Source organism: Oncorhynchus nerka, linkage group LG19, assembly GCF_034236695.1.
Source record: "Oncorhynchus nerka isolate Pitt River linkage group LG19, Oner_Uvic_2.0, whole genome shotgun sequence".
NCBI lineage: Eukaryota > Metazoa > Chordata > Actinopteri > Salmoniformes > Salmonidae > Oncorhynchus > Oncorhynchus nerka.
Genome location: NC_088414.1, coordinates 39,335,931 through 39,408,019, shown reverse-complemented (window position 1 = coordinate 39,408,019; position 72,089 = coordinate 39,335,931). Strand labels below are relative to the sequence as shown.

General features: G+C 42.7%; 4 protein-coding genes across 4 annotated transcripts; 2 read left to right on the top strand and 2 right to left on the bottom strand.

Moving 5' to 3' along the window:
• Positions 1 to 12,406: 12,406 nt before the first annotated feature.
• Positions 12,407 to 16,666, bottom strand: LOC115116991 (olfactory receptor 52E4-like). The gene is made up of 6 exons (XM_029645443.2): positions 16,478 to 16,666; positions 15,765 to 15,817; positions 14,767 to 14,988; positions 14,485 to 14,601; positions 14,162 to 14,356; positions 12,407 to 12,728 (listed from the first exon to the last, which is right to left on the bottom strand). Exons 1-6 carry the CDS (start codon positions 16,622 to 16,624, stop codon positions 12,470 to 12,472), a joined length of 993 nt encoding a protein of 330 aa, XP_029501303.1. The 5' UTR covers positions 16,625 to 16,666; the 3' UTR covers positions 12,407 to 12,469.
• Positions 16,667 to 22,350: 5,684 nt separating this feature from the next.
• LOC115116985 (olfactory receptor 10G7-like) lies at positions 22,351 to 23,013 on the bottom strand. The gene has a single exon (XM_029645438.2). It carries the CDS (start codon positions 23,011 to 23,013, stop codon positions 22,351 to 22,353), a length of 663 nt encoding a protein of 220 aa, XP_029501298.2.
• A 10,955-nt stretch (positions 23,014 to 33,968) lies between these two features.
• Positions 33,969 to 55,930, top strand: LOC115116984 (olfactory receptor 1E16-like). The gene is made up of 6 exons (XM_065004582.1): positions 33,969 to 34,115; positions 51,987 to 52,039; positions 53,103 to 53,324; positions 53,497 to 53,613; positions 53,742 to 53,939; positions 55,672 to 55,930. The coding sequence occupies exons 1-6, from the start codon at positions 33,969 to 33,971 to the stop codon at positions 55,928 to 55,930; spliced, it is 996 nt and encodes a 331-aa protein (XP_064860654.1).
• A 7,188-nt stretch (positions 55,931 to 63,118) lies between these two features.
• LOC115116993 (olfactory receptor 10G7-like) lies at positions 63,119 to 64,573 on the top strand. Its single transcript, XM_029645446.1, has one exon. The coding sequence runs from the start codon at positions 63,259 to 63,261 to the stop codon at positions 64,207 to 64,209; it is 951 nt and encodes a 316-aa protein (XP_029501306.1). The 5' UTR covers positions 63,119 to 63,258; the 3' UTR covers positions 64,210 to 64,573.
• Positions 64,574 to 72,089: the final 7,516 nt, after the last annotated feature.

The window sequence follows — 72,089 nt, the reverse complement described above, 5'->3', positions numbered from 1 at the left end:
ATCATTAGACTAATGGTTTCCCTCTCTTATTAAGGTTAATAAACATCATCACAGGGAGCTGTATTACCACTTCCTCATTGAATTGATAGTACCACTGATCCATCCAACTGGCTCCATGTGGACAAAGATACCGTAGATGATTTGCAATGTATACGCTATCTCTAGATATACCCAGGCAATTCACACAAGGAGGTACAACTTCGATGGCCCCACCTGCTTCGTACTGCAAGACTAAATGAAAACTTTCAGATTGTAATGTATCTCAAGGTAGTGGTAATAGTGAAAACATACAGCTGAAGTCACAAGTTTACATAAACCTTCGCCAAATACATTTAAACTGTCTTTCACAATTACTGACATTTAATCCTAGTAAACATTCCCTGTCGTAGGTCAGTTAGGATCATCACTTTATTTTAAGAGTGTGAAATGTCAGAATAATAGTAGAGATAATGATTTATTCCAGCTATTTCAGCATTATTTCATCACATCCCCAGTGGGTCAGAAGTTTGAATATGCTCAATTAGTATTTGGTAGCATTGCCTTTAAATTGTTTAACTTGGGTCAAGCGTTTCAGGTAGCCTTCCACAAGCTTCCCACAAAAAGTTGGGTGAAATCTGGCCCATTGCACCTGACAGAGGTGTTGTAATTGAGTCATGTTTGTAGGCCTCCCTGCTCACACACGCTTTTTCAGTTCTGCCCACATATTTTCCATTTGGATGACCTGTTTGCGACCAAGATTTAACTTCTTGACTGAGGTCTTGAGATGTTGCTTCAATATATCCACATAATTTTCCTTCTTCATAGTGCCATCTATTTTGTGACGTGCATCAGTCCCTCCTGCAGCAAAGCACCACCACAACATGATGCTGCCACCCTGGTGCTTCACGGTTGGGATGGTGTTCTTTGGCTTGCAAGCCTCCCCCTTTTTCCTACAAACATAACGATGGGCATTATGGCCAAACAGTTAAATTTTTGTAAAAGTACGATCTTTGTCCCCATGTGCAGTTGAAAACCGTAAACAACAAACATTATGATGGTCATTATGGCCAAACAGTTGTATTTTTGTTTCATCAGACCAGAGGACATTTCTGCAAAAAGTACGATCTTTGTTCCCGTGTGCAGTTGCAAACCGTAGTCTGGCTTTTTTATGGCAGTTTTGGGGCAGTGGCTTCTGATGGCTGTGTGGTCCCACGGTGTTCATACTTGCATACTATTGTTTGTACAGATGAACAAGGTACCTTCAGGTGTTTGGAAATTGCTCCAAAAGCATGAACCAGACTTGTGGAGGTCTACAATTGTTTTTTTGGCTGATGTTCCGTTGATTTTCCTATGATGTCAAGCAAAGAGGCACTGAGTTTGAAGGTAGGCCTTGAAATACATCCACAGGTACACCACCAATTGATTCAAATGATGTCAATTAGCCTATCAGAAGCTTCTAAAGCCATGACATCCTTTTCTGGAATATTCCAAGCTGTTTAAAGACACAGTCAGCTTAGTGTATGTTAACTTCTGGCCAACTGAAATTGTGATACAGTGAATTATAAGTGAAATAATCTGTCTGTAAAGAATTGTTGAAAAAATTAATTGTGTCATGCACGAAGTAGATGTCCTAACCGACTTGCCAAAAGTATAGTTTGTTATTACCAAGAAATGTGTGGAGTGGTTGAAAATTAGTTTTAATGACGCCAACCTAAGTGTATGTAAACCTCCGACTTCAACTGTACATTTGGGCCTAACATTGTGGCCTAAAGACACAGGTCCCAACTTCATCTGAAGCATAATGTAACTAACAACAGTTCCATCATCACCTGCATGGCTACCTGTGAACAGGTGAGGTGATGACTCAGGATCCCAGGTCTACCAACACTCTAATTAGGTCTCTGATGACCACCTGTTTGTTGAGCCTGAGTCTGAGGAGAGTGACAGGGACACTAGACCTGGTGGGAATACTGCTCTGCCATCATACAACTTGTTACTGTACACTCATTACGAGAGAGAGAGAGCCAGAGAGAGAGAGAGAGAGAGAGAGACTCATTTAAGCAACAGGCCAAAGCAATGGGTTTAGGCAAGCTAATTAAATATTACTGCTAAATGTACATTTGCTGAATCTTGCCAAAAGACTGTTAATCCATCTCTCTACATTGTCCCTAAAACACACAACAGTTAGTGGGTTGGTAATATGCCTGCTAAAATAAATTAAATAATGATATATATATATATATAAGCCGGCTACTGCCTGGGAAGGTCCCTCACTCAGAAGCATGAGATATGGAGTGGGCGGGGTTAGGTTGACCTCAGGTCACTGGAAGCCCGAGTTAGGGAGAGCAGGTTGAATCTATCAAATAGAGAACCTCAAACTTTCTTCAGTACTAATGCAATTAGTTGTGTAATTTAGTTTGTGTGTTTCTTGTTTGAAGTGCAGTAGCGTAATAATCTGTGTGTTATCTATTTGTGTATTTGTGTGGTATAGGATTTGTGCAATTTAGTTTTATTTGTGTGTTTTTTGTTAGCAATAGGGTAATAGTGTATTAATTCGATTCTCTTTATCATTTGTATTTATATACTACAATTTGTTTGTCACGAATATTACCGAAGGTGACTCCCCTTCTTGTTCGGGTGGCGCTCGGCGGTCATCGTCACCGGTCTACTAGCTATCACAGATCCTTTGTTCTGTGTTCCTTTGGTTTTGTCTGATTGGTATCACCTGTTTCTTGTTTGGTTGTTAGGGTGGGGTTATATAAGTTTGTTCAGCCCGCTTCTGTTTCGTGCGGGCTTGTTCGTCTGTTTTGTGTTAGAGTGAATTTTGTTTGCATTTTCGGGTTTCGCGCTGTCCATATTATTTCTGATAATTTGTTTTCATACTTTTGTTCATGTTATTTTTCCTGGACATTAAAGCGTGTTTTTCCCACATCCTTTTGCTCTCTGCGCCTGACTCCACACCTCTTCACTCATTAAACTTAACAGAAGCCCGCACCACGATATGGAGTCAGCAGGAGTAGCGACCACTCCTCTTCCCACGATGGAGGAGAGAGTCCTTCATCACACGTCCATCCTCCATCGCCTAGGATCAGCGATGGCTCAAATGATGGAGAGGATGGATCGTTGGGAGAGGAATGGTCTCCCTACTACCCCACCAACCCTCCCACCAGCAACTCTACCATCTCCCCCATCTGGATCCGGTTCCAGCGCTCTGCGCATTACGCCTCCGAGGGAGTACGATGGAGCAGCGACGGGGTGCCAGGGATTCCTGCTTCAACTAGAACTCTACCTGGCCACCGTTCGGCCGGCTCCCTCGGACGAGGAGAGCGTGTGTGTCCTCATCACATGCCTTACGGGTAGAGCCCTTGAGTGGGCCAATGCGGTCTGGAACGGGCCGACTCAGCGAAGGACAATTACCCGGAGTTCACCCGCCGTTTCAGGGCCGTGTTCGATCACCCTCCAGAGGGTCGAGCGGCGGGTGAGAGGTTGTTCCATCTCAGACAGGGGACGAGGAGCGCGCAGGACTTCGCGCTGGAGTTCCGGACCTTGGAGCAGGGTGGAACGACAGGGCCCTGATAGACCATTACCGGTGTAGCCTGAGAGAGGACGTCCGCAGGGAGCTGGCTTGTCGGGACACTACACTTAGCCTGGATGGACTGATAGACCTGTCGATCCGGTTGGACCATCTGCTAGCTGCTCGCGGACGTTCTGAAAGGGTCCTGTCAGTTCTACCTCCTGACCCTCCTGCTCCTATCCCGATTGAGCTAGGAGGGACCGCGTCTAGGGAGATCGGAGGAGGAAGCTCCTCCTGTACCAGTTGTGGCCGGAGAGGGCACATGTCTGGTCGGTGCTGGAGGAATTCATCTGGGAATTGAGAATGCAGGCAGAACACTCCTCGGTCACCCCAGGTGAGTAAGCACCACACTCTCCTAGAGTTTCCTATTGGTCACATGTTCTTATTAATTTGTTTCCTTAATTATTCTCCTTCTCTCCAGCATAAGGCACTGTTAGATTCAGGCGCAGCTGGAAACTTTATAGATCGTGGACTCGCTCAGAGGTTGAGGATTCCGTTAGTAAAAGTAGACCCCCCTTTTCCCGTGCACTCTTTCGATAGTCGACCATTAGGGTCAGGGCTGGTGAGGAAAGCCACAATTCCGTTGGAGATGATTACGCAGGGGAATCACAAGGAGCGAATTAGTTTGTTCCTTATCGATTCACCTGCATTTCCGGTGGTGCTGGGGATTCCCTGGCTAGCTATTCATAATCCTACGATTTCGTGGTAACAGGGAACTCTCCAGGGGTGGTCGGATGAGTGTTCAGGCAGGTGTGTAGGGGTTTCCATCGGTGTGACAACGGTGGAGAGTCCAGACCAGGTTTCCACCGTGCGCATTCCAGCTGAGTATGAGGATTTGGCTATCGCTTTCAGTAAAAAGAAGGCGACCCAATTACCACCCCATCGACAGGGGGATTGCGTGATAAACCTCCAGGGTAACGCTGCACTCCCCAGGAGTGTGTATCCTTTGTCCCAGGAGGAGACGGTGGCCATGGAAACATATATCACGAGGTTCTGGGACAGGGGTACATTCGGCCCTCCATGTCACCTGTCTCCTCGAGTTTCTTTTTTGTGAAGAAAAAGGATGGTGGTTTGCGTCCGTGTATTGATTATAGAGGTCTAAATTCCATTACGGTGGGTTTTAGTTACCCACTACCTCTCATTGCTACGGCAGTGGAATCATTTCACAGAGCGCAGTTCTTCACGAAACTGGATCTCAGGAGTGCGTATAATCTGGTGCGTATTCGGGAGGGAGATGAGTGGAAAACTGCATTTAGCACTACTTCTGGCCATTATGAGTACCTCGTCATGCCATACGGGTTAAAGAATGCTCCAGCTATATTTCAATCCTTCGTGGATGAGATTCTCAGAGACCTGCACGGACAGGGTGTAGTGGTGTATATTGACGATATTTTGATCTACTCCACTACACGCACTGCGCATGTGTCTCTGGTGCGCAAGGTTCTTAGACGACTGCTGGAGCATGACCTGTATGTGAAGGTGGAGAAATGTGAGTTTTCCAAACGATCAGTTTCCTTCCTGGGTTATCGCATTTCCGCGTAAAGGCCGTGCGTAATTGGCCGACTCCGACCACGGTAAAGGAGGTGCAGCGGTTCTTAGGGTTTGCCAATTACTACCGGAGGTTTATCCGGGGTTTTGGTCAGGTAGCTGCCCCTATTACCTCACTGCTGAAGTGGGGACCGGTGCGTTTGCAGTGGTCAGCAGAGGTGGACGGAGCTTTTCGTAGGTTGAAGGCGATGTTCACTGAGGCGCCGGTGTTGGCGCATCCGGACCCTTCTTTGGCGTTTATAGTAGAGGTGGACGCATCCGAGGCTGGGGTTGGAGCGGTGCTCTCACAGCGTTCGGGTGCGCCACCGAAGCTCCGCCCCTGTGCCTTTTTTTCGAAGAAACTCGGGCCAGCGGAGCGGAATTATGATGTGGGGGATAGGGAGTTGTTGGCTATGGTTGAGGCCCTGAAGGTGTGGAGACACTGGCTTGAGGGGGCTAAGCACTTATCTGGACTGACCACCGTAACCTGGAGTATATCCGATCATCTAGGAGACTGAATCCTCGTCAGGCAAAGTGGGCCATGTATTTCACCAGATTTCGTTTTACTATCTCGTATAGACCAGGTTCCCTCAACACTAAGGCCGACGCGCTGTCAAGACTCTATGACACTGAGGACAGGTCCATCGATCCTACTCCCATCATTCCGGCAGCTAAGCTGGTGGCACCAGTAGTATGGGAGGTGGACGCGGACATCGAGCGGGCGCTAAGGGAGGAACCTGCGCCTCCACAGTGTCCGGAGGGTCGTAGGTACGTGCCGCTCGCTGTTCGTGATCAATTGATTCGATGGTCTCATTGTCTACCCTCGTCGGGTCACCCAGGTATTTTTAGGACAGTGCGAGGTCTTCAGAGGAAGTACTGGTGGCCCACTTTGGTGAGGGATGTGCGATTCTATGCCTCCTCCTGTTCGGTGTGCGCCCAGAGTAAGGCTCCTAGACACCTGCCACGAGGTAAATTACAACCTCTCCCCGTTCCACAACGGCCGTGGACCCATCTATCGGTGGATTTTCTTACTGACCTTCTCCCCTCTCAGGGTAACACAACGATCCTGGTCGTTGTGGATCGGTTCTCTAAGTCCTGCCGTCTTATCCCATTGCCCGGTCTCCCTACGGCCCTACAGACTGCGGAAGCTCTTTTCACCCATGTCTTCCGGCACTACGGGGTGCCCGAGGATATAGTTTCTGATCGGGGCCCCCAGTTTACTTCCCGTGTATGGAGGGCATTTATGGAACGTCTGGGGGTCTCGGTCAGCCTGACCTCAGGGTATCACCCGGAGAGTAATGGGCAGGTGGAGAGAGTGAACCAGGAGGTGGGTAGGTTTCTGCGGTCGTATTGCCAGGACCGGCCAGAGGAGTGGGCGAGATATATTCCCTGAGCAGAAATGGCCCAGAACTCACTAAGCCACTCCTCTACCAACATGTCACCATTTGAGTGCGTGTTGGGGTACCAGCCAGTCCTGGCACCATGGCATCAGAGCCAGACTGAGGCTCCTGCGGTGGAGGAGTGGGTGCAGCGCTCTAAGGAGACCTGGAGGGCTGTCCAAGAGTCATTACGCCAAGCGAGTGTAAGGCAGAAGAAGAGCGCTGACCGTCACCGCAGTGAGGCCCCCGTGTTTGCACCTGGGGAAAGGGTCTGGCTCTCGACCCGAAACCTGCCCCTCCGCTTGCCCTGCCGGAAGCTGGGTCCACAGTGTATAGGGCCATTTAAAGTCCTGAGGAGAATAAACAAGGTTTGTTATCGATTATTACTTCCTTCGTATTATCGTATTAACCCCTCGTTTCATGTGTCTCTTCTCAGGCCGGTGGTAGCTGGTCCCATGCAGGAAGGTGAGGTTCCGGAGGTTCCTCCGCCCCCTCTGGACATTGAGGGGTCCCCGGCGTACACGATACGAGCTATTCTGGACTCAAGACGCCGGGTGAGGGGCTTGCAGTACCTCGTTGACTGGGAGGGGTACGGTCCGGAGGAGAGGTGCTGGGTTCTGGTGGGGGATATTCTAGATCCATCTATGTTGAGAGAGTTCCATCGCCTCCATCCGGATCGCCCAGCGCCTCGGCTCCCGGGTCGTCCCCGAGGCCGGCGTCGGCGCGCTGCGGGAGCTGCGCTGCGGGAGCTGCGTACTGTCACGAATATTATCGAAGGTAACTCCCCTTCTTGTTCGGGTGGCGCTCGGCGGTCGTCGTCACCGGTCTACTAGCTATCACCGATCCTTTGTTCTGTGTTCCTTTGGTTTTGTCTGATTGGTATCACCTGTTTCTTGTTTGGTTGTTAGGGTGGGGTTATATAAGTTTGTTCAGCCCGCTTCTGTTTCGTGCGGGCTTGTTCGTCTGTTTTGTGTTAGAGTGAATTTTGTTTGCATTTTCGGCTTTCGCGCTGTCCGTTATTATTTCTGATCATTTGTTTTCATACTTTTGTTGATGTTATTTTTCCTGGACATTAAAGCGTGTTTTTCTCACATCCTTCTGCTCTCTGCGCCTGATTCCACACCTCTTCACTCATTAAACGTAACATTGTTTATATTTGTCTTTGTTCTTTTTTATATTTATGAGTCTTATTTTTCTATATATAATTATATTTATATAGTTTTAAAGGTTATGATTATTTATGTGTGTTGTTCCAAACTGAAGAGATGCTTTTGAAATGGAGTCTTCAACAGATGGAGAACTGAAGAGACTGAAGAGATGCTTTTGAAATGGAGAGACTGAAGAGACTGAAGAGATGCTTTTGAAATGGAGTCCTCTGCTGTCTGAACTGGGAGGGACGTTTCCCTCAGTATTAAATTGATACAAGACACATCTGTTACTTTTTATCACTTTGTTATTATTGAATCCAATGGTATTATCATTAGAGGGAGGAGTCTGTGTATTCTTCAAACATGTCAGGGAACTCCTGTCTTATACGGGGCACCATACAGGAAGGTATAATATTTGTACATTGTTATATTAGCAGAACACTGCTTCTACAGTATTATGTGAAGGATGGTTTATTCTACATGAAACTGTTACACCTGAAAGTTATCGAATCAAATGTATTTGTATTTGTCACATGCGCTGAATACAACAGGTGTAGACCTTACAGTGAAATGCTTACTTACAAGCCATTAACCAACACTGCAGCTTTAAGAAAATAAAAACATTAAGAAGTAAGTAACAAATACTTAAAGAGCAGCAGTAAATAACAATAGCGGGGCTTTATACAGGGGTTATTGGTACAGAATCAATGTGTGAGGGCACCGGTGTTGAGGTAATTGAGGTAATATGTACATGTAGATATAGTTAGAGTTATTAAAATGGCTATGTATAGATAATAACAGAGAGTAGCAGCAGCGTAGAAGAGAGGTAGGGGGCGGGCAATGCAAATAGTCTGGGTAGCCATTTGATTAACGTCTCTGTCCTGAAGCAAGCACCAACTAGCCTGGAGCTAGCCCATGCTAGGCTCATCTTCCCGGCCAGCTGAAGAGGTCCATCAGCCACTCCTGGGCTACAATACCTATTTTGCCAATTGGCCTGGACCCCTTTTACTGCCGGTTCGGAGCCCCACCAATCCTTCACGACTGGACTACCGATGGGTTCTTCAACTGGCTAAAACGTTGCGACGTCCCCTGAATGCCCATCTGCTAGCCTGCTAGCCACGGCCCTCTAGCTGTCTAGAGCATATTGGACTGTTAGCTAAATATGTACATCAGCCAATTTCTTGTGCCACTATACCTATTTTGGCAATTGGCCTGGACCCCTTTTACGAGACGGAGCCCTGCTTATCCATCACGACTGGACTACCGACGTAATCTGCCCAAGTTTTTTTTTTTACCAACAGGCCCCTCCGTCGTGATGTCTCCTGAATGCTCATGTGCCAGCCTGCTAGCCACGGCTCACTAGCTGTCTAGAGCATATTGGACTGTTAGCGGAAGAGACCCATCGGCCAATTTCTTGGGCCACTATACCTATTTTGCCATTTGGACTGGACCCCCTTCACTAAACGGAACCCTACTAATCCATCACAACTGGTCTGCCAACGTAACAGCACGAGGAGGCTCCGCACGAGGAGGCTATAACAGATTTATTTCGTCACGACGTCCCTCTAAGGCCCTTCTGCTAGCTTGCCAGGCCCGGCCCGCTAGCTGTCTAAATCACCGTGTCTCTAGCCAGCCTAACTACTCACTGGACCCTTATGATCACTCGGCTATGCATGCCTCTCCCTAATGTCAATATGCCTTGTCCATTGCTGTTCTGGTTAGTGATTATTGTCTTATTTCACTATAGAGCCTCAAGCCCTGCTCAATATGCATTAGCTAACCCTTTAGTTCCACCTCCCACACATGTGGTGACATCACCTGGTTTAAATTATATTTCTAGAGTCAATATCTCTCTCATCATCACTCAATGCCTAGGCTTACCTCCACTGTATTCACATCCTACCATACCTTTGTCTGTACAATAACCCTTGGATCTATTCTATCGCGACAATAATCCTGCTCCTTTTACTCTCTGTTCCGAACGTACTAGACGACCAGTTCTTATAGCCTTTACCCTACTCCTCCTCTGTTCCCCTGGTGATGTAGAGGTTAATCCAGGCCCTGCAGTGCCTAGCTCCACTCCCATTCCCCAGGCGCTCTCATTTGTTGACTTCTGTAACTGTAAAAGCCTTTGTTTCATGCATGTTAACATTAGAAGCCTCCTCCCTAAGTTTGCTTTATTCACTGCTTTACCACACTCTGCCAACCCGGTTGTCCTAGCCGTATCTGAATCCTGGCTTAGGAAGACCACCAAAAACCCTGAAATGTCCATCCCTAACTATAACATTTTCCAACAAGATAGAACTGCCAAAGTGGGCGGAGTTGCAATCTACTGCAGAGATAGCCTGCAGAGTTCTGTCTTTCTATCCAGGTCTGTACCCAAACAATTTGACCTTCTACTTTTAAAAATCCACCTTTCCAGAAACAAGTCTCTCACTGATGCTGCTTGCTATAGACCACCCTCTTCCCCCAGCTCTGCCCTGGACACCATATGTGAATTGATTGCCCCCCATCTATCTTCAGAGCTCGTGCTGCTAGGTGACCTAAACTGTGACATACTTAATAACACCCTGGCCATCCTACAATCTAAGCTTGATGCCCTCAATCTCACACAAATTATCAATGAACCTACCAGGTACAACCCCAAATCCGTAAACACAGGCACCCTCATAGATATCCTCCTAACCAACTTGCCCACCAAATACACCTCTGCTATCTTCAACCGAGATCTCATCGATCACTGTCTCATTGCCTGCATCCGTAATGGGTCTGCGGTCAAACGACCACCCCTCATCACTGTCAAAAGCTCCCTAAATCACTTCAGCGAGCAGGCCTTTCTAATCAACCTGGCCCTGGTATCCTAGAAGGATATTGACCTCATCCCGTCAGTAGAGGATGCCTGCTTATTCTTTGAAAGTGCCTTCCTCACCATCTTAAATAAACATGCCCCATTGAAAAAATGGAGAACCAGGAACAGATAAAGCCCTTGGTTCACACCAGACCTGACTGCCCTTGACCAACACAAGAACATTATGTGGGATACTGCATTAGCATTGACTAGCCCATGTGATATGCACCTTTTCAGGGAAGTTAGGAACCAATTTACACAGGCAGTTAGGAAAGTAAAGGCTAGCTTTTTCAAACAGAAACTTGCATCCTGTAGCACAAACTCAAAAAAAGTTCTGGGACAGTGTAAAGTCCATGGAGAATAAGAGCACATCCTCCCAGCTGCCCACTGCACTGAGGCTAGGAAACTCTGTCACCACCGATAAATCCACTATAAAGCATTTTTCTACGGCTGGCCATGCTTTCCACCTGGCTACCCCTACCCCAGTCAACAGCCCTGCACGCCCCACAGCAACACGCCCAAACCTCCCCCATTTGTCCTTCACCCAAATCCAGGTAGATGAAGTTCTGAAAGAACTGCAAAATCTGGACCCCTACAAATCAGCCAGGCTAGACAATCTTGACCCTCTCTTTCTAATATTATCTGCCGAGATTGTTGCAACCCCTATTACTAGCCTGTTCAACCTCCCTTTCGTATCATCTGAGATTGGAAAGCTGCCACGGTCATCCCCCTCTTCAAAGGGAGAGACACTCTAGACCCAAACTGCTACAGACCTATATCTATCCTACCCTGCCTTTTTAAGGTCTTAAAAAGCCAAGTTAAACTCTTATGGATCCCGTCGCGCGCCAATCCCTTTAGATTGATTTGACAATATCCAGTGAAATTGCAGCGCGCCAAATTCAACAACAGAAATACTCATAATGAAAATTCACAAAACATACATGGCTAATACATCAAAATAAAGCTTCACTTCTTGTTAATCCATCCGTAGTGTCAGATTTCAAAAAGGATTTACGGCGAAATCATGTGATTATCTGAGGAAAGCACCCCGCATACAAACACATGAAAATCATATTTCAACCATCCAGGTGCGACACAAAAGTCAGAAATAACAATATAATTGATGCCTTACCTTTGAAGATCTTCTTCTGTTGGCACTCCAAAATGTCCCAGAAACATCACAAATGGTCCTTTTGTTCGATAAATTCCTTCTTTATATCCCCAAAATGTCAATTTATTTGGCGCATTTGATTCAGAAATACACTAGTTCCAACTCGCCCAACATGACTACAAAGTATCTAATAAGTTACCTGTAAACTTGGTCCAAACATTTCAAACAATAAACAAGCCAATAACACAATAAACAAGTGAATGACACAGTAGAAAAAAGAAAGTCTATATACAGTGTGTGCAAAAGGCATGAGGAGGTAGGCAATAAATAGGCCATAGGAGCGAATAATTACAATTTAGCAGATTATAGTAGAATGCATCCCCCAAACAACTACCCCGGGCCATCCGAGCCTGGTTCCTCTCTAGGGTGTTTTTCCTTCTGGGGTGTTTTTCCTTCTGGGGTGTTTTTCCTTCTGGGGTGTTTTTCCTTCTAGGGTGTTAATCCTTCTAGGGTGTTAATCCTTCTGGGGTGTTTTTCCTTCTGGGGTGTTAATCCTTCTAGGGTGTTAATCCTTCTAGGGTGTTTTTCCTTCTGGGGTGTTAAGCCTTCTAGGGTGTTTTTACTGGTTCTAATGTACTGCTTCTACTCCTGCTTGCTAAGCACTTTGTGAAACTGAGATGTAGAAGGGCCTTTATAAGTATATTTGATTTGTATTTGGGTTTTATCCAGCCTTTTTATTATGACATTTCTGTATGTCTTTAAAGGCATATAGACAATAATATACATGTTTAATTTAAGAAAAACATTATTTTTTATTTAATTGAAACAACAATTAGCAGTATATCTTACACAGCATATCAATCAAAAACAAGTCAAATAGAGATATAAATAAATAGTAACACTTCATGTTGATTGGTTCAGCACCAGAGCTCGCTGTGCTCCTCTTTTACTAAGCAGCTTCTTGGCCGATTCCTTAAACTCCTCTGTCTTCAGAACATATATGATGGGGTTGAGCATGGGCGGCAGCACCGAGGTCAGGGAGAGGTTGATGATCCGGGCGTTGGTTGGTATGATTGAGTGAAGGAAGTATGTGAAATTAATAGGCAGGTAGAATATGGCTACGAGTATCAGGTGTGAGGTACACGTCTTCAAGGCTCTGACTCTGAGAGAGAGAGAGAGAGAGAAAGAGAAGGAGAGAGAGAATGAGAGAGAGAGAAAATTAGAGAAGGAGAGGGAGGGAGAGAAGGAGAGAGAGAGAAGTAGAGAGAGGGAGAAAGAGGGGGGGAGAGAGAGAGACAGATAGACAGAGAGAGAGACAGAGAGAGAGAAAGAGAGCGAAAGAGAGAGAAAGAGAGAGACAGAGAAAAGGACAAAAGTGTCAGTACAGTGAGTCATCATCTATCCAGTTCAATGACATTCTCAGTATTTACAGCATTTATCACTAGAACAACATACACTATATATACAACGGTATGTAGACACCCCTTCAAATGAGTGGATTTGGTTATTTCAGCCACACCCAGGTGTATAAAACTGTATAAAACCGAGCACACAGCCATGCAATCTCCATAAACAAGCATTGGCTATAGAACGGCCTTAATTAAGAGATCAGTGACTTTCAATGTGGCACTGTCATAGGATGCTTCCTTCCAACAAGTCAGTTCGTAAAATGTCTGCCCTGCTAGAGCTGCCCCGGTCAACTGTAGGTGTTGTTATTGGAAATTGGAAATGGTGGCAACACAAGCTTACAGAACGGGACCGCTGAGTGCTGAAGTGTGTAGTGTGTAAAAAATATTCTGTCCTCACTACTGAGTTTCCATCTGCTTTTGGAAGCAATTAACTTCTTCGGGAGCTTCATGAAATTGGTTTCCATGGCTGATCAACTGCAAACAGCCTAAAATCACTGTGCGCAATGCCAAGAATCTGGGTTTGTCAGATGCCAGGAGTACGCTATCTACCCCAATGCATAGTGGCAACTGTAAAGTTTGGTGGATGACGAATAATGGTCCATGGCTGTTTTCATGGTGCGTGCTAGGCCTCTTAGTTCCAGTGAAGGGAAACCTTTACACTACAGCATACAATGACATTCTGGATTCTGTGCTTCCAACTTTGTGACAACACTTTGGGGAAGGCCCTTTCCTGTTTCAGCATGACAATACCCAAGTGCACCAAGCGAGGTCCAAACAGAAATGGATTGTCGAAATCAGTGTGGAAGAACTTGACTAGCTTGCACAGAGCACCTTTGGGATGAATTGAAACACTGACTGCGAGCCAGGCCTATTCGCCCAACATCAGCGTCCGACCTCACTAATGCTCTTGTGCCTGAATGGAAGCAAGTCCCCGCAGCGATGCTCCAACATCTATTGAAAAGCACTCACAAACGAGTGGCGGCTGTTTCAGCAGCAAAGGGGGGACCAACTCCATATTAATGACCATAATTTTAGAATGTGATGTCTGATGAGCAGGTGTCCACAAACTTTTGGTCCTGTAGTGTATATCTGAGGCAGCGCAACAATCAGTATCAGAGCTATATGTTTAGGTATATAAACAAAATATCTGGCTAAATCTCTGACTCTGATCAGTATGACTTCTCACCTGTCCTGGGGCAGTGTGATGGTGAACAGGGCGTGTGTGATACAGATGTATGATGATATGATGAACACCATGGGGAGAAAGAGGACTGTAGAGATGAGATATGCCATCACTTTGTTAGGGACCACATCAGAACAGGGGGCCGCCAGACGGAACAGGGGACCGTGGTCACAGAAGTAGCTGTTGATCACCAGAGACCTACAATACAATACATCTTCATTGTCCACATGTTACAGTAATCAACTGATCATTTATTTTTATAGCACCCGGCCCGGGATTCAAACCGGTAACCTTTCTGCAACAGGGTCACCTCCTCAGCCACCTACCGGCAGAAGGAGAGTCGGGTGATGAGGCACACAGCCAGCAACAACAGGAACACAGCAAACGCCCAGGCAGCACCCGTCAGCTGGAACATGGACCTGTAAGTCACCATCATATGGTACCTGTGTGGACAGTGGAAAGAAGCTGTTATCAGGGATTTTAGATGCAGTGTATCCATATATCAGGTTGAATTGTCGGTGAAAGCAGAAACATTATTATCACACAAGGGGCAATTATGAAGGCCTTTTGAATTATATATTGTTGAAAAATTTGATTTGAACTGAGACCTGAGTGGGCAGCAGATGGCCACCAGTCTGTCGTAAGAGAGGATGGTGAGGTTGAAGGACTGCATGTTGAGGAAGAGGAAGATGAAGAAGAGGCTAGCGAGGCACTGGTTGTAGGAGATGAGCTGTCTGCTGAACAGGAACGTATCCAGGAGCTTGGGGACCATGGCAGTGCTCCCACACACGTCTGTGAAGGCCAGGTTGAACACAGCAACGTACTTGGGGCTGTAAGGGTAAGATCCTGACTTGATTATCTCCATGGGGAAAGGTTGTTTATGCAACAAACACAGGACATAGACAATTACAGAGAAGGTAAATACAATCAATCAGTAAAGAAGTAGACAAAAAGTGGACATCCTAAACATCTTTACACTGTCATCTGTAATGTGTAAGTTATCAACTATAGACCATCCGGCTGATCTAATGGTGGTTTTCATTCAGAATCAACTATAGACCATCCGGCTGATCTAATGGTGGTTTTCATTCAGAATCAACTATAGACCATCCAGCTGAACCTAATGGTGGTTTTCATTCAGAATCAACTACAGACCATCCAGCTGAAACGAATGGTGGTTTTTATTCAGAATCAACTACAGACCATCCGGCTGATCTAATGGTGGTTTTTATTCAGAATCAACTATAGACCATCCAGCTGAACCTAATGGTGGTTTTCATTCAGAATCAACTACAGACCATCCAGCTGAACCTAATGGTGGTTTTCATTCAGAATCAACTACAGACCATCCAGCTGAACCTAATGGTGGTTTTCATTCAGATGCCTTATTGAGAGGCAGGCCGGTAACCAGGGATACAGTTGAAATCCCGAGCTGATGGGGGGAATCTAAAAGGAGTGAACTAGCAGCCAGAACCCCTGTGCTGCTTCAGCTTGTGTTGTGTGTGTTGTGGTTCATCTGGTTGGGTTCTGGAACTGCAAAAATACAGTCCAATAAAGGTAGAATTCTGCTGTATTATTACCACTGAGATAAAAGAGGACTGATTACCTGTGGAGACTGTTGTCCATGTAGATAACCATCATGACGAAGGTGTTGCCCACCTAGACCCAATACACACACACACACACACACACACACACACACACACACACACACACACACACACACACACACACACACACACACACACACACACACACACACACACACAACCCAAAATGTAAATACAGGTAAATTCATTTTTTCACTTTTCATTTCTCACCTGTTGACTATGGGCGCAATAGGCCCCCAGCTGAAATGATACTGCACCATACCAGGTTTTCTTAAGTTCAAAAAACATATACAAGTGTGATTTCAATAGGAAAGTGAAACCTTTTCTAGCTTATCAAGTGGATCAACTTGCTGACGATGGCGATACGTAACTCCCTGGACCATAGCTAGTTAGTAACATCCTGGACTACATCTAGTTTGTAACAGACTGGACCAGAGCTAGTTAATAAAAAACTGGACCAGAGCTAGTTAGTAAAAGACTGGACCAGAGCTAGTTGGTAAAAGACTGGACCAGAGCTAGTTAGTAAAAGACTGGACCAGAGCTAGTTTGTAACAGCCTGGACTACAGCTAGTTTGTAACAGCCTGGACCAGAGCTAGTTAGTAACAGCCTGGATCACACATAGTTTGTAACAACGTAGACCAGAGCTAGTTTGTAACAGCGTAGACCAGAGCTAGTTTGTAACAGCGTAGACCAGAGCTATGGACTAACCAGAGAGATGATGTATACGAAGCAGAGGAAGACGTAATAGTACTCCATGTGGGGGATGTCGATGAAACCACTGATGAAGAAGTAAGGGGGTCGGATAATGGTGTCAATGTTATCTGTCTGGTTAGGGTCAGAGGTCAGGTAACTCATCCTGACTGGTGGTGTTATCAGTGATTCCTCCTGGCTCGTAATAATCTGTGGAAATATAAAATAAATACATTACTGTTTTTTAATTCACCTGTTGAGACATTGCAATGAGTGAAACATCATCAATACAAGGGCAAATATCCAAGTTCAATTGTCTATTTTTTATGTAATTATATTTAAAAAACTAAGAATACAATTAATTTAACTGACAACAAAGTAAAAAATATAATCCATTTGACTTTTACCTCAGACACAGTTAAACAATTCTAATGAATAATCCAAGGAATAGCACTGGAAAGCTGATATTGGTTTCACGTTCCCTCCATTAGAATAACTCTTACCTGTTGAACCCTCATACTGTAATGTCTAACATGGTACAACTACATACTGCAGAAACTAAGTCTTACCTGGTCTTACCACAGACTTGATCCAAATGTCTCTCTTCAGTAGTCTGGTGATGTGTGTTGGACTGAAGACCAATTTGTGGTGCTGGCTCTGAGTCCACCTCAACTGTTATACCTGCAGCCTCATGGTGAATCTGTAGTAGCATGTCCCCTGTGGGCCACCGTACTTGTGTATGACATGCCTAGATTGAGTGAAGTAGACGTGTCAGAGATTAATACCCTTGCTGTTGTTGTTGTTGTCATAGGACACATCTCATTGCCCTTCTGGAACTACCAACCACACAGGCTGAGAAGAGAGAGGAGGGAGGCGGTAAAAAGATGAGGAAGGAGGAGAGAGAAAGAGGAGAAAGGAGAGAAAAAGAAAGTAGAAAGGAAAGAGAAACATGAGAGTTGACCATTCAGATCTCATCAGAGTTCAATTTTTTATGTTTTGGTAATTGTGGTAATTGTAATAATTTAGCAGGCACTCTCATCCAGTTGAGCTAATGAATGGTGTAAAGTACTTAAGTGAAACTACTTTAAGGTGCTAATTAAGTCGTTTTTTGGGGGGGTATCTGTACTTTCCTTTAATATTTATATTTTTTACAAGTTTAACTTTTACTTCACTACATTCCTTAAGAAAATATTGTACTTTTTACTCCATACATTTTACTCCAGAATGATTTCTAGACCTATATCTATCTGTAGTATCATAGAGGATGATTTCTAGACCTCTATCTCTCTGTAGTATTATAGAGGATGATTACCAGACCTCTATCTATCTGTAGTATCATAGAGGATGATTTCTAGACCTCTATCTATCTGTAGTATCATAGAGGATGATTACAAGACCTCTATCTATCTGTAATATCACAGAGGATGATTACTAGACCTCTATCTATCTGTAGTATCACAGAGGATGATTACTAAACATGTATCTATCTGTAGTATTATAGAGGATGATTACTAGACCTCTATCTATCTGTAGTATCATAGAGGATGATAACTAGACTTCTATCTATCTGTAGTATCATAGAGAATGATAACTAGACCTCTATTTATCTGTAGTATCATAGAGGATGATAACTAGACCTCTATCTATCTGTAGTATTATAGAGGTTGATAATTAAACCTCTATCTATCTGTAGTATCACAGAGGATGATAACTAGACCTCTGTCTATCTGTACTATCATAGAGGATGATAACTAGACTTCTATCTATCTGTAGTATCATAGAGGATGATAACTAGACTTCTATCTATCTGTAGTATCATAGAGGATGATAACTAGACCTCTATCTATCTGTACTATCATAGAGGATGATAACTAGACTTCTATCTATCTGTAGTATCATAGAGGATGATTACTAGACCTCTATCTATCTGTAGTATTATAGAGGATGATAACTAGACCTCTATCTATCTGTAGTATTATAGAGGATGATTACTAAACATCTATCTATCTATAGTATTATAGAGGATGATAACTAGACCTCTGTCTATCTGTAGTTTCATAGAGGATGATAACTAGACCTCTATCTATCTTTAATATCACAGATGATGATTACTAGACCTCTATCTATCTGTAGTATCATAGAGGATGATTTCTAAACATCTATTTATCTGTACTATCATAGAGGATGATAACTAGACTTCTATCTATCTGTAGTATCATAGAGGATGATAACTAGACCTCTATCTATCTGTAGTATTATAGAGGATGATTACTAAACATCTATCTATCTATAGTATTATAGAGGATGATAACTAGACCTCTGTCTATCTGTAGTTTCACAGATGATGATTACTAGACCTCTATCTATCTGTAGTATCATAGAGGATGATTTCTAAACATCTATCTATCTGTAGTATCACAGAGGATGATTACCAGACCTATATCTATCTGTAGTATCATAGAGGATTTTTACCAGACCTCTATCTATCTGTAATATCACAGATGATTACTAGACCTCTATCTATCTGTGAACACATGAGTCTCCCACTGAGTTCACAGTCAGTCTAATGAGATAGCTAATGAGGACCGGCTTGTCCACATAGCTTAGAAACGCTCTCTGTAAATGAGAGAAGGAGAGCGAGAGCAACTCATGTGTAAGCAACAGGCCAAACCCAGCTAAAATCAGACGTTCCCACAACTTTAGAGAACGTTCCCTTAAGCGTCTCATTACGTCATTAAGTAACATTTTCATAGGAATGTTCCCGTGATGGGCAAGGAATTTTATCAAGAGACCAATCCCTTCCTGTCAAATAGAACTTACCCAGAACATGAACTTGCCTGCCTGCTCATTTGATCAATGCTAAATCCATTTGATTGATAACTAGAGATATGCTAACTGTTGACAACATAGCTAGCATAGCTAGCTAGCAAAGTGATTCACATTTCTGGCTAGTTAACCAAATGACACCTGCATCTGTAGCTGTAGCCACCGAAAAACGATATGGGGGGGAAAGTCATTCACCCCACTTGTCCAAGGACATGACATCCTCCCTAGCTAACATCAGGCCTTGTGTGTTTAGCTTGCTAAATAAATAGCTACATAAATAGATAAACTAGCCTATTAGCCACATTACTCTGTCATGGAATTTTGAGTAAAATTTAACCAACTTTTAAAACCTCATATGGAGGTTCGTTTTGTAGTTTAATCTGGGAATTTTATATATTTATATATCTGTTTTTCATATCTGCAAAGTAGTGAAAACGCTGTCCGTTCGACTTTAAATTGTTGAGATAAGTAAATCAAATCAATGACGAGAGAATAGTCAAATGATATAAGTTGTAAGTTGAAAACACTATCTTAAAAGCACTATGTGTGAGACATACATAGAAACGTTCTTTCAAAGTTCCCATGAAACGTGTCTAGAACATTAATATCTTATATTATGAGGACATGGCAACCATGTCCTGTATATGTTCGGTAAACATGGTCACCATGTTCACACACACACAACAGTCAGGTATTATCAGTACTGTAATGGCTTACAGATTGCAGTGACACTGATGACGCTATGACACTTACGATGGCTTGTTTTTATTGTTACTAAGCTGCAATAAAATAAATATAGCTATTTCATTAACAGCAATGCACAGTGACATAGTGGTCTTCTCTCATATAAACATGACCCATATTTTATATTTCTTTGTGTCTGTAACTTTAAATGTATTTTGTAAAAGGATCCTTTAAATGAGACCAAACTCTTTGGTCCTGTGTGGCTCAGACAGACTTCCCAGAATGCATCCCAAATGGCACCCTATTCCCTATATAGTGCACTACTTTTGGTTCCTGGTCACCTGGCACTATAAAGGGAATAGGGTGCCATTTGGGACAGAGGCCCAGTCTCCTCTTGTCTTCCAGCTTCTCCACTGCATCTCCGTAGGCCTCAATAACCAGGTCCTGATTGAATGAATGCAACCAATCATTATTAATGGTTCTTATGGGTGATGATGATGACACAGTGGGAATAGACATTAACTACTATGCTGGTGGGGATTGTGACCTACCAAAGCTGTGTAGCATATTATAGCTATAATTTCTTGACTTCATTTTTATATCACTTTATTCAGAGGGCCTGTGGATGCATTGATAAAGAGTCAGGTTACAATCAAGCTCCTTTCTATAGATGAATCCTTCCCAACTAGCAGCAGCACCAACTTTAGTTGCACAACAACAGGTTATCTCCATCACTTCACTTCTCTGTCATTCACACATCTCTCATGTGAAACTCTTCTCACTCACAGATGAGTATGGGGAGGGTACTTTCAGAATAAAACCCCAAAATAAATTCTATATGGTGATGCCATAATAAAAGTCTTGATAGACCTTACATATAGCAGTTCTGATGACTAAACTGAATACCATGGCTCCACTAGTACTATTGACAGTCTCTTCATGGTGTGCTTGGGGCTATGATCCTGGACTAGTAGGCATAAGAAAGAACAAGATCCAGATCAATCTTTGCAGTGAAATAAGGAAAAGTCAAATGTATTCCGAGAGGGCTTCATCCTTGTCCAATTTTCATCCCCGTCCAATCTTAATCAGTGTTTAGACAATTAGGTGTTTGTTCAATTGGGTGTTTTTGTGGTGTGTATCGGGGTGGTTGTGGTGTGTATCAGTGTTGTGGTGTGTATCAGTGTTGTGGTGTGTATTGGGTGGTTGTGGTGTGTATCAGTGTTGTGATGTGTATCGGGTGGTTGTGGTGTGTAACAGTGTTGTGATGTGTATCGGGTGGTTGTGGTGTGTATCAGTGTTGTGGTGTGTATCAGTGTTGTGGTGTGTATCAGTGTTGTGGTGTGTATCGGGTGGTTGTGGTGTGTATCAGTGTTGTGGTGTGTATCGGGTGGTTGTGGTGTGTAACAGTGTTGTGATGTGTATCGGGTGGTTGTGGTGTGTATCAGTGTTGTGGTGTGTATCAGTGTTGTGGTGTGTATCAGTGTTGTGGTGTGTATCAGTGTTGTGATGTGTATCGGGTGGTTGTATTTATACATTAAAAAAAGCAGACAGAAAGTGTTTTATTGGGTCTGGAGTAAGGAGCTGCCTGGGAGAGAGTCAACACTTTATTCATATTGTTCATCACAATATAAGGGCTCTCAAGTAGGACAGCGTTCCAAGGCACTGCATCTCACTGCAAGAGGCGTCACTACAGTCCCTGGTTAGATTCCAGGCTGTATCACATCCGGACGTGATTTGAAGTCCCATAGGACGGTGCACAATCGGCCCAGCGTTGGTCCGGGGTAGGCCATCATTGTAAATAAGAATTTGTTCTCAACTGACTTGCCTAGCTAAATAAAGGTTAACATTTAAAAGAAAATACTAATATATATATATATATATATATATATATATATATATATATATATATATTAGTATTTTATATATATATATCTAAGGGTTATATAATCAAATCAAGTTCATTTGTCATTTTCACAGGACACATGTTGTATACACCATAAAATGAAATTCTAACTTGCATGTATAACTCTCGACATTGCATCAACAATAAAATAAGTAAGTTGAATATTCAGTGTAATAAAATAAAACCATTTAGATACAATAGATACAGGATAATATGCAGGTGTAGTATCGTGAAGTGCTAACAGAAGAAGCCGGAACTATTTAAACCTTGGACTGTGGTCATTCAACATAAATCCAATCTGATCTTGCTTGAAGACGAAGCAACTCTTAAAGGCAACGTAAACTCTGCTGATGTGAGCTGAATTGGAAATGATCTTTCAAACCCATTAGTGATTTAAAGTCACAAAAATAACACTTTTCACTACCTCATTTCATCACTGCAGTTATTTTTTGTAGACAGTATCTGAACCAATCTCTTTCTAATTTCTAATCTCCTTGGTCTTCAAACAGAAGACTACTGGGTTGATCAGAGAAGGTGAAGCATTAGGCTCCGTCAGATTCAGCCTCACCCCTATCCTCGTCAACAACACAGAGACTAACTTGGGAGCGTAGAAACAGGACACCACAATGATGTGACAAATACATGTATTAAACACCTTCACTCTGCTCTCGTTGTTTGGCAGTCTCAGTACTGTGTAGATCAGATTCACGTATGATAGCAGAATGAATGTGAGCTGTGCCGCAACTAACCACAGACCCAGGATGGTGGGAAGCATCCAATAGGGTTCAGGGTTGACACAGGCAGCTCTGACCATAGCAGGATAGTCACAGAACACATATCTAATGATGGGCTGGCAGTATGGAAGGCTGTCTGCCTGAGCTGCTACTACCCCCATGACCCCTAACCCTTTCAGCCGGAAGAGCCTTGGGTTAGTCAGGATGCTGGGGTACCTATGAGAAGTGCTGATAGCGATGGTTCGGTCCAAAGCCATCAGGGACAGGGCCAGACACCCTGTGATGTCACCCAGGTGGTAGATGTACATGCTTGATATGCAGGAGTAGTAAGAGATGGTTTTGACCTCGGCCAGCAGGACAGAGATCATGGTGGTGCTGGTGCTGGTGGTGAACATGATGTCCACCATGGCTGTCTTAATCATTAGACACTATGTTATGCAACGCTATGCTATGGAGCTATGTTTTCTCTGGGATGTAACACCTGCAGACCACAGGTTTAATCAATAGACGCTATGCTATGCTATGCTATGCTACACTTTCTCTGGGGCTCAACACCTACAGTCCCCAGGTCCAGAGGTTTAATCATTAGACTAATGGTTTCCCTCTCTTATTAAGGTTAATAAACATCATCAGGGAGCAGTATTACCACTTCCTCATTGAATTGATAGTCCCACTGATCCATCCAACTGTCTCCATGTGGACAAAGATACAGTAGATGATATGCAATGTACACTCTATCTCTAGATATACCCAGGCAATTCACGCAAGAAGGTACAACTTCGATGGCCCCACCTGCTTCGTACTGCAAGAAAATTGTAATTGTAATTGTAATGTATCTCAAGGTAATGGTAATCGTGAAAACATACATTTGGGCCTAACATCGTGGCCTAAAGACATAGGCCCCCACTTAATCTCAAGCATGATGTAGCTAACAACAGTTCCATCGTCACCTGCATGGCTACCTGCAAACAGGTGAGGTGATGACTCAGGATCCCAGGTCTACCAACACTCTAATTAGGTCTCTGATGAGCACCTGTTTGTTGGGCCTGAAAAGAGTGACAGTGACACTAGACCTGGTGGGAATACTGCTTTGCTGTCATACAGCTTGTTACTGTACACTCATTAGGAAAGAGAGAGCCAGAGAGAGAGAGAGAGAGAGAGTGTGTGAGTGAGTGAGTGAGTGAGTGAGTGAGAGAGAGAGAGAGAGAGAGAGAGAGAGAGAGACTAACTCATGTGTAAGCAACAGGCCAAAGCTATGGGTTTAGGCAAGCCTAATTAAATATTACTGCGAAATGTAAATTTGCTGAGTCTTGCCAAAAGACGGACTATCTCTCTCTCTCTCTCTCTATCTATCTACATTGTCCCATCAAAACCCAACAGTTAGTGGGTTGAAAATATTTTCAACACTGTGACATTAATCTTTTTATAGGATCTGATGTCACTCTGTACAGAGTTAACAAATAGGCAGTCATCAGAGAGACAATTATAATGTTGATACACCTGAGAAGAGTGTTTACAGGTAGACAACTTAGGCTGGGGAGAGTTAGGACGATTAGGGTCAAAGGGCTACAGAACAAGGTAAATTCAAGTCAGCACTTTTGTTACTAACTTGCATGCTGTCTACTGCAAAGCACTTAAAAATAAACTACTGAAAATGTAGGACTAGACAAGGCTGTCCCTTCTCCCACCTTTTATTCACTATTGTGAAAAGCCACTGGTCATCTCAGTCCAGGTCAATGAGAAGATAAGGGGACTGAAACGGAAGGACATCCAGGTCAATGAGAACATAAGGGATGTGAAACAGAAGGACATCCAGGTCAATCACAACATATCAGGAGCTGTGCCAGAAGGCTGAGGCAGTGGTCAAACAACAGTCCCAATTCAGAGTAATGGCGGACACTGGAATTTGGTTGGTCACATTGGATCTGATCAAGAGTCAAAATACTTTCCTGGAATTCACCGAACCACCATTGATAATATAATCAGTGCTGTGTCTATATGATTATAGTGTACGTTGCAAGGAGGTGCCCTTTTCTACTATGCCAATGGACTACTCCTGGCCCGAGTGAGTGATGCCAACCAGTAAGTGCCATGCTGGCACGTGTCCAGTGGTGGATTTAGGCATAGACGACATGGGCATCCGCCCAGGGCGGCATCTTGCCAGGGGAGGCATGGGGTACCTAAACAAAATATACAAAATATACAAAATATTATATATATACTGTATATACAGTATTCATATATATATATTAAAATAATATTCTGAATGGTGACATTTGCGCAATAGGTGTTCTATCGCTCATTTGCACGTCACGTCAATGATATCATGTCACCGTGTGGGACTGTGGGTCAATTAACCTTGTCGGAGTGGGAGCCCTGATTCTAGTTTGTGAGCTAAGCAGGCAAGGTCTCCCACTCAGAAGTATGAGATGGGGAGGGGGCGGGGGTAGGTTGACCTCAGGTCTCCATACTGGAAGCCCGAGGTAGGGGGAGTGGGGGAATCTATCAAATAGCACACCTCTAACTTTGTACAGTACTAATGCAATTAGTAATGCAATTAGTTGTGCAATTTATTTTGTGTGTTTCTTGTTTGAATTGCAATAGTGTAATAATAATCAGGTTCTCTTCTTTATAAGTGTGTTATCTATTTGTATATTTGTGTGATATAGGATTTGTGCAATTTAGTTTTATTTGTGTGTTTTTTGTTAGCAATAGGGTAATAGTGTATTAATTCCATTCTCTTTATCATTTGTATTTATATACTACAATTTGTTTCTATTTCTTTTTGTTACTTATTATTTACATTTTTGAGTCTTATTTTTCTATATATCTTTATATTTATATAGTTGTAAATGTTATGATTATTTATTTGTGTTGTTCCAAATGTCAAAAGATGGAGGACTGAAGAGATGCTTTTGAAATGGAGTCTTCAATAGAGGGAGGAGTCTGTGTATTCTTCAAACATGTCAGGGAACTCCTGTCTTATACGGGGCACCATACAGGAAGGTATAATATTTGTACATCGTTATACACTGCTTCTACAGTATTATGTGAAGGATGGTTTATTCTACATGAAACTGTTACACCTGAAAGTTATCAAATCAAATCAAATCAAATTGTATTTGTCACAATAGCGGAATACAAAACAATCAAATCAAATCAAATTGTATTTGTCACAATAGCGGAATACAAACAATCAAATCAAATCAAAGTGTATTTGTCACAATAGCCGAATACAAACAATCAAATCAAATCAAATCAAATTGTATTTGTCACAATAGCCGAATACAAACAGGTGAACAGTGAAGCGCTTACTTACAAGCCCTTAAACAACAACGTATCTTTTAGAATATACAACAACAAAAAGTAAGATATAAGAAAAACTAATAATTAAAGAGCAGCAGTAAATAACAATAGCGGGGCTATATACAGGGGGTACCGGTACAGAGTCAATGTGCTGGGGGCACCGATGTCGAGGTAATTGAGGTAATATGTACATGTAGGTAGAGTTATTAAAGTGACAATGCATAGATAATAACAGAGAGTAGCAGCAGTGTAGTAGAAGGGTAGGGGGCGGGCAATACAAACAGTCTGGGTAGCCATTTCAAATCAAATCAAAGTTTATTTGTCAGATGTGCCAAATAGTGAAATGCTTACTTACAGGCTCTAACCAAAAGTGCAAAAAAGGTGTTAGGTGAACAATATGAGCAATATGAACAAAATTATTAGCTGTTCAGTAGTCTTATGGGGGTAGAAGCTGTTTAGAAGCCGCTTGGACCCTGACTTGGCGCTCCGGTACCGCTTACCGGCGGTAGCAGAGAGAACAGTCTATGACTAGGGTGGCTGGAGTCATTGACCATTTTTAGGGCCTTCCTCTGCCACCGCCTGGTATAGAGGTCCTGGATGGCAGGAATTTGTAGTGCCACGTGGTCGGATGCCGAGCAGTTGCCATACCAGGCAGTGATGCATCCCATCAGGATGCTCTCGATTGTGCAGATGTAAAACCTTTAGTGGATCTGAGGACCCGTGCCAAACCTTTTCAGTCTCCTGAGGAGAATAGGTTTTGTCGTGCCCTCTTCACGACTGTCTTGGTGTGCTTAGACCATGTAAGTTTGTTGGTGATGTGGACGCCAAGGAACTTGAAGCTCTCAACCTGCTCCACTACAGCCTCGTCGATGAGAATGGATGCGTGCTCGGTCCTCCTTTTCCTGTTGTCCACAATCATCTGCTTTGTCTTAATCACATTGAGGGATAGGTTGTTATTCTGGCACCACACGGTCAGGTCTCTGACCTCCTCCCCATAGTCTTATCATTGTCGGTGATCAGACCTACCACTGTTGTGTCAACAGAAAACTTAATGATGGTGTAGGGGTTGTGCCTGGCCTTGCAGTCATGAGTGAACAGGGAGTACAGGAGGGGCTGAGCACCACCCCTGAGGGGCCCCCGTGTTGAGGATCAGCATGGCGGATGTGTTGTTACCTACCCTTGCCACCTAGGGGCAGCCCGTCAAGAAGTCCAGGATCCAGTTGCAGGGGGAGGCGTTTAATCCCAGGATCCTTAGCTTTGTGATGAGCTTGGAGCTATGGTGTTGAACGCTGAGCTGTAGTTAATGAATAGCATTCTCACATAGGTGTTCCTTTTGTCCAGGTGTGAAAGGGCAGTGTGGAGTGCAATAGAGAATGTATCATCTGTAGATCCGTTGGTGCAGATGTAAATTGGAGTGGGTCTAGAGTTTCTGGGATAATGGTGTTGATCTGAGCCATGACCAGCCTTTCAAAGCATTTCATGGTTATAGACATGAGTGCTAAAGTTCGGTAGTCATTTAGGCAGGTTACTTTAGTGTTCTTTGGTATAGCGACTATGGTGGTCTGCTTGAGACATGTTGGTATTACAGACTCAGACAATGAGAGATTGAACATGTCAGTGAAGACACTTGCCAGTTGGTCAGTGCATGCTCGGAGTACACGTCCTGGTAATCCATCTGGCCCTGTGGCCTTGTGAATGTTGACCTGTTTAAAGTTCTTACTCACATAGGCTATGGAGAGTGTGATCACACAGTCGTCCGGAACAGCTGATGCTCTCATGCATGTTTCAGTGTTACCTGCCTCGAAGAGAGCATAGAAGTTATTTGCTAGTCTGGTAGGCTCATGTCACTGGGCAGCTCTCGGCTGTGCTTCAATTTTAGTCCTGTATTTACGCTTTGCCTGTTTGATGGTTCATCGGAGGGCATAGCCATTACTTAGAAAACGCCATTGGATGCTATCTATACCTGTATCCAGAATATGATTATGGACACCAATCCTGTATGCACTCTCTGCCCCAGTAAATGTCTTGTATTGTGCCATCTCTCCAGGCATGGTTTTCTTCTTTCGAGCCCTTTTCGTTGGCAGAGTGGTCTCTAACTCCAGCTCAGTTTTTTTCTACCTGTTCCTGTAACTTCCTGTTGGCCCACTGATCAAATGTGTCTACAGCTTCCTTGACTTTTTCAAAATCTCTTGCCATTCAGTTCAGCTGCTCCTCTGTAGACACAACCATACGAGGTGCAGACAGAATGTCCATTCCACTTGTTTGAAGATATTTTGTGACTGCTGAGGTTACCTGAAAATATTCAGAGGAATATCTGAGCTGTAAGTATGGTTTCATACATAAGCAACCCCTCAATGTGTCTTTGTGCCTTGACCTGTACAGTAGTGTTGATGTTTTTCTGATCTTCTATGGTTGAAAGAGTGAGAAGGACATCAACACACAGACCCTCATCTGGATTTCTAAAAGCTACTAAGACCTTCTTTAAGGCACTGTCTTTAGCCCACCAGCATGTCTCTCTAATTGGAGCAAGACGTCTGTGTCTTGGGTCCTTGCTCTCCTTCTCCGGTACGGAAAGAACACAGCTATGTTGTGTCTGCCAAAACAAGGGTAAGAATGTGTGCATAGCACCACACATGCACTTTATCGGTGGACTTTACAGAGAGCAGGGAAGAGAATCCTTTACAGTGGCTTGCGAAAGTATTCACCCACCTTGGAATTAAGCCAGTACATGTCCAGACCCGTCTGAAGTTTGCTAGAGAGCATTTGGATGATCCAGAAGAAGATTGGGGGAAATGTCATATGGTCAGATGAAACCAAAATATAACTTTTTGGTAAAAACTCAACTCGTCGTGTTTGGAGGACAAAGAATGCTGAGTTGCATCCAAAGAACACCATACCCACTGTGAAGCATGGGGGTGGAAACATCATGCTTTGGGGCTGTTTTTCTGCAAAGGGACCAGGACGACTGATCCGTGTAAAGGAAAGAATGAATGGGGCCATGTATCATGAGATTTTGAGTGAAAACCTCCTTCCATCAGCAAGGGCATTGAAGATGAAACGTGGCTGGGTCTTTCAGCATGAAAATGATCCCAAACACACCACCCAGGCAACGAAGGAGTGGCTTCGTAAGAAGCATTTCAAGGTCCTGGAGTGGCCTAGCCAGTCTCCAGATCTCAACCCCATAGAAAATCTTTGGAGGGAGTTGAAAGTCCGTGTTGCCCAGCAACAGCCCCAAAACATCACTGCTCTAGAGGAGATCTGCATGGAGGAATGGGCCAAAATATTCCACCATAATTTGCAAATTAATTCATAAAAAATCCTACAATGTGATTTTCTGGTTTTAATTTTCTCATTTTGTCTGTCATAGTTGAAGTGTACCTATGATGAAAATTACAGACCTGTCTAATTTTTTTAAGTGGGAGAACTTGCACAATTGGTGGCTGACTAAATAGTTTTTTGCCCCACTGTAACTCTTCAGATATTTTAGTATCTGATCAGTTAGTCTTCTAATTAATGAATTATTCTTTACCTCACGTTAGTCTCATTCCAAACATCATAAATTGTTGGTTATCTGCACAAACCTAGCCTTTACTATGAATCATCCATACACCAATTGTCTTAATCATTTATTTACTAACTATATAATCACAGAAATGCACAAACAAACAAACAGTAGATATGGTTACAAGGAAATGATAGGGGAGGTTCCCTAGTGGGCTAAGCCGATATGACGGCTTGATGGACAAAGGGAAGTGGGTGTGGACAGAGAAGGGCGCGAAAGACAAAAGAGTCACTACACAGTTGATAATTATATTAATTGAAATGCTAATCCTTTGCACATGAACGCCCATTCATTCGGGAATAATTGCAATCAATATATATTTACGATCAGTGTGTCGTGGTGATCTCTGTTGGAATCGTCCGTCTTTCTGTTAATTCGCACATCTCTCTCTCTCTGCTTGCCTTAAGTCTTTCGTGGTTAGGATGGATACTTCAGAGTACCACTCAGAAATGTTTTTATAGATAGATGTTTCAGTGGTTGACGGTCATCGCAATCCAGGTTGACATAAATTCTAGCTGCAGTCTAGTAATTATTATCTAAGATTTGCTCTTATTCTGTCAGGATCGATAGTCTCAGAGTTGAACCATTCCCACCCGTGTAGCCAATGCTCCACGAGATATGGTTAGGAATTCAACAACCATTACAACCTTAGCTTATACTGAGTTTTTTGTGGTCTAAACTAAAACCTTCGCCCCCTCGGTGATTGAGGTATGCATGGTTTCAAGAGGATTTCTTCAGATGTTTTTTTTTATTCCTAACAGTAGAAAAGGGCTGTCCCATGAGCCAGATCATGCCAGTACACATGGAGGTGGGCCAATAATTTAGTTAAACTTTAAAGGGAATACAATTCTCTCACATTAACAGTTTAACATCACATTACATACTTTCACAAGTAGTTTCATCTTTACTCATTCATTTTATACAATGATGAGACGCAAACCTCATAACGGAGGCTCCTGTATAAACAGAGTTATGGTAATGCGGCTGTATTGTCTTTCATGAGGTCACAAACATGAAACAAAACGGACCGTGTCGTAGCTGGCTTCTCCACCGACCGTTTACACATTCTCCAAAACATGGATATTGTTCCGTTCTCAAGTTCTGTGATATAGAAGATATTCCTTTGTTCTTTCTATGTGTATCTTTCTGCGTGGCCAGGAGGAGAGTCTCCTTCAGGAATTTATGACCTGAGATAACAGAACCTGGGTGTTGGAGGGAGATAGGGGGAAGCCACTCGCTATACCCAAAAAGGGCCACGTCATGACACCACAGATTCTCAATTGGATTGAGGTCTGGGCTTTGACTAGGCCATTCCAAGACATTTAAATGTTTCCCCTTAAAACCTCTTACGGATAGGGGAGACGCTAGCGTCTCAACTGGCCAATTGCTGGGGAAATGCAGAGCGCCAGATTCAAATAAAATGCTATAAAATTCAAACTTTCATTAAATCACACATGTAAGATACTCAATTAAAGCTACACTCGTTGTGAATCCAGCCATCATGTCAGATTTTTAAAATGCTTTTTGGCACTCCAATATTTTGTTGGCACTCCAATATGTCCCATAAACATCACATTTGGTCCTTTTGTTCGATTAATTCCGTCCATATATCAAAAATGTCCATTTATAAAGCACGTTTGATCCAGAAAAAAACAGCTTACAAAAACGCAACGTCACTACAAAATATTTCAAAAGCTGCCTATAAACTTTGCCAAAATATTTCAATATTTCAATGACTTTTGTAATACAACGTTAGGTATTTTTAAACGTTACTAATCAATAAAATTGTAGACGTGGCAATCTGTATTCAATACAGGAAAGAAAAGAAACCAGCACTGCTTTTCACGTCTTGCGCAACTCACAAAAGTGTCCCCAGTTCCAAGTTGGCCTACTTCTTCATAGCACAAAGGAATTACCTCAACCATATTCCAAAGACTGGCGACATCCAGTGGAAGCGGTAGGAACTGAAAATAGGTTCCTATTAAATATCCAATGGCAAAGACAAGATAGGGAACAGAGAGGGGGAAAAGAAAATCTGAACAGTTAGTCCTCTGGGTTTTGCCTGCTACATAAATTCTGTTATTATCACAGACATGATTCAAACAGTTTTAGAAACTTCAGAGTGTTTTCTATCCAGATATATGAATAATATGCATATCTTATATTCTTGGCATGAGTAGCAGGAAGTTGGAATTGGGCATGCTATTTATCCAAAAGTGAAAATTCTGCCCCCTAGCTTTAAGAGGTTTTAACCTCCGGTGTCCCTATGCCAGGACGGTTGTTGCGAACATGCTCTAATGTGACTAGAATGACGTTGTAAGTAACAGCCCACTTTCCAGGACATAGACATGTCTGATATGGGCATAAAGCATTCATTCTTGTTAATCTGCACTGTCCAATTTACAGTAGCTATTCCAGTGCAAAAAGACCAAAAAAGACCATGCTATTGTTTGAGGAGAGTGCACAGCAACAAATACGTTTATCACGGCAGCTGGTTTGATACATTCACCTCTGAAAGAAAATAATGTACTTACATTCAATAATCTTGCTCTGATTTGTCATCCTGAGTGTCCCAGAGATAAAATGTAGCACAGTTATGTTTTATACATTTATAATCAAATGTAGGAACTGGGATCTACAGTCTGAAACTTTGCACACACACTACTTCTATCTGTTGGCCAAAATCTAAATTGTGCCTAAACTCCTTTGTAACTTCATGGCCTTTTCTCTTGCCTTACAAAGATGATGGATCAAAAAATATATAGGAAATGCATGTTTTTTTGTTTGTATTATCTTTTACCAGATCTAATGTTTTACATTCTCCTACATTAATTTCACATTTCCACAAACTTCAAAGATTTTCCTTTCAAATGGTATAAAGAATATGCATATCCTTGCTTCAGGTCCTGAGCTACAGGCAGTTAGATTGGGGTATGTCATTTAGGGAAAAAAGGGTCCGACCTTTTAACATATGTGAGGGTGAATCCAGGACACCAGCTCCAATGATCACTCAAACCACTGTTCCAATAAGGCATATCTCTAGGGCATGTGGTTATTAGGCCAATATATTTAGGTCCTGTCCAGAAGAATCCCTAACCCCTCCTCACTAAGCACTCTGAAACAACTTGATAGGTGGATGCAATAGGGTGAACGCATATTGAAGTAAATCCCAGCTTTCAAGAATTTAAGTTTTCTGCCAATATCAGATATGTCTTTGTCCTGGGAAATTCTGGTGTTACTTACAACCTCATGCTAATCGCATTAGCCTACGTTAGCACAACCGCTCCGCAGGGGACAAACCAATCCAGAAGAAGTTTGGAATGCAGTGAAGTAGAAGTAAAAGTAGTTAAAAATATAAATAATAAAGTAAACTACAAATATCCTCAAAAACGACTTAGGGAGCTGTAACGATCGTCGTTGGAATGAGGTGAGGACCAAAGCGCAGCGTGGTACATGTTCATCATTATATTTATTAAACCGAGAACACTAAACAAAATAACAAAGGAGAAACTAAACGAAACAGTTCTGAAAGGTGACATACATATAAGAGAAAATAATCACCCACAACTCAAAGGTGAAAACCAGGCTACCTAAGTATGATTCTCAATCAGGGACAACGATTGACAGCTCCCTCTGATTGAGAACCATACCAGGCCAAACACAGAAATCCCAAATCATAGAAAAAAGAACATAGACAACCTACCCAACTCACACCCTGACCATACTAAAACAAAGACATAACAAAATAACTATGGTCAGAACGTGACAGGAGCACCGTAAAGTTAAGTACACCACTGTCATAAAGTCAATTCATTAGCTCAACTGGATGTCTGCTAAATTATTCAAATTTCTACAATTACCAAAACATAAAACATATAACTCTGATGGGATCTGAATGGTCAACTCTCTTCTCTTTCACTCTCATTTCTCCTCTCTTTCTCTCTACTTTCTCCTATTTCTCTTTCCTCATCTTTCTATCAGCTCCCTCATCTCTCTTCTCAGAGCCAGCACCACAATTTGGTCTTCAGTCCAACACACATCACCAGACTACTGAAGAGAGACAGTTGGATCCAGTCTGTGGTAAGACGAGGTAAGATTTAGTTTCTGCAGTATGTAGTTGTACCATGTTAGACATTACAGTATGAGGGTTCAACAGGTAAGAGTTATTCTAATGGAGGGAACGTGAAACCAATATCAGCTTTCCAGTGCTATTCCTTGGATTATTCATTAGAATTGTTTAACTGTGTCTGAGGTAAAAGTCAAATGGATTCTATTTTGTACTTTGTTGTCAGTTAAATTAATTGTATTCTTCGTTTTTTAAATATAATTACATAAAAAATAGACAATTGAACTTGGATATTTGCCCTTGTATTGATGATGTTTCACTCATTGCAATGTCTCAACAGGTGAATTAAAAAACAGTAATATATTTATTTGATATTTCCACAGATTATTACGAGCCAGGAGGAATCACTGATAACACCACCAGTCAGGATGAGTTACCTGACCTCTGACCCTAACCAGACAGAGAACATTGACACCATTATCCGACCCCCTTACTTCTTCATCAGTGGTTTCATCGACATACCCCACATGAAGTACTATTACGTCTTCCTCTGCTTCGTATACATCATCTCTCTGGTTAGTCCATAGCTCTGGTCTACGCTGTTACAAACTAGCTCTGGTCCAGGCTGTTGCTAAATAGCTGTGGTCCAGGCTGTTACTAAATAGCTCTGTTAGTCTGTTACTAACTAGCTCCAGTCCAGGGTGTTACGTACGGCCAGGGTCAGCTAGTTGAGCCTGTAAGTAAACATTTCATTGTAAGGTCTACACATGTTGTATTCAAGGAATGTGACAAATTAACTTTGATTTGATTTGATCCACTTTATTTACTAAAGTTTTCACTTTCCATTTGAAAGCACACATTAGAGAGTAATAGGATACGGCATGTGTCAAAATTGATTGATTGCTGACCTTATGACCTGATGACATGTACTGAATATGTGCCCCCGCCCCCCCCCCTGTTCGTGTGGTCATGTGTTAGAGGGTGTTTGAACTTTTGGGGCCCATGCCCCCTCCACCCCCAGTTTTATCTCCCTTATGGTTGTTATCTATGAAGCAGGAATGTCTGGGGCTATAGATAGCGCTGGGGCCTCAGCATTATAAATGTCCAGAACAAGGCTTGCGAAACCCAGAACCGTAAACCCTATTTTTTAAACATGGATTTTGCGATCAGTGGCAAAGCTGTGATGACTGTAGCCTCGGAGGCAGGACCGCGTCTGAAACATCGAGAAAGGGCAAAGTATACAGCCGCAATATACGATGCACCAAAAAAGCGGTTTTTAAACGTGTATAGAACCCAGATACCGCCCGCAACGGCGCTGAAAGATGAAGTGTTGATGTCTAACGGACAGCATTGGGGGCATCTGTTTGATTACTTGGCCTGTAGCGTGAAACTCGTTAGCCGAAGGAGAAGAATATACCGACCAGAAATTAGGCGTGACTTATGATGTTGAAGACTGGACGGTTTTTCGACAGGTTTTGTGTCCCGAACTGAGCCGTATCACCAAGGGTTACAGCTTGTTCACAGGCTACGAGACCCGTTGGGAAGGTACCCCGGACACCTCAGGAAGAGTATTTCACAGAGTTAAATTACAACGTATAAATGGACGGCCTTGCGGGTGCGTGGAATTTTACGTCAGCACCGTGAAATCCGAAACCAAAACATCAGGGCTGGCGGTTCGGACGGGATTTCCGGCTTCGAATGCTTATACCCCTTAAAAGCTGGCCTTTAATGGAATTGCAAATGTTGGAGCTGTTGGACGCTCTGTTTGTACAGAGCCAAAAGCGCCAGAGCATTGTACGGATAAAAAGTGCATAATATACGAATCCTGAGGATTACGACTCAAAGCAACCCCAAGAAGATACAACGTCAGGAGAGGCAGCCCCAAAGAAAGCGAGGTAAGCTGTGTTGTTAACCCGCCCAGATACCCCGAGGGTTGGTTCAAGAATAAAAAGGCTGGTTCTTAAAACCTACAGTTCTTAACCTACGCATTGACCATGGATATTCCTAACGCATACCCGAACTCCGAAACGGCCTGGGCTCCCGACACTAAGGATTGTATGCCTCGCAGCCCTCCATTCTACTCCCCCCTGGCAAGACCCTCGACACCCCCTACCTGTACACAACCTGAGGACGTGTTTGATGGGGTGGTCAGTACTATTTTTGTTGACACAATCAAGGCCTCAGTAGCCGCGCTTTTAGACGTGGTGATTGGAGAATATATACGAGAAAAATGCATCGGTTGTGAGATTAATCACCCCAGCCAGCGAAGGCACCCCTGCCTATACGATCCCCCAAGATACTACTTCTTCAACAATTTTGAGGCACTGGTGAAAAGACTTTGGTCCCGCCGGTTTATACCATATAGGCGCTGGTCAGAGCCCTGGAGGCTATGGGCCTTGTGCCGTCTATCCCCAGAGTTTACGGGGTAACCGAAGCATTCCTACACGAGCTAAAGGAGGCAATTCACATACACCAGAAACTCAAAGAAATCCGACACACCCTGGTGGAGGATAACAAATACAGGGAGGCTGTGGTGTCGGATGTGTTGGCTTTCTGGCTCAATAAACCCCAAGAGCCCGAGTGACATTTTTGTTATTTAGATGTAGAGCAATGGGTAACTATATGTATACGATGCTAGATAGAATAAATACATTTTTTCTTTTGAGAGAACTTACAAGTGTTATGCATCAAATTATTGAAAATAAAGTGAACAATGTCTCGTTCTACAAAACCCCCAATTCCGGGGCTAATGTAGAGCGTGTTTTGAAAATGGACCAAATCATGACTCATGTACGCCATGCTGGCGAGGTTCTACAATGGACACAAATGGTAACCCGGCTTGGTGGTGATTCTGAAGAACTAGAAACAACCTTGTCTAAGATTTTACTTTATTTGTTTGAAACACCCTTTAATTGTACCATGTATCATATTTGTTGTTTATATACATTTATAGCGGATGTGTCTGTTGTAAAAATTCAGCGAAACAAACCTGTTAATCTAACCCAAATATACAAGGTTTTACATGATTCGATCATAGAAAGGGGGCATGTATCCTGCAACGAATTAGGGATTGTCTGTATACGTAATACCTAATGTTTTCATGAAAATAAAAATCCCAAAAATGAAAATGAAATGTTGTTTTTATTTGAAAGTGGCTCATTAACATTATTGTACCTCAGAGAGGCAAGAAGGATGGCAGAGCAGATTTTGAAAAACATTTATTATAATCCCTCTAACCCGGGGTCTTATGGTGGTAAGGAGCGTTTACAGCGCGCTTTAGCCGAAGAAACAGGTCACTGGTTAAGCGATGCTAAAGTCACTGAGTGGCTATCCGAACAAGATGCGCACACTCTACATAAACCCGTGAGAAAACATTTTCCTAGAAATAGAGTTTTCTACACACCCATTGTCCCAATTTCAGGCGGATCTATGTGACATGCAGGCCCTTGCAGATAAAAATGAAGGAAACCGCTACATGCTAACGGTCATAGATATTTTCTCTAAAATAGCTTTTGTCCGGGTCTTAAAGAATAAGAGCGGCGCTGAGGTGACCAGGGCATTTGCCTCTATCTTGAAGGAAGGAGGCGCCCCCAAGAAAGTGCAGACCGATGGCGGAAAATAATTTTTTAATAAGACCTTTCAGAAACTAATGAAAAAGCACAATATAGTACATTTTGCTACAGGATCGGATTTGAAAGCTTCTGTGGTTGAACGCTTTAACAGGACTCTGAAGGAGAGGATGTGGCGCTATTTTACAGCGCACAACACGCATAGATATATCGATATAGTTCAAGATTTAGTAATTGCGTATAACAATAGTTATCATAAAAGTATAAGGATGAAACCCTCCGAAGTCTCTTCGGAAAACTCTTTTCAAGTCTTTAAAAATCTGTATGGTTTGCTCCCTCTTCGCCGTAAGAAAAAAATACATTTAAATTTATTGTGGGGACTTGGTTCGTATATCCAAGTTGAGGGTGTTTTCGATAAAAAATATGTGCAAGGATACAGTGATGAGCTTTTCACGGTTACAGAATGTCTGCCGCGCATACCCCCGGTCTACATATTAAAAGATTATGACGGGGAACTTATAACGGGATCTTTTTATGAGCAGGAATTACAGAAGGTAACGGTTGGTAAAGACAAGGTGTTTCACGTAGATGAGATTCTAGATCAAAAGAGAGAGAAAGGTCAAAAATGGGTGCTGGTCCGCTGGAAAAACTGGCCGCTAAAATTCAACAGCTGGGTATTAGAGAAGGATGTAGTGGAGGCATCAGGGGTTAATTTAAACCCCCATGCATGATAAAATACATCCTCATTCGGGTGTACACCGGAGGGCATAATGGAACACAGCGGCTTCTACCTGACTCTCCCCAGTAATGCGTCCGCACACATATATCGTAATAATCAGAGTTCTAATTATACAACCAATTTTCCAAAGCCTATAGAGTTATCAGAGGCCTGGGAAGTAGGGCTCAGCGAGATTACATACCCCCATAGCTGGTATTATATCAAAGATAAGGACCGGGAATTTTATTTCAAAAAGTTAACGGAACCTGCTAAATTTATTAAGGTTAAAAAAAGGGTTCTATAGAACCGTCGAAAGGCTCGTCTCCGAGTTGAATGAACGGCTATCGCAGAACAGTATGGAAATATTCCTGATGTACAACCCTATACATAAAAGGGTACAAATCTCAGGAGATGCTTCCGGGGGATAAAGACCAGTGGTAATTTAGCCTACATGTTAGGGATGGGGCCCAATACATGGACGTATGTGAGAGATAAATTATTCCCATTCCCCGCGGATATACATGCAGGATTTTACAACATATTTGTGTATACCGACATCATATCATATCAAAGGGTCGGAGACAGCTGTGTGCCACTCCTGAGAACGGTTCATATAGATGGAAAGGATGGGGACATCGTCACTGTCACCTACGACAAGCCACACTACGTACCTGTAAGCAAGAAATATATTGAAAACATTCTTGTTGAGCTTAAAACGGATCAGAACGAAAACATTGAATTTACTTATGGTAAAACGATTGTAAACTCCACTTTAGACCCACCAAAACCTCTCTACATATATAATATTAGTATTATATATTTTATATACATAATACATCTAAATTAAAATTATGGAACACCGACATCTCGACCCTAACCGGTATGTCACATACTATGTGGATCAAGTGGGTAATGGCTTACCAGGATATTATGGATCGCCCACCATGTATGGTTCGGGGATCGGAGGGATATTCGTAATCTCTTTAGGATGGTTTTACCGTTTATGAAGAGAGGCTTCAGCATAGCCAAACCGCATTTAAAATCAGCAGCAAAAATATAGTAAGTGAGGTTGTCGCCAATGCGATAACCAGAAGGGCGTCACCAGATGTCGAGAGTCAAGAAGGCTCGGGGTTGATGATGTTGTCTCGAAGACCGAAAAAGAGACCGCCCGGTATAAGGCGAAGACTTGAGCCTAAAAAACGGAGGTTAACGGTTAAAAGAAACTCAGTTAGTCAAAGACGGGGTAAAGTGAGGAGGTCTGGACCAAAAACGGTAAAAAGAATACTCGGAAGTATTTTCTAAAAGAACAAGCACCATGGCTCTTTTACACCGCATGTCCTCTGAAGCTATAAAAACAGAGCTCGATCTTTTCACGGCCCCCTTAACCCAACATTCAGTAGAGGTCCAGTTATGTGGAGATAGCCCCACTCTCTGCCATTACAGACAACGGCCCCATAGAGTTTTTCATACCAGGCCACGGTGACAACTATCTGGACCTCAACAACACCTTGGTGCATTTGCGTCTAAAAGTAACCAAAAGAGATGGTACTGATATTGCAAACGATGCCAAAGTGAGTCTCATTAATTACCCAGTGGCCACCATCTTCTCCCAAGTGGATGTGACTTTGGGGGAACGGCTAATCAGTCAAAGCAGTGCCACATACCCCTACCGTGCCATCATGGAATGCTTACTCAACTACTCTGAAGACACTCTCAAGACCCAATTCAGCGCAGGGCTTTTTAGCAAGGATTCTGCAGGAGGCTCTATGGAATCGACAGACCCATCCACAGGTGCAAATAAAGGCCTGGCCGCCCGGGCTCTCTACTGTGCAGAATCTTGAGAGTTTCATCTGCTAGGCCCTATACACTCTGACATTTTCTTTCAAGAACGTTTACTCTTAAATGCGGTTGATTTAAGACTAAAATTAACCAGGGCCAAGGATGAGTTTTGCCTAATGTCTGCAACGGATGGGGACTAGAGCTTAAAAGTGTTGGGGGCCACGCTTTTTATTAAAAAAGTATCGGTATCTCCGGCAGTTCGTCTGGGTCACTCACAGGCTTTGCTGAAAGGAAATGCCCTTTACCCTCTCCAAAGAATTACCATGAAAACCTTTAGCATACCTGTGGGCAGCAGAATCTGCAGTCAAGAAAACCTATTTCTAGGCCCTTTACCGCGATACGTAGTTATAGGTTTGGTTGATCACGCCTCCAATACGGGCAGCTTAAATAAAAAAAACTTTAATTTTCAACACTTCAATGCAGAGTATGTCGCTCTGTGTCAGGACGGACGTCAGGTCCCTGCTAAGGCTTTCCAACCGCAATTTAATAACAACATATCTGTGCGAGAATTTTACAATCTATTCCTGGCTACCGGGAGGCATCTAAAAGATCTCTCTTTACCTATTGACAGAAATGATTTTGCCGAGGGTTACACAATGTATGCTTTCAATTTATCCCCAGATGATGACACCTCAGGAAATCTTTCTGTGGTGTCCCAAGGTAACCTCAGGCTGGAAATGCGTTTCCGTACACCTTTAGCCTGTACGGTTAGCATGATTGTTTATGCCTGCTCTGATTCAATCTTGGAGGTGAATAGCCGAAGACAGGTTTTAGTAGATTATTATTAAGGATCGTTGAGCAAAAGACATGAATACCCAAGAGTTGGAAGGGCTGATGAGCCGACTGATTGGAAAACAATTTTGCGGAGTGTTGGCTTGTGATGAATTACCTATGGAGAAATGGAAGGTGCGACCTGCAATGTTTATTGTCAATACCCATCCTAAAAACATGCCGGGTGAACATTGGTTAGCTGTGACCTTAGAAGAGGAAGGAGGAAGAAAAATCTCAACTTTTTTGATTCCTATGGTTTCCCACCCGGTTTTTCACATTTCCCCAAATCTATTAAAGAATTTCTGACCAAAAATGGCTCAAAGATATACTACAATATCAAACAGGTGCAAGATACCCTTTCAACAACATGCGGTCAACACTGTGTATTCTACCTATGCCAAAGAGCCCGGGGAGTTTCTTTTGAAGATGTTATGTCTCTTTATAAGGATGATTTAAGAAGTAATGATAAAGTTGTAGCTTGTTTTGTTAGAAAATATCAAAAGTGTTCAAATGTGTATCCTCTAAGAACGTGTAATCAAGGCGTATGCTCACGCCAAATGTTTCAAGAATGCCACAAATGTTAAATTGCTTATTTTTCAAATAAAATGTATTGAATTTAATCATAGTCATTCAAAAGTCATTCAAAAGGCTAACCACCCAGAGAGATCGGGATTAGGGAAAGGTCCAGAGGCTTTCAGGGGGGTAAATGGGTTACCGTCATTCATTTCATAAGGATGCGAGGGTTTTGGGGCATCTTTAGGGGTGCTGTATCTCGGTGACGGTTTGTGTTTTAAAGAGTGAATCTGTTGCCGAATCTTATAGTTGGGTACACCCGAGAGGGGTATGTTGAGGATGGCCAGGGCCTTAAGAAACTGAAGCCACCCTGGAGGTCTTCGGTCATCAGCCACCTTGTGGGCAGATGTGGTACTTTTAAGCAAGTCAAGTATATGTGAACCCTTGACAACAGCCCCCTGAAGGATAAACTCTCCTTTGTCATTCCAAGTAGCTGCCCCATTTGAGTCTTTTAGCTTGTTCATAATGTAGCTAACATTTTTCCTGTTACGTGCCGGAACATGGGTTAACAAGTCATGCATAACTTTATCTTCAACAGGCATTTGATCTTCAGATGGTAGCTCGCAGGTACAGGCCTTACAGGGGCGTGGCTCTCGCGAGGCTCGTCATCTTTTAAAGGGTCCTGTAGGGAAATAGTTAAATGGCCTGTCTCTCTCTCCCCTTGTTTCACCAAGGACAAATACCTTTGCAAGAGGTTTGTGTATTTTTGGACCTTATCATAGGGGTTCAATCCTTTTTGATTCAAAATATCCTTCATGGCCGTATCCAAATCATTTTCCACTGTTTGTCTGATATTTTCGGGGCCCCTGCATTTGTTTTTAAGTCTATCCAACTCTTGTTGTGGCACCAGATACATTTTATTGGCCATCACCCTATGTGTTCAACCACCACGTCGGGCTGCAATAAGGCTGGTGATGAAGGGCACGGCTATACTTAGTAAAGGTAGAATAAAACCGCCAGACTGTTGTATGCTATGTCGTTTCCTTTGAAGACTGACCCTTTTATTGGCAAAGAGCTTGATCGAGGTCTTTTGTCTCTTTAATTTTTTCAATTGTGTCAGGGTGAGTGGAATGCGTCCTTTGAGAAGATTCAAAGCAATCTCACATAGGGATAATATGAGATCTGAAGAACAGTGACCCAAGATGGCCTTCCGTTCATTAGATGTAGCCCCAACTAGGCTTCTTAAGAGGGGCAAGTTTCTTTTTAAACGCAGAGACATAGCGGCTACTTTTTTTTAGGAATGTACGCAGCCGGCCACTCCCACGGGAACAGACCGGTTCGTAGCCTCAGGTGTTCTGGAGTATTTGCTTTTAAATCCACGATTAAATAAGAAAATGGCGCTTGGGTTGCGTCCTCGTAGCTCTCCATAAAGTAGGATTTCCTTCCCGGGTACATCTGCTGAGCTAGAGTGTTAATTTGTAGTTTGTCTCTAGGATTTTTGAACAAAACCATGTAATTGGCGTTCAAATTGATGGTGCGGCTATTTTTACCTTGGTGAAACACATTCTGCACCAAGTAAAGCACGGACAGGTTTCTATGATGAGTATATTGGGTAAACGCTCGGGCAATTTCGGGATGTTCGCTACCTGCAAATAGCATATCGTCCAAAACCAACAGATTGTTTTTATGAGGAGGTAAAAGTTCATCATCAGACAGGGTATTCCTTCAACAAACTTGATTTTTATTGTCTTCAACAATTCATCATACAGAGGTTGATAACATGAATAACACCACACAACATTATCAGGCTTTTGAGATAACACATGTTCAGAATTCTCTAAAATACTTTTTACAAAACAAGTTTTACCACTATTCGAAGGCCCTGCGATTAAGGCCGAAAATGGTAGTTGCAACCGGGGGTCAAAACCTTCTACAGCAGTCATTATATCTTAAGCTTTAAGACCCCTGTAGCTTGTAGCATAAGTCAGTAGCCATAGGGCAATGTAGTCCCGTCAGGCAAAAGCACTCTCTTGTCATAGACAACCCTGAATCTTTTAATGAGTGGGGCATTCCTCAGATGGAAGCCCTTTTTATCCCTAACAATCTTTTTGTAGGAGCTCAAAATCTCCAAGTCACTATTCCTGTCATTTAGGAACCCCTCAACCAAGCGTGTGATTGATTCCAAGTTTACACGCTGGGCATTTTCATAGTTTTGAGTCACTCCTTTGGCTTTCAATACCACGTGATTCTTTAGCGTTCTAAAAGCATAGCTTTTGGGCCCACAGGATGACCATTCTGTGATATGGTCACCCTCTGCGAGTTCGCTCGTTAAGCCACCCAGATAGTTGCTGAGTGGGGGCTCCAATCCCTGGTTTGCTTACATAGACCACAGAGTCTGTGTCGTGGTAAAGTACCCGCCTCTGAAGCTGCTCCATGAGCTTGTACAGTTCAAGTCGGCCATAGGCCGTGGTAAATGCTGCAAGAAACACATTTACATTACCCGGGGGTAGAACCCACTTCTTGTTACGTCGCCATTGCACCAAGGCAATGTCTTGACTCAAGAATGAAAAATGTGAAATTTCGTATTGGTCCGAAAAATGAATTCCAAAAATTATTCAGGGTCTTTAATAATCGACGTTGTCAACATATTACACCTCTGCGCTAATTTGCCCCAAAGCGAATTTAGGTACAATTTCGACACATTTCGTTTGGTTTTGTTGACCTCTATTCTGTCAGGGTCAAGAAGGAAGCCTTCTCTTGAATGTACCTGTCTTTACTTTCTTGATCTGTGACCGATGCAGGATAGCCTGAAGCCATTTGCTTACATCTCAAGAAGGTCTTGATGTACTCTTTAAAAAGAGTGTCTGATTTCTTTGGAAAGTTCCATACTTCAAAGATTTTGGCCACACGATACCCCATCTCTAAAGCCTTAGAGAATTCAGCTGTGACACATACGCCTGTCAGTGCTCTTTCTTGATCGGTGTGATCACATGGGGTTTGTTGTATGTTTTCACTGCAGGTGCGACAAAGGGGAAAGAAAAGTTTTCCTTGAGGGCCCCTGTAAGGCAACACAGGTATAAACAAACCCCTTGGAGGGTAGACTGTTGCTTTGATCAGACCAAAATAGTTTTGAGGTAAGTCAAAATCACGATGAATAATTTCAGGATGACCTATAGGATAGCATGAGGAACTCATTACATGCGGATAAAGGGATGTAAAATCCACATAGCCTATTGTCTCGTCGAGTTGCGCTACATACCTCAATGTCAAAGCATTGGTACGGCCGCCATACAAGGCCTGTCTTGGCTCCAGAGGTTCTGGGATGTCAAAGCTGGAAAGGAATGCTTGAACATGAGGATCAGACTTTTTGAGGGCTGTCCATTCGTGCTCCCACAAAACAACCACTTTTAGACCGTAAGTAGCCTGTAACGAATCAACTTTGTCTTGAAACTCTTGGTACATTTCCCCAAAAGTCTTTTGGGTTAGGACACATATGTTCTGGGGCACAAAGCAAGATTTGCAACCATGGAAGAAACAACCGTTGTACTCATACACGGTCTCAACCCCGTCAATCTTGGTGTAGCCATCTACATGGTAAGAGCCAAACGCCTTCTCCCCTCGATTCAAAGCATGTTGAATAAAAATGTCTTTATCCTGGGCCATATACTCTAGCCATTGAATGGACCCACTAGAGTAGGCCTTGAACTGGCGTCGGTAGTTGTCAGGCGAGGGGATCGCTATAGAGGATGTCGGCATATAGTGTGTACGGTATGTTTTCATGCATGCCGATGCAATCGTTGTACAACTCCAAGGGTCAATACCTGCATCTTTGATTACCTCTTCTCTGAATCTGAGGCATCTTCACGAAGTATAACCACATCATTGTCACAGTATGATTCCATCTCTTTATGGAAATCAAAGGTGCCATGTCTTACTGTCTCATACCAAGTCATGAATCTCTCTCGCTCTTTGGGAGACATTTGATCACACCCATACATTTCTGGGCTGGGATATGATCCTATATAGTGTAGATTCTCCTCAGATGTGAAGAAGTGGGGAACCAGCCTTTCACAGAGTTTTCAAAACCCAAGGCCTCTGGCATTTGAGCCAATCTCATGGGTAAGAAGCTTAAACTGTCAATGTATCTCTGGTTGAAGGCGGGATCTACAAAACACAGGATTTTACTCCCTTGCGCTAGGACCCTCGGCGCTATGCCTTGCTTTATCAAGGGGTTCAGAAGAAGGTACGAGTCGTAGGCTCTAGCATTGTGCGCTATGAACGTAAAGTTTCGGTACTGTGGTTTTCTAAAATGTTTTAGAAAGAGTAGTGCACAATTGGATCCTTCTGCAGACCACTTTTCCCCCGTGAATGTCATGGTAGATACAAAAATAGGCAAATGATCCCCCGATTGTTGATTTGTCTCAAAATCATAGAACACATATTTCTCTGAAGGTTCATCTTCAGCCAAGGGCTGAATATAACACTCGTGTGGCACTTGGGCATTTCTTGTTAATGGCACAAATGCTTACAGATTTACAGGCCTTAGGGTGCCATGTTTCAATTTTGTGTTTATCGTAACAGTAGGTCGAACGACATGTGCGATGGCAATCCTCACATGGTGTCAAGTTTAGGGTCTGCATAGGGCACTCGGCATCCTGACATACAGAACAGTTATAACGGCACGAGTGTAGCCGGTATGGCAGGATCTACACACATAGGTTGCCCCTAGGAACGCCGTGACGTTTGTAACGGCATAGTAATGTTCGTTTTGCACATAAAAGTACAGAATCTGGGGGTGCGGTTGGGGGGTGTTTTGGAACTTCAAGAGAGCTGCATTAGCTCTACTGTGGTACAAAACCACAATCTTGATATTCAGAAGGTTTTCAAATTTGACAATGTCTGAGAATGCCACGCCTTCATGGAGCCCGAGACCCACCGCCGTTTGGATCTCTCTAGCCTTTTGCAATGCCGTCAGATCAGTACATCCGGGGTTAAGTAAATGCGCTAGGCCTATTGCAAAACATAGCTTATTATCGGGATTGTGAACGTTTATGAGGTAGGCCCTTTTATTGCTTATGATTTCTGACTGCATTAGGCTATCAAGCTTCCTTCTCCGCCCACCGCCCCCCTGTGGTTGACATATTATTTGCACTACAAGCTCTAGGGTTCGATCGGCTATGATGGCTAAATTTGACTGAACAAGGCGTTCTACCAGCGCTGTAAATTTTTCAAGATCTGCTTCGCCATTGGGTAAAAGAAGAGATACTGAATTATGCAGGCTATCTCCACATATTTCCAACTGTAAGACATCACGAGGTTCGCCATAATCTCTTGCTGTTTCTAACAGGTCATTCAGAGTGTCCATTATCATCATGTAAAATACAGCATAGTCAAGATTCTGATTCACACATAGGAAATTGAAAAACTGTCGAATCTCTGTATTGTTGAATTTATTCCTGTACACAACCCTGACACGTCTATCATGAACATCTGCAGCCAGATTTATTAGATAATTGTCCAATTCCCCAAAAACATCTTGTGGCGTTTCAGACTCTACGGACCTAGGCGTTACGGGGTGTCTATCGCTGTCGGGGTTGTCGGGGCCGAAATTGTCTGACTCGCGTTCATACGATTAATTAAGGTTATGAGGGCTTCGGGAATCTGGGATAACATGTTTTCCTCAACTCAACTGGTTCATACGATTAATCATTTCTAAGAGTTCGGCTGGAATCTGTGTTAATATGCTTTCATCTAACGTTCCTGAATCGTTCATACGTCTTATAACTTCTAGGAGTTCGTCTGGAATCTGGGATAAGAGGCTTTCAACTGTCTCCCCGTGTTGCGTTAGTTCTGCCATTTTTGGATAATTAAGAGTGTTCGTTTTTTTTCTTTCTGTAATGGTTGGTGTTACATGTATGATTTTAGCGTCTGTATTTGCGTTTTTTAATGGGGTTGCTGTTTAACCTCTTCAGTCGACCCTCTACTTTTTTGAACATTCTGTTAAAAATCGCGCAACATTTCAGCGCCCTGCTACTCATGCCAGGAATATAGTATATGCATTTGCTTAGTCTGTGTGGATAGAAAACACTCAGACGTTTAAAAAACTGGTTAAATCACTGCTGTGGCTTTACCAGAAAGGCATTTACATCGAAAAGCACAGGAAAAACTGATCACTGAAAATGGGGAAAATATATCCATGCGCTACTTGAACCCATTGATAAACGTGAACCACAATTAATTGACTGAGGTTGCAGTACCTACAGCTTCCACAGGGTGTCTAGAGTCTTGTCATTTCCCTTCGAGTTTTTTCTTGGTCAAACACATACAGGACACCGTATCTAATCCGGTCTAGGACCGGATATTTTCGTTGAGTTTCTAGCCGGACATTTTTCCAGACGGACAGCTAATAATCTTTACATCGCCTCCTGATGAATTTTATCGCTTATTAACGTTTACTAATACCTAAAGTTGCATTACAAACGTATTTCGAAGTGTTTTGTGAAAGTTTATCGTCGACTTTTTGAATTAAAAAAAATGATGTTACGTTTTGAAACAATGTTTTTTTCGTTTATCACACAGTCTACATATAACGATATCTAGGCTTTATATGGACCGATTTAATCGAAATAAAGACCCAAATAGTGTTTATGGGACATCTAGGAGTGCCAACAAAGAAGATGGTGAAAGGTAATGAATGTTTTCTATTTTATTGTGCGGTTTGTGTAACGCCGAAATGCTAATTATTTTGTTTACGTCCCCTGTGGGTCTTTTGGGGTGTTGCATGCTATCAGATAATAGCTTCTCATGCTTTCGCCGAAAAGCATTTAAAAAATCTGACTGGTTGCCTGGATTCACAACAAGTGTAGCTTTAATTCGATACCCTGCATGTGTATTTTAATGAACTTTTGAGTTTTAACTAATACTATTAGCATTTAGCGTAGCGCATTTGCATTTCCAGAGCTCTAGTTGGGACGCAAGCGTCCCGGGTAGAAGCAACAGGTTAACATGCGTGGAATTGTTCTATGCCAGAATAACATATCGTCTCTGTACTGTCTCTCAATTAAATCCCCCAGTCGTTTGTATAGCAAAACATTCCTCGATTTCAAAGCCCTGGAAAATAATGTGAAAAACCTTTCTTGTTCGGCTGCAGGTATTGAGGCCGTAGAATTGACTGGGTCTATAAGGTTGGCCGCATCACAGAATAGCTGGTCATCAACATCTGACATGTCATTAAAAACAGGTCTCTTGGGTGTTTCATTCGGAATGCTCGGGGCGCCGGAATCCCCCAGCTCTAGATTTATGTGGTCGTCTGTGCCGTTTTTCGCCGGTGCGGAGTCTGAATGAAAATAATACATACATAATTACGTTATTAGATATAAAAATATATATGTTAGCTACATACAAATGTCAAATACCTTTCCGTTATAATAATATATATTAACAGTACATAGTTAAAATACCTCGGCTTTTTTGGCGCTTGTTGTGACGAATCGCCGAAACCGGGGGGTGTGTGACTTTTTCCCTCTAGCGTTCCAGATTCTGCTGGGTCTGTCTCCGGGCAGTCTGAAAAAACATTATTTGTCCTTGTTTTAACATAGGCTATCAACAGATCTATAACTAATAAAAAGGCTGATAACTAATAACAAAACTGTATAATGGTCCCATACCTTGTCCCTGGAGCGCCGGCTCGTGAAGCAGCAAGTTCCCGGCCCAACAGTAGTTTTCGGGTGGGCTTGATTCTGAGCAGTGTACTTGGGCCACAGTTGATCGTTGCCTGTTGGGGTCTGGAATATGTCGGGAGGGGGTCGATGTTCCCTGGATTCGCGGTGAGTTTGAAAAAGCGCTCGTACAGAACGGTAGAATTGCATCAAAGTCCTGCGTGTCAGCTGTCCATAACGCATCCTTTATCATAAAGGGCTGTATGTCGGCTGTAAATACATAAAATAGTTTAAAAAAATAGTACAACCTATTTTTAAAATGTTTATATATAAATATTTCTTGGGTATGTGTTTAATTATAAGGACTTACAACGAAAAAAGGCCGTTGGTGATTGTCTGCCAGACTTTTGCTCCTGCGAACCCCCATCATGTTCCAGATCAGGTAAATCGCGTAAAAGCTGCGTAAATGTCGGGGATCCTAGATTCCATTAGACAATGTTAACAGTTATACGCTATATCTACACTTTATTTTTTATTTTTTTAACCTATATTGGGCTTTTGGCCTGAAATACCCAAATAACTAGGGTTTAATATTCCAATAATATTCAAACAAATCTTAAAATATGTTTTTTTCATTTACTCACCTCCAGAAATATCCATTATGCGAGATTCCCTTATTCCGAATATTATTATTATTATTTTAATCTGTCCTTGCAGCTCAATATTCGGGCCTTTATGTTTGCGCTAAAGCAATGCTGACAACGTTAAAAAATAGTTCTGTCCCTAACTATCTAAAAGTTCGGAATGAGTTTTTTTGAGAGATGTATGCTACACCCCAACCCATGTATGTCTGGTTTAGAGAACACAGGCTGTGAATTCAAACAACAGGAGGGGATGTCGTGACATTCTGTCTGCAAACGGGGTGTGTGGGGGCCGCAGATTAGAGATATCTATGTTTAACCCCCGCTGTTCGGCTGATATCTCGACATGCCTTATGCATGATAGTGCACACCTTGGTTTCAAACGGTTCTCTACAGATAAGAGTTCTGGGACCCCCAACCTTAGGATTTATGTTACACACACAACCAACCAACACACACACACACACACACACACACACACACACACACACACACACACACACACACACACACACACACACACACACACACACACACGCCTGTTGCTCCGCCTCAAGACCCCTCCCCACACACACACAAACACTCTGATTCTATTTTACTTCGCGACAGAGCTGGAAGACGTTGTTAAATAGGTTTTTCCCATAGTTAAAGGGTGAGATACCGTTTTTAAACATTCCTTTTATTGAATTCCAAAATATTTCGTACAACCTTTAAGACATTTTTGAATTAAGTAACCCATTTGAATAATATTTAAACATGCAGCACACGTGTTTTATGTAAAAATAAAAAAAACCTTGGATGCAGGTCTTTGTACATTATTACAAACTTTAATAAAACGTAATGTTCATAACATACCCAATGTAGGAATAGACTATAAAATAATACATGTTTTTTTTTCAGATCTTACAGTTGTCTGCGCCAGACCCTAGCTTGAGAGAACAGAGCGCTACCCCTTAGTTAAATGGGGGGGTATACATTTTCAAAAATTAACACCTACATTTTAACTCTGTGAAATACTCTTCCTGAGGTGTCCGGGGTACCTTCCCAACGGGTCTCGTAGCCTGTGAACAAGCTGTAACCCTTGGTGATACGGCTCAGTTCGGGACACAAAACCTGTCGAAAAACTGTCCAGTCTTCAACATCATAAGTCACGCCTAATTTCTGGTCGGTATATTCTTCTCCTTCGGCTAACGTATAGAGTTTCACGCTACAGGCCAAGTAATCAAACAGATGCCCCCAATGCTGTCCGTTAGACATCAACACTTCATCTTTCAGCGCCGTTGCGGGCGGTATCTGGGTTCTATACACGTTTAAAAAACGCTTTTTTGGTGCATCGTATATTGCGGCTGTATACTTTGCTTTTACTTTATATTTTTAACAGAATGTTCAAAAAAGTAGAGGGTCGACTTAAGAGGTTAACACACGTTATAATTCAACATTTATTTTAACTATTTCTTACAGATATATGGGGTCCTGTTAGCCCTGAACATTATCCGTTTCCAATTCCCCATCACAAAGTCTTTTCCGCGCTCCGTCGAAGCTCTGTCCACTTTCCTGCCAGGGAAAGATCCGCCTTCGAACTTGTTGTTGTTCCGGGGTATGTCTCAACGATAACCTATGTTGTTCCGGGGTATGTCTCAACGATAACCTAGGCCATCGCCGTAATTGTTCACGATTTTCGAAAAGACTGTCCAGCTTATTCATCAGGGTTTGGAAAATGTGGTAATCGCGCCATTTAAAACTGAACATTATTTGAAAAAAATTTACATCCTTGCATGCTTTGGAGGATACATATGGACTGACCGTTTTCGTAGCATTTGACCTGTCAAATTGTTCACATGCTAAAATTGTCACTCTGGAGTCCGGGGTATACCCCATGGACGTGACTCTCAGAGCCATTAGATCCTGACGTCCACAGACTTGTTCTTCCAACGCATATCCTGGCAGCCTTGAAGCACTCAGGGCACGTTCCATTTGACACAAAGCTAGCCTTATTTTAAGCCATTCTCGCATCCTTAGCGCTGGAGAAAAAGGCTCGGGTTCTGCACGATAAAAGGGTTGGGACACGCTGTCTGTGAATATCTTAACCGTAGATTCCTCCGGGTTGAATCTGTACGAAATATGGCCCTCGCTTGTACACAGAAATCCGTTAAAACATTCGGGAGCCTCTACCAAAATATCCTCCAAGCTTTTGGCGTTGGGTTCGTGACATGAGCTACAGAGCACTCAGAGAATTCCCCTTGTAGACATATTTTTAGATGCTTAATATTCAGGTCTTAAAAAATGGCTTGTTCTGGACATTTATAATGCTGAGGCCCCAGCGCTATCTATAGCCCCAGACATTCCTGCTTCATAGATAACAACCATAAGGGAGATAAAACTGGGGGGTGGAGGGGGGCATGGGCCCCAAAAGTTCAAACACATGACCACACGAACAGGGGGGGCGGGGCGGGGGCACATATTCTGTACATGTCATCAGGTCATAAGGTCAGCAATCAATCAATTTTGACACATGCCGTATCCTATTACTCTCTCACATTTTGTTTTACATAAGAAAACCTGATATGGTGCATTAACATTTCAGCTGGGGGTCACCCATAGTCAACAGGTGAAAAATGAAAAGTGAAAAATGAATTTACCTCTATTTACATTGTGGTTCATGTTTTCTCCTGTCTGCGTGTGTGTGTGTGTGTGTGTGTGTGTGTGTGTGTGTGTGTGTGTGTGTGTGTGTGTCTAGGTGGGCAACAGCTTCGTCATGATGGTTATCTACATGGACAACAGTCTCCACAGGTAATCAGTCCTCTTTTATCTCAGTGGTAATAATACAGCAGAATTCTACCTTTATTGGACTGTATTTTTGCAGTTCCAGAACCCAACCAGATGAACCACAACACACACAACACAAGCTGAAGCAGCACAGGGGTTCTGGCTGCTAGTTCACTCCTTTTAGATTCCCCCCATCAGCTCGGGATTTCAACTGTATCCCTGGTTACCGGCCTGCCTCTCAATAAGGCATCTGAATGAAAACCACCATTAGGTTCAGCTGGATGGTCTGTAGTTGATTCTGAATGAAAACCACCATTAGGTTCAGCTGGATGGTCTGTAGTTGATTCTGAATGAAAACCACCATTAGGTTCAGCTGGATGGTCTGTAGTTGATTCTGAATGAAAACCACCATTAGGTTCAGCTGGATGGTCTATAGTTGATTCTGAATAAAAAACACCATTAGATCAGCCGGATGGTCTGTAGTTGATTCTGAATAAAAACCACCATTCGTTTCAGCTGGATGGTCTGTAGTTGATTCTGAATGAAAACCACCATTAGGTTCAGCTGGATGGTCTATAGTTGATTCTGAATGAAAACCACCATTAGATCAGCCGGATGGTCTATAGTTGATTCTGAATGAAAACCACCATTAGGTTCAGCTGGATGGTCTATAGTTGATTCTGAATGAAAACCACCATTAGGTTCAGCTGGATGGTCTGTAGTTGATTCTGAATGAAAACCACCATTAGGTTCAGCTGGATGGTCTGTAGTTGATTCTGAATGAAAACCACCATTAGATCAGCTGGATGGTCTGTAGTTGATTCTGAATGAAAACCACCATTAGATCAGCTGGATGGTCTGTAGTTGATTCTGAATGAAAACCACCATTAGATCAGCTGGATGGTCTATAGTTGATAACTTACACATTACAGATGACAGTGTAAAGATGTTTAGGATCTGCACTTTTTGTCTACTTCTTTACTGATTGATTGTATTTACCTTCTCTGTAATTGTCTATGTCCTGTGTCTAGTGCACATACAAACATTTCCCCATGGAGATAATCAAGTCAGGATCTTACCCTTACAGCCCCAAGTGCATTGCTGTGTTCAACCTGGCCTTCACAGACGTGTGTGGGAGCACTGCCATGGTCCCCAAGCTACTGGATACATTCCTGTTCAGCAGACAGCTCATCTCCTACAACCAGTGCCTCGCTAGCCTCTTCTTCATCTTCCTCTTCCTCAACATGCAGTCCTTCAACCTCATCATCCTCTCTTATGACAGACTGGTGGCCATCTGCTACCCACTCAGGTCTCAGATAATACATCAAATCTAATAATTCAAAAAATACAATTTAAAAGGCCTTCATAATTGCCCCTTGTGTGATAATAATGTTTCTGCTTTCACTGACAATTCAACCTGATATATGGATACACTGCATCTAAAATCCCTGATAACAGCTTCTTTCCACTGTCCATATTAGGTACCATATGATGGTGACTCACAGGTCCATGTTCCAGCTGATGGGTGCTGCCTGGGCGTTTGCTGTGTTCCTGGTGTTTCTGGCTGTGTTCTTCATCACCCGACTCACCTTCTGCCGGTAGGTGGCTGAGGAGGTGAACCTGTTGCAGAAAGGTTCCCGGTTTGAATCCCGGGCCAGGTGCTGTAAAAATAAATGATCAGTTGATTACTGTAACATGTGGACAATGAAGATGTATTGTATTGTAGGTCTCTGGTGATCAACAGCTACTTCTGTGACCACGGTCCCCTGTTCCGTCTGGCGGCCCCCTGTTCTGATGTGGTCCCTAACATAGTAATATCTTATCTCAACCCCTGTTTAATGCTCTATTTCCCCATGGTCTTCATCATATCATCATACATCTGTATCACACACGCCCTGGTCACCATCACACTGCCCCAGGACAGGTGAGAAGTCATACTGATCAGAGTCAGAGATTTAACCACATATAAATATAAATATATAGCTCTTGTTCTGCTGCCTCAGACCTACACCTTATGACCAAAAGTATGTGGACACACATACTGCTCGTCAGACATCTCATTCCAAAATCATGGCCATTAATTTGGAGTTGGTCCCCCCATTGCTGTTATAACACTCTCCACTCTTATGTGAAGGCTTTCCGCTAGATGTTGGAACATTGCTGCGGGGACTTGCTTCCATTCAGCCACAAGAGCATTAGTGAGGTCGGGGGCTGATGTGGGGCGATTAGACCCGGCTTGCAGTCGGTGTTCCATTTCATCCCAAAGTTGTTTGATGGGTTTGAGGTCAGTGCTCTGTGCATTGTCATGCTGAAACAGAAAAGGGCCTTCCTGTCACATAGTTGGAAGCACAGAATCGATTAGAATGTCATTGAATGCTGTAGCGTTAAGATGTCCCTTTACTGGATCTAAGGGGCCTAGCCCGAACCATTAAAAAACAGCTCCAGGCCACTATTCCTCCTTCACCAAACTTTACAGTTGGCACTATGCATTGGGGCAGGTAGCGTTCTCCTGGCATCTGCCAAACCCAGATTCATCCGTCGGACTGCCGGTTTCCATTGTTCCAATGAGTCCAATGGCGGAAAGCTTTACACCACTCTAGCTGACGCGTGGCATTGCGCATGGTGATCTTTGGCTTGTGTGCGGATACTCCATTGTATTGAAATCCATTTCATGAAGCTCCTGACAGACAGTTATTGCACTGACGTTGCTTCCAGAGGCAGTTTGAAACTAGGTAGCTGTGTTGCAACTGAGGACAGACAATTTTTACGCTCTACATGCTTCAGCATTCCTCGGTCCCATTCTGTGACATTGTGTGGCCTACCACTTCGCGGCTGAGTCATTGTTGCTCCTAGTGTCACGTCCTGACCTTAGATATCTCTGTTTTTCTGTATATGTTGGTTAGGTCAGGGTGTGACTAGGGTGGGTACTCTAGTTTTTGTATGTCTAGGGGTTTTTGTATGTCTATTTTGGCCTGATATGGTTCCCAATCAAAGACAGCTGTTAATCGTTGTCTCTGATTGGGGATCATATTTAGGTAGCCATTTTCCTAATTTGTGTTGTGGGATCTTGACTATGTTTAGTTGCCTGTCTGCACTAAGTTGTATAGCTTCACGTGTCGTTTGTTGGTTTTGTTAAGTGTTTCATTCATTCATTCATTACTACCCTGGGCCTTGGTCTCACTCATACGACGATCGTGACACCTAGACGTTTCCACTTCACATTAACAGCACTTACAGTTCATCTGGGTGGCTCAAGCAGGTCAGACATGTGATGAACTGACTTGTTGGAGAATTGGCATCCTATGGCAGTACTATGTTGGAAGTCACTGATCTCCTCAGTAAGGCCATGCTACTGCTGCCACTGCATGTTAATGGAGATCGCATGGCTGTGTGCTCCATTTTATACACCTGTCAGCAACGGGTGAGGCTGAAATAGCTGAATCCACTCATTTGAATGGGTGTCCACATTCGTTTGTATAGACTGTACAGTGTGTGTATGTTAGAGTGATGGACTTGTTATGGTGAGAAAGGCTGGTAAATATGGAGAATGCAATTGAACTGGATAGGTTATGACTCACTGTACTGACACTTCTCCTTCTCTCTCTCTCCCTCTCTCCATCTGTCATTCTCTCTCCCTCTCTCTCTCCCTCTCTCAGAGTCAGAGGCTTGAAGACGTGTACCTCACACCTGATACTCGTAGCCATATTATACCTGCCTATTAATATCACCTACCTCCTTCACCCAATCATACCAACCAACGCCCGGATATTCAACCTCTCCCTGACTTTGCTGCTGCCGCCCATGCTCAACCCCATCATATATGTTCTGAAGACAGAGGAGTTTAAGGAATCGGCCAAGAAGCTGCTTCGTAAAAGAAGAGCACAGAGAGCTGTAGTGCCGATCCAATCAACATGAAGTATTTATTTATATCTCTATTTGACTTGTTTTTGATTGAAATGCTGTGTAAGATATACTGTATCTGCCATAGTGAATAGTTGTTTCAATTAAATGTAAAATTGTTTTTCTTCTAAATTAAATATTTATATTATTTTGGCGATATTCCGCCATATAGAAAATTCCATAATAAAAAATCTGGATAGAACCCTAATACAAATCAAATCTATTTATAAAACCCTTTCTACATCTCAGTTTTACAAAGTGCTCAGCAAGCAGAATTAGAAGCAATACATTAGAACCAGTAAAAACACCCTAGAAGGATTAACACCCTATAAGGAAACACACCCTAGAAGGAAAAACACCCTAGAAGGATTAACACCATAGAAGGATGAACACCCTAGAAGGAAAAACACCCTAGAAGGAAAAACACCCCAGAAGGAAAAACACCCTAGAAGGATTAACACCCTAGAAGGAGTAACACCCTAGAAGGATTAACACCATAGAAGGACAAACACCCCAGAAGGACAAACACCCCAGAAGGAAAAACACCCCAGAAGAATTAACACCATAGAAGGACAAACACCCCAGAAGGAAAAACACCCTAGAAGGAAAAACACCCCAGAAGGATTAACACCATAGAAGGATTAACACCATAGAAGGATTAACACCCTAGAAGGAAAAACACCCCAGAAGGATTAACACCCCAGAAGGAAAAACACCCTAGAAGGATTAACACCCTAGAAGGATTAACACCATAGAAGGAAAAACACCCTAGAAGGATGAACACCCTAGAAGGATTAACACCATAGAAGGAAAAACACCCTAGAAGGATTAACACCATAGAAGGATTAACACCCTAGAAGGATTAACACCCTAGAAGGAAAAACACCCTAGAAGGATTAACACCCTAGAAGGAAAAACACCCCAGAAGGAAAAACACCCTAGAAGGATGAACACCCCAGAAGGAAAAACACCCTAGAAGGATGAACACCCCAGAAGGAAAAACACCCTAGAGAGAAACCAGGCTCGGATGGGAAGCCTAGGGTAGTTGTTAGGGGGATGCATTCTACTATAATATCTCTTACAATATAAGGGTTGACCTGTGTCACCTGTTGACACTCAGGGGAGTGTTTGGCCCAGGTAGGTGTCCATCCCTGTTGGCTAGAGAAGCTACCATATAGATAGATACGTGTATGTCAGCCAATCCCTGCATGATGACCTCACCATTGACATCCTATAACCAGGGCCCCCCTAGATTCCTGGAACATGGCTTACGAGCAGTCAGTCCTAATCTCTTACACTGCTACATTCAAAACGCCAGTGATATTTCTACATCAACAGTTTCCATGAAATACTATCATGTGTTTTAGTGTCTGGTCTTTGCCGTGACGGTCATGGCTAACTCCATCATAGCTGTTATCTACCTGGCCAGGAACCTCCACACGGGCAAGTACGTTGTTAGCTCCAGTAACACAAGTATTCTAATGTCACATAACTCTTTGCATAAATGTGGTATAATTTCTTAACAAGCAGCCTGGATATGTTATTTTAGTTGTAGCGCTGGTCCTATGAATCTGTTCACTTTCAACAGTTTTCTCACCGACGTTGTTATAACCTCTGTTAACTTCAACTTAGGGATGTCGTAGTCTTCAACCTGACAGACCTGTGTGTCTCCCTAATCTCATAGAGACCTTTCTGTTTGAGAAGCAGTACATCTCCAACCAGGTCTGTCTCAGTAGCATGTTCTTTGTCTATTTCTTCAAGACTCTCCAGTCTGTCTCTACACAACATTACACCCCCAAGATATGCTAACCTCTCACCATTACAATCAGTGAGCCTATAACCTTCTCAGTCATCATAATTCACGGTTAATTCAGTATTATACATAATCATGGAAGCATCCACATTCATGTAGACGTGCTGAGAAACATATTCTATTCTTATTTACAATAAAAGTGTCCCCAAAAAAAGGGTCGTATTAGATTGTGTAGAAATGCAGGAAATTAACTTTAGATACCAAAGAATACTGAAGGAGGAAGCCCCAGATCCCCCACCAGGTTATGTCCCACCACCTCTAAAGCCAAAGTTTCGCCCCTGGTTTCGGAGGTACTGGAACCTGCACGCCTGGCACAGAAGATCATACCATGCTCAAAGATGCTTAGGTTACTCGTTCCGCCCATTCTAACGTTCAATCAAATGGTAACTGAATGTCTCAATGCCTGTCTGCCTGCTTTATATAGCAAGCCACGGCCACATGACTCACTTGTTTAGGAGCCAACAATTTTAGCGAACGGGATGGTGTTTTAGTGAACAGGGTGGTGTACCTAAAAGCAATTGGCCAATGAGATTATATGTAATATTCATATACTCACTAAAGACAGAGGAAGACTTGGAGTCTTGGAGTCTATAGAATGAACACCGCTTGTTCAGGGGCAGAACAATAGATTTTTACCTTGTCAGCTCAGGGATTCAATCTTGCAACCTCTCGGTTACTAGACCAACTCTCTAACCACCAGGCTACCTGCCGCCCCAAATAGGAAGGGATAGGATAGGAAACAACACACACCCATCCACATCCAAAGATGATAAAAAGTAACAGATATGTCTTGTATCAACTTAATACTGAGGGAAACGTCCCTCCTAGTTCAGACAGCAGAGGACACCATTTCAAAAGCATCTCTTCAGTCCTCCATCTGTTGACATTTGGAACAACACAAATAAATAATCATAACATTTAAAATTATGTAAATATAAATATATATACAAAAATAAGACTTATAAATATCAAAAAGATGTAACAAAGACAAACAGAAACTAATTGTATTATATAAATACAAATGTTAAAGAATATCGAATTATTACACTATTACCCTGCTAACAAAAAACACACAAATATAACTAAATTGCAAAAATCCTGTATCACACAAATACACAAATAGATAACACACTTATAAAGAAGAGTATTACACTATCGCACTTCAAACAAGAAACACACAAACTAAATTACACAACTAATTGCATTAGTACTGAGCAAAGTTTGAGGTGCTCTATTTGATAGATTCCCCTGCTCCGGCTACCTCGGGCTTCCAGTGACCTGAGGTCAACCTAACCCCGCCCACTCCATATCTCATACTTCTGAGTGAGGGACCTTCCCAGGCAGTAGCCTGCTAAGCTCAGAAACTAGAATCAGGACACCCACTCCGACAAGTTTAATTGACCCACAGTCCCACACGGTGACATGATATCATTGACGTGACGTGCAAATGAGCGATATAAAACCGATCGCGCATATGTCACAATTCGGGATATTATTTGTATATATATATATATATATATATATATATATATATATATATATATATCATTATTTAATTTATTTTAGCAGGCATCACATGCTGCCCCCCGGCAGGATGCCCATGTCGCCTGTGCCTAAATCCACCAATGGACATGTGCCAGCATGGCACTGACTGGATGGCATCACTCACTCATTACTCTGAAATGGGAATGTTGTCTGACCACTGCCTGAGCCCTCTGGAACAGCTCCTGATATGTTCTCAATGACCTGAATGTCCTTCTGTTTCACTTCCCTTATGTTCTCAATGGCTTGGATGTCCTTCTGTTTCACTTCCCTTATGTTTTAATTGACCTGAATGTCATTCCGTTTCAGTCCCCTTATCTTCTCATTGACCTGGACTGAGATGACCAGTGGCTTTTCACAATAGTGAATAAAAGGTGGGAGAAGGGACAACCTTGTCTAGTTCTACATTTTCAGTAGTTTATTTTCAAGTGATTTGCAGTAGACAGCATGCAAGGTAGTAACAAAAGTGCTGACTTGAATTTACCGTTCTGTAGCCTTTTGACCCTAATCGTCCTAACTCTCCTCAGTCTAAGTTGTCTACCTGTAAACACTCTTCTCAGGTGTATCAACATTATAATTGTCTCTCTGATGACTCTCTATTTGTTAACTCTGTACAGAGTGACATCAGATCCTATGAGAAGGTTGATGTCACAGTGTTGAACATATTACCAACCCACTAACTGTTGGGTGTTTTAGGGACAATGTAGAGAGATGGATAAACAGTCTTTTGGCAAGATTCAGCAAATTTACATTTAGCAGTAATATTTACTTAGCTTGCCTAAACCCATTGCTTTAGCCTGTTGCTTACACATGAGTTAGTCTCTCTCTCTCTCTCTCTCTCGCTTTCTCTCTGGCTCTCTCTCTCCTAATGAGTGTACAGTAATAAGCTGTATGACAGCAAAGCAGTATTCCCACCAGGTCTAGTGTCCCTGTCACTCTCCTCAGACTCAGGCTCAACAAACAGGTGGTCATCAGAGACCTAATTAGAGTGTTGGTAGACCTGGGATCCTGAGTCATCACCTCACCTGTTCACAGGTAGCCATTCAGGTGATGATGGAACTGTTGTTAGTTACATTATGCTTCAGATGAAGTTGGGACCTATGTCTTTAGGCCACAATGTTAGGCCAAAATGTACAGTTGAAGTCGGAAGTTCACATACACTTAGGTTGGCGTCATTAAAACTAATTTTCAACCACTCCACAATTTTCTTGTTAAACAAACTATAGTTTTGGCAAGTCGGTTAGGACATCAAGTTTGTGCATGACACAAGTATTTTTTCCAACAATTGTTTACATACAGACTATTTCAGTTGGTCAGAAGTTAACATACATTAAGTTGACTGTGCCTTTAAACAGCTTGGAAAATTCCAGAAAATGATGTCATGGCTTTAGAAGCTTCTTACAGGCTAATTTATATAATTTGAGTTAATTGGAGGTGTACCTGTGGATGTATTTCAAGGCCTACCTTCAAACTCAGTGCCTCTTTGCTTGACATCATGGAAAAATCCAAAGAAATCAGCCAAGACCTCAGAAAACAATTGTAGACCTCCACAAGTGTGGTTCATCCTTGGGAGCAATTTCCAAACGCCTGAAGGTACCATGTTCATATGTACAAACAATAGTACGCAAGTATAAACACCATGGGAACACGCAGCCATCATACCGCTCCGGAAGGAGACGCGTTCTGTCTCCTAGAGATGAATGTACTTTGCTGCGAAAATTGCAAATCAATCCCAGAACAACAGCAAAGGACCTTGTGGAGATGCTGGAGGAAAGAGTTGCAAAAGTATCTATATCCACAGTAAATTGAGTATCAACATAACCTGAAAGGCCACTCAGCAAGGAAGACGCCACTGATCCAAAACCTCCAGAATTAAGACAGACTACTGTTTGCAACTGCACATGGGTACAAAGATAATACTTTTTGGAGAAATGTCCTCTGGTCTGATGAAACAAAAATACAACTGTTTGGCCATAATGACCATCGTTATGTTTCTAGGAAAAAGTGGGAGGCTTGCAAGCCGAAGAACACCAACTGTGAAGAACAGGGGAGTCAGCATCATGTTGTGGGGGTGCTGTTCTGCAGGATGGGTCTGGTGCATGTCACAAAATAGATGGCAATATAAGGTAGGAAAATTATGAGGATATATTGAAGCAACATCTCAAGACATCAGTCAAGAAGTTAAAGCTTGGTCGCAAATGGGTCTTCCAATGGAAAATTTGTGGGCAGAACTGGAAAAGCGTGCGCGAGCAAGGAGACCTACAAACCTGACTCAGTTACACCACTTCTGTCAGGTGGAATGGGCCAAAATTCACCCAACTTATTTTGGGAAGCTTGTGGAAGGCTACCCAAATCGTTTTACCCAAGTTAAACCATTTAAAGGCAATGCTACCAATTACTAATTGAGCGTATGTAAACTTCTGAGCCACTGGGAATGTGATGAAATAAATAAAAGCTAAAATAAATAATTATCTCTAATATTCTTCTGACATTTCAGAAGAATATAAAATAAAATAAAGATGTGATCCTAACTGACCTACGACAGGAAATCTTTACTACGATTTTTAATGTCAGTAATTGTGAAAAACTGAGTTTAAATGTATTTAGCTAAGGTGTATTTAAACTTTCCGACTTCAACTGTATGTTTTCACTATTACCACTACCTTGAGATACATTACAATCTGATAGTCATAGTTTTTTCTTGGAGTACGAAGCAGGTGGGGCCGTCGAAGTTGTACCTCCTTGTGTGAATTGCCTGGGTATATCTAGAGATAGAGTGTACATTGTAAATCATCTACTGCATCTTTGTCCGCATGGATACAGTTGAATGGATCAGTGGGACTATCAATTCAATGAGGAAGTGGTAATACTGCTCCCTGATGATGTTTATTAACCTTAATAAGAGAGGGAAACCATTAGTCTAATGATTAGACCTCTGGACCTGGGGACTGTAGGTGTTGAGCCCCAGAGAAAGAGTAGCATAGCATAGCATAGCACATCGTCTAATGATTAAACCTGTGGTCTGCAGGTGTTTACACCCCAGAGATACGATACCACTCAATTAAGGAGATGTATTCAGATCTAGGAGTCTACATCCACAGTACTGCTGGCCTTTTTTCTTAGTGGTAATTCACTGATGGGTATTCAACATTAGAGAGGAGAGATGAAAGCCAGTAGTGTTGCAATCTGTGGTTGTCACAATTGTATAGTATAGTAGTAGGAAGGATTGGAGGACCAATGCGCAGCGTGCTAAGTGTCCATTTTAATATATAAAACTGAACACTACAAAAATACAAAATAACAACGTGAATGAACAAACGAAAATCGAAACAGACACAGGAAACAATCACCCACAACTCAAAAGTGAAACCAGGCTACCTAAGTATGGTTCTCAATCAGGGACAACGAATGACAGCTGTCTCTGATTGAGAACCATACCAGGCCAAACACAGAAATACCAAATCATAGAAAAAGGAACATAGACAACCCACCCAACTCACACACATGCCCTGACCATACAAAAACAAAAACAAAGACATAACAAATGAACTAAGGTCAGAACATGACAGTGGTATTATTGGTTGATGACTTTTTGATCTGGGCATTGACTATAAAGTGTGATGGTTTTGTTCAAGTATTCTTATGGCAAACTATATAGGTTTCCAAATAATGATATCTAAGACCAAAACTTAGGCCATGATTCAAAACCAATTGGCTGTCTCCTCCCAGTGGGTCCTGACCTATAATTGGGGAAACAACCCCCCCTCCTTTTCACCACGTGGGTTGGTCACCTAATGTATAAGTGCCGACAGCTTCACAGTGTCGCAGTACACAGCCTAGGGGTTTAAGAGTTGTCTACTCAGCTAGTTTCAATAGAGGGATTTGATCGTACGACTTGTGTCACCACTTGTTAGTGTCTTAGTTTAACTATAGAGTTGTTGTGTTTATATATCATCTTTATGTCTGTGTAGGCTGATGCTTGTGTAGGATGTCTTCAGTGAATTTCACGGGGAAGAATGTGGAGGAGTTTACCATCACTGGCTTCGACCACCTCTCTCACCAGAAGCTCCTGGGCTTCCTCATCTTCATCACCTATTTCCTTGTGCTTCTGGGAAGCAGCACCAACATCTGCATCATTTTGACGGACAGACGGCTGCACACGCCCATGTACCTCCTCATCTGTAACCTGGCCGTGGTGGACATCATGTTCACGTCCAGCACCAGCACCACCATGATCTCTGTCCTGCTGGCCGAGGTCAAAACCATCTCTTACTACTCCTGCATATCAAGCATGTACATCTACCACCTGGGTGACATCGAAGAGTGTCTGGCCCTGTCCCTGATGGCTTTGGACCGAACCATCGCTATCAGCACTCCTCTTAGGTACCACAGCATACTGACTAACCCAAGGCTCTTCCTGTTGATCACAGCTACCTGGCTGATAGGGTTAGGGGTCATGGGGGTAGTAGCAGCTCAGGCAGACAGCCTTCCATACTGCCAGCCCATCATTAGATATATGTTCTGTGACTATCCTGCTATGGTCAGAGCTGCCTGTGTCAACCCTGAACCCTATTGGATGCTTCCCACCATCCTGGGTCTGTGGTTGGTTGGTGCACAGCTCACATTCATTCTGCTGTCATACGTGAATCTGATCTACACAGTACTGAGACTGCCAAACAGTGAGAGCAGAGTGAAGGTGTTTAATACTTGTATTTGTCACATCATTGTGGTGTCCTGTTACTACGCTCCCAAGTTAGTCTCTGTGTTGTTGACGAGGATAGGGGTGAGACTGAATCTGACGGAGCGTAATGCTTTACTGATTATAGCTACGCTGTTACCCTCTCTGATCAACCCAGTAGTCTACTGTCTGAAGACCAAGGAGATTAGAAAGAGATTGGTTCAGATACTGTCTAGGAAAAGAACGTCAGTGATGAAATGAGGTAGTGAAAAGTATTATTTTGTGACTTCAAATCAGTGTGTTTAAAGGTTTTAAAGATAATTTCCAATTCAGCTCACATCAGCAGCATTTACTTTGCCTTTAAGAGTTGCTTTGTCTTCAAGAAAGATCAGATTGAATTTCTGTTGAATAACCACAATCCAAGGTTTAAATATTTCCAGCTTCTTCTGTCAGCACGTTACATTACACCTGAAAATATCTAAATGGTTTGATTTTATTACACTGAATATTCAACGTACTTTTTTTTATTGTTGTTGCAATGTTGAGAGTTAAACATGCAAGTTAGAATTTCAATGTACGTTATAGTATGTAGTGTTATAGTGTACATAATGTTTGTCCTGTGAAAATCACAAATAAACTTGATTTGATTATTTAACTATCTATTTATATATATTTATTTAACTTGAAAAGTCAGTTAAGAACAGATTATTTTTTTACTATGACGGCCTACATCGGACAAACCCGGAAGATGCTGGGGCAATTGTGCTCCACCCTATGGGACTTCTAATCACGTCCGGATGTGATACAGCCGGGAATCGAACCAGGGACTGTAGTGACGCCTCTTGCAGTGAGATGCAGTGCCTTAGAATGCTGTGCCACTTGAGAGCCCTTATATTGTGATGAACAATATGAATATTGTTGACTCTCTTCCAGGTAGCTCCTTACTACTGATCGAATATCAAACTTTCTGTCTGTGTATAGATACAACCACCCGACTCACAACACAACGCTGATACGCACCACAACCACCCGACTCACAACACAACGCTGATACACACCACAACCACCTGAAACACAACACAACGCTGATACACACCACAACCACCTGAAACACACCACAACCACCTGAAATACACCACAACCACCTGAAACACACCACAACCAACCGATACACACCACAACAACAATACACACCACAACGCTGATACACACCACAACCACCCGACTCACAACACAACGCTGATACACACCACAACCACCCGACTCACAACACAACGCTGATACACACCACAACCACCTGAAACACAACACAACGCTGATACACACCACAACGCTGATACACACCACAACCACCCGACTCACAACACAACGCTGATACACACCACAACCACCTGAAACACACCACAACGCTGATACTCACCACAACCACCTGATACACACCACAACCACCTGAAATACACCACAACCACCTGAAACACAACACAACGCTGATACACACCACAACGCTGATACACACCACAACCACCCGACTCACAACACAACGCTGATACACACCACAACCACCTGAAACACACCACAACGCTGATACGCACCACAACCACCTGATACACACCACAACCACCTGATACACACCACAACCACCTGAAATACACCACAACCACCTGAAATACACCACAACCACCTGAAACACACCACAACCAACCGATACACACCACAACAACAATACACACCAACAACCACCCGATACACACCACAACAAACAGACAATTGAACAAACACCCAATTGTCTAAACACTGATAAAGATTAGACGAAGATGAAAATTGGACAAGGATGAAGCCCTCTCGGAATACATTTAACTTTTCCTTATTTCACGGCAAAGATTGATCTGGATCTTGTTCTTTCTTATGCCTACTATGCCAGGACCATAGCCCCAAACACACCATGAAGAGACTGTCAATAGTACTAGTGGAGCCATGCTATTCAGCGATAGTTTAGTCATCAGAACTGCTGTATGTAAGGTCTATCAAGACTTTCATTATGGCATCACCATATAGAATTTATTTTGGGGTTTTATTCTGAAAGTACCCTCCCCATACTCATCTGTGAGTGAGAAGAGTTTCACATGAGAGATGTGTGAATGACAGAGAAGTGAAGTGATGGAGATAACATGTTGTTGTGCAACTAAAGTTGGTGCTGCTGCTAGTTGGGAAGGATTCATCTATAGAAAGGAGCTTGATTGTAACCTGACTCTTTATCAATGCATCCACAGGCCCTCTGAATAAAGTGATATAAAAATGAAGTCAAGAAATTATAGCTATAATATGCTACACAGCTTTGGTAGGTCACAATCCCCACCAGCGTAGTAGTTAATGTCTATTCCCACTGTGTCATCATCATCACCCATAAGAACCATTAATAATGATTGGTTGCATTCATTGAGTCAGGATCTGGTTATTGAGGCCTACGGAGATGCAGTGGAGAAGCTGGAAGACAATTAGTCCCGAATGGCACCCTATTCCCTTTATAGTGCCAGGTGACCAGGAACCAAAAGTAGTGCACTATATAGGGAATAGGGTGCCATTTGAGATGCATTCTGGGAAGTCTGTCTGAGCCGCACAGGACCAAAGAGTTTGGTCTCATTTAAAGGATCATTTTACAAAATACATTTAAAGTTACAGACACAAAGAAATATAAAATATGGGTCATGTTTATATGAGAGAAGACCACTATGCCACTGTGCATTGCTGTTAATGAAATAGCTATATTTGTTTTATTGCAGCTTAGTAACAATAAAAACAAGCCATTGTCAGTGTCATAACATCATCAGTGTCACTGCAATCTGTAAGCCATTACAGTACTGATAATACCTGACTGTTGTGTGTGTGAACATGGTTACCATGTTTACCGAACATATACAGGACATGGTTGCCATGTCCTCATAATATAATATATCAATGTTCCAGACACATTTCATGGGAACTTACTTATTTCAACAATTTAAAGTTGGATGAACAGCATTTTAACTACGTTGCCGATTGGAATCCAACAGACAATCACAATATCAGTAAAAATATAAAATTCGCAGTTTATGCTACCAAGCCAACTTTATATGAAGTTTTAAAATTAGGTTAAATTTGACTCAAAATTCCATGACATTGAGTAATGTGGCTAATAGGCTAGCTTATCTATTTATGTAGCTATTTATTTAGCAAGCTAAACACACAAGGCCTAATGTTAGCTAGGGAGGATGTCATGTCCTTGGACAAGTGGGGTGAATGACTTTCCCCCCCATATCGTTTTTCGGTGGCTACAGCTACAGATGCAGGTGTCATTTGGTTAACTAGCCAGAAATGTGAATCACTTTGCTAGCTAGCTATGCTAGCTATGTTGTCAACAGTTAGCATATCTCTAGTTATGAATCAAATGGATTTGGCATTGATCAAATTAGCAGGCAGGCAAGTTCACATTCAGGTGTCAAAATGTGGGTTGGGACATTGGGACAATGTGGGTTGGGACAGTTGGGACATTCCCCATCGTTCATCATTCATCAGTGGTATGTTGACGGCCAACTAAAAGCAGAAAAAGTGTTTTTCTACTGTTTGCTCATTAGAGTTGAGCTCACTTCACTCTGGCTAGTTGTTGATGTACATAGACAACTAAGGGAGAGAGAGCCTACCTCTGGTTCTCAAACCCAGGCCAACAGCACCAATGATCGCTCTAACCATTAGAACAGGTTCAGATGCCACACCAACATTTGCTGAAATAGTATTTTAAAAGACACATCTGAGCGATCTTTGTTGCAGGTACATGGTAACAGTTGAGTAAGATGAGAAAAAAGAAGAACGCCAAATTAAAAGCACTTTCTGACGAAGGCCTTGCCGATACGTTAAGCTGAATAAAGAGCAGTGATACTATCAAGAGCAGTGTGGGGGTTTCTTCTTCTGTCTGAAATAAGTCAATAAAATCAATCATGAGAGAATAGTCTGAATAACTTAAATGGATGTGGTGGCGTAGCAGGAAGATCGGAGTAATGTAAACCAAGAGATTGTGAGTTCATAATCGCACGTGAGGATTTGTTGAATAACAACGACTCATTAATTGAACACGCACAATGTAATCATGTGTGTCAAATATGTAAGTTGAAAACACTATCTTAAAAGCACTGTGTGTGAGAATCCATAACTTTGTCAACAGACAAAGAGCAGTGACTGGATCAGTAGTTCAACAACCAGGGCCTTAATTTGCTCAGCAACAGTAACGAGATATGATGTGCAATGTTATTTTAATTTTTTTACAAAGTATTTTAAACGTTCTCCTGAGACTTTTTTAGAATATTCATATCATGTTCTGGGTAAATTCTATTTGACATTAAGGGATTGGATTATTGAAAAAATTCCCTGCACAACACGGGAACATTCCTGTGAAATGGTTAGTTAATGACGTAATGAGACTCCTAAGTGAACATTCTCTAAAGTTGTGGGAACATTTGTTGTTAGCTGGGTTTGGCCTGTTGCTTACACATGAGTTGCTCTCTCTCTCCTTCTATCTATCTCTCTCTTTCATCTGCAGAGAGTGTTTCTAAGCTATGTAGACAAGCCGGTCCTCATTAGTTATCTCATTAGCCTGACTGTGTACTCATAAGGATACTCATGTGTTGACAGATAGAGGTCTGGTAATCATCCTCTATGATACTACAGATAGATAGAGGTCTGGTAATCATTCTCTAAGATACTACAGATATATAGAGGTTTGGTAATCATCCTCTATAATACTACAGATAGATAGAGGTCTGGTAATCATTCTCTAAGATACTACAGATATATAGAGGTTTGGTAATCATCCTCTATAATACTACAGATAGATAGAGGTCTAGTAATCATCCTCTATGATACTACAGATATATAGAGGTTTGGTAATCATCCTCTATAATACTACAGATAGATAGAGGTCTAGTAATCATCCTCTAAGATACTACAGATAGATAGAGGTCTGGTAATCATTCTCTAAGATACTACAGATATATAGAGGTTGTCTGGCTGAATGGCAGATCTGGAAGATTCTGGCTGACTGGCGGATCCTGGCTGAATGGCAGATCTGGAAGATTCTGGCTGACTGGCGGCTCTGGCTGCTCCATGCAGACTGGCAGCTCTGGCTGCTCCATGCAGACTGGCAGCTATGGCTGCTCCATGCAGACTGGCAGCTCTGGCTGCTCCATGCAGACTGGCAGCTCTGAACAGGCAGGAGACTCCAGCAGTGCTGGAGAGGAGGAAGGCTCTGGCAGCGCTAAACAGGCGGGAGACTCCAGCAGCGCTGGAGAGGAGAAAGGCTCTGGCAGCGCTGAACAGGCGGGAGACTCCAGCAGCGCAGTAGAGGAGGAAGGCTCTGACAGCGCTAAACAAGCGGGAGACTCCGGCAGCGCAGAACAGGCGGGAGACTCCGGCAGCGCTGTAAAGGAGGAAGGCTCTGACAGCGCTAAACAAGCGGGAGACTCCGGCAGCGCAGAACAGGCGGGAGACTCCGGCAGCGCAGTAGAGGAGGAAGGCTCTGACAGCGCTAAACAAGCGGGAGACTCCGGCAGCGCAGAACAGGCGGGAGACTCCGGCAGCGCTGTAAAGGAGGAAGGCTCCGGCAGCGCTGGACAGGCAGGAGACTCCGACAGCGCTGTAGAGGAGGAAGGCTCTGGCAGCGCTGGACAGGCGAGGCACACTGTAGGCCTGATGCCTGGTGCTGGCACTGGTGGTACTGGGCCGAAGACACGCACAGGAAGCCTGGTGCGGGGAGCTGCCACCGGAGGGCTGATAGACCGGACCGTGAAGGCGCACTGGAGCTCTTGAGCACCGAGCCTGCCCAACCTTTCCTGGCTCGATGCCCACTCTAGCCCGGCCGATACGAGGAGCTGGTATGTACCGCACCGGGCTATGCACCCGCACTGGAGACACCGTGCGCTCCACAGCATAACATGGTGCCTGCCCGGTCTCTTTAGCCCCATGGTAAGCACAGGAAGTTTGCGCAGGTCTCCTACCTGGCGTAGCTATACGCCCTGTGAGGCCCCCCCCAATACATTTTTGGGGGTGACTCTCGGGCTTCCATCCCCGTCGCCATGCTGCCTCCTCATACCAGCGCCTCTCCGCTTTCGCTGCCTCCAGTTCTTCTTTGGGGCGGCGAAATTCTCCAGGCTGTGCCCAGGGTCCTTTTCCGTCCAATATCTCCTCCCATGTCCAGAAGTCCTGTGATCGCTGCTCCTCCTGCCGCTGCCTGTCACCACGCCGCTTGGTCCTGTTGTGGTGGGTGATTCTGTTACGGTTTTCTTGTGGTGAAGGAGAGTCGGACCAAAATGCAGCGTGGTATTCTTGATACATGTTTAATGACGATGAAAAAAACGAACAATACAAAAACAACAAACGTAACATGAAAACCTATACAGCCTATCTGGTGCAAACAAACACAGAGACAGGAACAATCACCCACGAAACACTCAAAGAATATGGCTGCCTAAATATGGTTCCCAATCAGAGACAACGATAAACACCTGCCTCTGATTGAGAACCACTCCAGACAGCCATAGACTATGCTAGAAAACCCCACTAAGCCACAATCCCATTACGTACGGAAAAAAAACCAAGACAAAACACACCACATAAAATAAACCATGTCACACCCTGGCCTGACCAAATAAATAAAGAAAACACAAAATACTAAGACCAAGGCGTGACAGGTCTGGTAATCATCCTCTATGATACTACAGATAGATAGAGGTCTAGTAATTATCCTCTATAATACTACAGATAGATAGAGGTCTGGTAATCATCCTCTATAATACTACAGATAGATAGAGGTCTGGTAATCATCCTCTATGATACTACAGATAGATAGAGTTCTAGTAATCATCCTCTATAATACTACAGATAGATAGAGGTCTAGTAATCATCCGCTATAATACTACAGATAGATAGAGTTCTAGTAATCATCCTCTATAATACTACAGATAGATAGAGGTCTAGTAATCATCCTCTACGATACTCCAGATAGATAGAGTTCTAGTAATCATCCTCTATAATACTATAGATAGATAGAGGTCTAATAATCATCCTCTATAATACTACAGATAGATAGAGGTCTAGTAATCATCCTCTATGATATTACAGATAGATAGAGGTCTAGTAATCATCCTCTACGATACTCCAGATAGATAGAGTTCTAGTAATCAACCTCTATAATACTACAGATAGATAGAGGTCTAGTAATCATCCTCTATAATACTACAGATAGATAGAGGTTTAGTAATCATCTTCTATGATACTACAGATAGATAGAGGTCTAATAATCATCCTCTATAATACTACAGATAGATAGAGGTCTAGTAATCATCCTCTATGATATTACAGATAGATAGAGGTCTAGTAATCATCCTCTACGATACTCCAGATAGATAGAGTTCTAGTAATCAACCTCTATAATACTACAGATAGATAGAGGTCTAGTAATCATCCTCTATAATACTACAGATAGATAGAGGTTTAGTAATCATCTTCTATGATACTACAGATAGAAATCATCCTATATGTGTCATGCGGGACTACGTGTGTGTGCAGGAATCAGACGCAGAGAGAGAGTAACGGAGTAAAGTGCTTTACTATTGCACACCAAACTGATAAGCCCAATACAATACAGGGCGCAGAACACTATACCAGACAACCCAAAACCACAGGGTGTCCAGTATAGAAAATAAAATACACCACAACCTAATATGTACACACGTAACAAAAGACAATCCCGCACAAAACAAGGGCGGGTCAAACTACTACATATAGGGATGCTAACTAAACCAAAATACACACAGGTGAAACTAATAAGACAAAACCAACAGACAAACGAAAAAGGGATCGGTAGCGGCTAGTAGGACGGTGACGACGACTGCCGAGCACGGCCCGAACAGGCAGGGGAGCCAACTTCGGCGGAAGTCGTGACAATATGAAACTACAAATAGATAGAGGTCTAGTTATCATCCTGGAGTAAAAGTTAAATATTTTCTTAAGGAATGTAGTGAAGTAAAAGTAAAACTTGTCAAAAATATAAATATTAAGGGAAATTACAGATATCCCCCCAAAAAACGACTTAATTAGCACCTTAAAGTAGTTTC

Bases quoted from the DNA above. Each gene is read 5' to 3' on its own strand.
- LOC115116991 (XM_029645443.2), bottom strand. From the start codon at position 16,624: ATGAGTTACCTGACCTCTGACCCTAACCAGACAGATAACATTGACACC. The intron at 15,818-16,477 runs GTTAGTCCATAG...TATTGGGTCTAG, and splicing joins TCGTATACATCATCTCTCTG to GTGGGCAACACCTTCGTCAT. The intron at 14,989-15,764 runs GTAATCAGTCCT...TTACCCTTACAG, and splicing joins ATGGACAACAGTCTCCACAG to CCCCAAGTACGTTGCTGTGT.
- LOC115116985 (XM_029645438.2), bottom strand. From the start codon at position 23,013: ATGGTGGACATCATGTTCACCACCAGCACCAGCACCACCATGATCTCT.
- LOC115116984 (XM_065004582.1), top strand. From the start codon at position 33,969: ATGAGTTACCTGACCTCTGACCCTAACCAGACAGAGAACATTGACACC. The intron at 34,116-51,986 runs GTTAGTCCATAG...GTGTGTGTCTAG, and splicing joins TCGTATACATCATCTCTCTG to GTGGGCAACAGCTTCGTCAT. The intron at 53,614-53,741 runs GTAGGTGGCTGA...ATTGTATTGTAG, and splicing joins ACCCGACTCACCTTCTGCCG to GTCTCTGGTGATCAACAGCT.
- LOC115116993 (XM_029645446.1), top strand. From the start codon at position 63,259: ATGTCTTCAGTGAATTTCACGGGGAAGAATGTGGAGGAGTTTACCATC.